Below are 70,301 nucleotides of genomic sequence, written 5' to 3' on the forward strand. Positions count from 1 at the left end.
TCAACACACACACACACACACACACACACACACACACACACACACGTGTTTATTGGGGCTTACAGTTTCACAGGGTGAGTCCATGACCATCATGGCGGGGGGGTGGTGCAGGGGGTATAACAGCAGGCAAGCAAACATGGTGCTGGAGCAGTAGCTGAGGGCTTATATTCTTATAAGCAAGTGGGACTCAGAGAGGCAAAGATAGATGATAGATTGATAGAGCAAGCTAACTTGCAATGCTGGAATGTTTACTGGCTTTTGAAACCTCACAGCCCACTTCCTGTGACACACTTCCTCCAACAAGGCCACGCCTTCTAACCCTTCCCAAACAGTTTCATCAGCTGTGGACCAAACATTCAAATATGTGAACCGATGTGGGACATTGTCATTCAAACCACCATATATAGACAAGAGTTGAGACTTAGGTTTAGGACCTTGCCTAGTGTCACAGAGGTAGCAAGTGGCAACCAGTAACTGGATCTGGGCGTGACATGCTTCTAACCACCGACAAAATTATGCATGTATATTTATGACTAAGAAAATAAGGCCGGGCGTGGTGGTGCACGCCTTTAATCCCAGCACTCGGGAGGCAGAGGCAGGTGGATCGCTGTGAGTTCGAGGCCAGCTGGTCTACAAAGTGAGTCCAGGATGGCCAAGGCTACACAGAGAAACCCTGTCTCGAAAAACCAAAAAAAAAAAAAAAAGAAAATAAGAAGGACGGTGGGCAGATGGCTCAATTGGTAAGGTCCCTGCTGTGTAGGCATGAGGCCTTGAGTTTGGACCCCCAGCACCCGTACAAAAGCCAGGCATGTTGGCAAGCATCTGTAACCCCAGGGCTGGGGAGTGGAGACAGGTGGATTCCTGGATCTCATTGGCCAGCCAGCTTAGCCAATCAATTAGTTGAAGGTCGGTGAGAAATCGGTTTGATCCCCAACAGCGTATAAACCCAGAATGATGGTGTTTTCATCTGTAATTCTAGCACTCCAGAGGTGGGGGCCGGGAGGACCAGAAATCCAAGGTCACTTTGGACTACATAGGAAGTTTGAGGTCAGCTCAGCTACACGAGACCCTGTCTCGGGAAGGTTAAGAAAAGGGGAGTGTGAAATTGTAAGGGAACCTTTAGGATTCACGAGCTGCTCAGATGCCCGGCGGAAGTAAACGAGGGGCAGAGTTGATGGGTGGAATGCTGCCAGCGGTGCACCTGTACCCGTGAGATAAGTCCCTCTCGGTCCATCCATCAAACCATGGTGCGGCTCAAGGCGACATCACGTTTGCAAAGCAAAGAACAGCACTGTGTCAATAGAGCCTGGGATTTGGTTACAGACTCATCTCAGGGATGCAGACACCTGCCGCCGGGAACCCCTGAGCCAAAGCAGATTGGGATCCCAAACAGGGCAGAGAGGCCCTGCGCGGAGTTTCCACCACTGGAGCCCATCATCTAAGCACACCTGACCGCCGCGCGTGCGCAGTCACTCAGGTGGTTTCTGAGGACTTGCGGTATGCCAGACATTAAAAGGGAAACATGGTGGTGCTGAGGAGAGCAAGACACCGGAAACTCCTCCTCTGAAGGCTCCTGTAGTCTTGTTTGGAAAAGGGAGGCATGTTGGAGGAAAATAGGCATGAGACAAAATGTGCAAATGGTGATTTTTTTTTTTTTTTTTTTTTTTTTTTTTTGGATATTCAGTGGGAGGAGTGCAGAGGGGTCACTCCTCGGTTAACCACAGGGCAGAAGACTCCCACCCGGTCTGAAGAAGTAATTTCACTTGAAACTGAGAGAGATTGCTAAGAGAGAGGCTATGTAAAGGGTGTATGTGTGCGTGCGTGTGCGCGCGCGTGCGTGTGCCTGTGTACTGGGATGTTGCTCAGTTGAAGAGAGCTTGTCTAGCATGCGCAAGAACTGGAGTTTGATCCCCAGAACTTCATAAACTAGGTGCTGGGCTACACACCTGAAATTCGATCTTTTGGGAAGTAGAGGCAGGAAGGCCAGGAGTTCAAGGTCATCCTCAACCACATAGGCAGGTTGAGGCCAGTCAGGCTTATAGGACATCTCACCTCAAACAAACAAGACAAGACAAACCCCTCCCCTTCGTTGTTTCTTGTCAGGGGGGACACCTGAATGTCCTCATGACATGGAGGGTAAAAGAGCTGAGAGGCTGGAGTGAAACCGGAAAGCCCTTTAGGTTTTACCTCAAATATGTGCTGTGGGGGCTTCAAGATTGCTCGGCTCTCTGACCTCAACATATGCACTATGTACAACAGCGCATTCTTGTTCTCTTCCCCGGCCAAACAACCAGATAAAATGCCCAGGTGTGGTGGCACATGTCTTTAACCCCAGCACTTCGGAGATAGAGGCAGGCAGATGTTCAAGGCCAGCCTGGTCTACAGAGTGAGTGAGTCCCAGGGCAGCCAGGGCTACACAGCTAGGACAGAGAGAGGTGAATCCCTGGGGCTCGCTGACCAGTCAGCCTGATTTACTAGTGAGAGACCCTGTCTCAAAACCAACAATAGCAACAAAAGAAGGTAGGCAGGAGGTGCTGGTGCCCACCTTTAATCACAGCACTGGGGAGGCAGAAGCAGGTGGATCTCTGAGTTCGAGGCCAGCCTGGTCTACAGGGTGAGTTCCAGGACAGCTGGGGCTACACAGAGAAACCCTGTCTGGAAAAACCAAACCAAACAAAAAGAAGGTGACTGATATCTGAGGTTGTCCTGACTGCCATATGCCATATGCACACGTATTCACGTGCACACTCACTGCACACACCGCATCCCCCACTGAATTCTAGTACATTCTGCTGACTGCCCAGGGCCAGCTTGACTCTAGAATGGGAGAAGCCCTCCCCAAGACAGGTGGGCTGGTCATGGTGAGGTATTTGGAATCTGGGCAATAAGGACATTTGGTGCTATCTGCAGTTTTGTCTCTGTTAAGTGGTTCCTGTGCCTTATTCTCCAGCCGTTAGCTCTGCAGGAGACAGATGCAGTTCCCATGGTTACTCAAAATCCCTTCACTGCCTCTGGGACCCCGCCCCCTTTCGTTGCCTCTGGAACCCCTCCCCCTTTCACCAACTCTGGAACCCCTCCCCCCTTCACTGCCTCTGGAACCCCTCCCCCTTTCACCGCCTCTATAACCCCTCCCCCTTTCACTGGCTCAACCACCCAGTGCTCCCTCCTGCAGGGGTTCATGTACTCCTTCTGTGAACCTCAGTCCTGCATCATAAAACCCATCATTTCAGCCCCGCAGAATGGTCTTGTAGCACCCTAGCCTCCCATTCCCTGAGGAGCATGTCCTCTTCCCCACAGCCACACTCCTTCCCAGGGCCTCTCCCATGGCCTTGAGTGGTAACTACCTCAAAATACTACCTTAAATTCCCATGTGGCATAAGAGCGTCCCCTCTCCAGGGCCTTCGGTTCACTGTCCTTTCCTTCCTCGTTCTAAATTTATTAGCGTGAAGCAAAGGACAGCTTTCTCCTTCCACTGTGAGACGCTGGTATTGAGTTCAGGTTGTCAGATTTGCGTGACAAGTGCCTGTATCCTCTGAGCTGTCTCACAGGCCTACATTGGACAGTGTTCTGACTTCCAGTGTTCTTGGCTTGTTTTCTTCCTCCTCAGTGAACCGACTCTCCCTTGCACACACCCCCCCCCCCCCCCCCCGTATTTGTGTCCTATTGTGTTGTGACAAATGGCCAAAAACTCAGTGGCTTAAGCCATCGCTGATTTATCTGTCTTGCTGTGGCCGGGAAGATCAGAAGTCCAAAGTAGGTTCTATTGAAGTACCATGAAGATGCCGGTGCATTGGGTTCCTTCTGGAAACATCTATTTCCCTGCTTTTTTCACCTAGGAAATCTGGAACCTGGGACCAGCATAACGGGCGCATTACAAGAACATGCGTACGGAGGGTAGAGGGCAGATGACCTTGGTGTCATCCCATGCTTGCTGTACCCTTGTTTTTGGTTTGTTTGTTTTGTTTTGTCTTTTGATACAGGCGCTCACTATGTTCTGGAAGTCACCATGTAGATCAGGCTGGCCTCAGACTCACAGAGACCTATGTGCCTTTGCCTCTCCAGTGCTGGGGTTAAAGATGTGTGCCACCCCTCCCAGCCTACCTTGTTTATTTTGAGACAGGGTCTCTCACTTGTGCTGGCTTGCTGGCCAGCAGGTCTCCAGGCCTGACTTTTTTTTTTTTTTTTTTTAATGTGGGTTCTGGGGCTCAAACTCAGGTCTTCATGCTTGCAAGGCAAGCTCTTTATCTACTGAGCTGTCTCCTTGAGCTGGAGCTTTCCTGGGCTCTCCACACTAATGACTAATGAGGACTCCCCCAGTCAGGTAAAGCAAGGTGATTCTGCCCACCTCCTTCTGTTTCCTTGCTGTTTTGATGTTCATTGTTGGGTCTCTCTCCTCATGCCCTTTGCCAAGTAACCTGCCGTGTCCCGAGATTCCAAGCAATAGCTGGTGGACAGCTGTGAGGGGCTCTTCTATTTCCCACCAGCCCCTCAAACACTCTGCCCCTCCCTCTTTCTCTTAGTAGCCTAAGCAAGCCCTCAAATCTCCCTAAGCCCAGAGGCCCACTTCCTCCGTGCCTGGGGAGGAGGAGGAACCATTGTCCCAGCACAGCCTGGCTCCCAGCGGCTGCCTCGCTGGCTCGTGCCTCCTCACCTCCTCTCCCTGGTTGCCCCCGCACTTCCTTCCCAGCTTCATTCTCTGCTGCTCTGCTTCCTCCTTCCCAGAGAAAAGTGGGGCAGTCGGAAGGAAGCACGCTTCCTCAGGCTCAGCTGCGCCCACCAGCATCTGTGCTTGGCTCGCACCTCCCTTCCTCCCTCTGCCTCAAACGCTGCTTGAAGCAATCTTGCCTTGCCTGAGGAGAGAGCCCTTGCCTGCTCACTGCTCGAGTGTCCCTAGGCCTCCCTCTGGTTATCTGTGGCCCCCTCTCCTCCTTCTGGATCATTCTGCCATTAGCATGTAAACTTGCAATCGTATAAACCAGAGCAGACTAAAGTCCTCTCTCTTCTGTTCCTGCACACATCCAACACCCCCGCCCCGCCCCTTTCTATCATAAAGCCGTATTTCTGTTTTCCTTTGTAGGGGAAAAAAAAATCTGTCCTCTGTTCTCTTTCATCCTCTTCGATCTATGAATATCCGGCTTTGGCTTCCACTCAAGGTCACGGACAACCAGCCGCCAGGCAGAAAAATACAGTGGTCGATTCTCAGCCTTCATCCATTGACGCTGCTGACCGCTCCTTCCGGCAGACGCTCTTCACGGTTCTTCCTGGTGTCCTTGTCTCTCCCCGTGGGTCGCTCGCTCCTTGCCGAGCTTCTCTGCTGGATTCCTACCTTCTTGTTCTCAAGATGCTGGGGAGGGGGAGGGGCGCCCCACATCGCGTCTTATAAGCTAACCATCTCTGAATTTGTTGTTGCCTGGACCTCTTTCCTCAATTCCAAGTTCATTTCCATCTTCTGCTTGGAGGACAAGAAAACTCAAAATTAACCTGCAGTGTTGGCTCACTGTTGCTTAGGCCAGGAACTTTATCGGCAACCCTCTGAGCCAATCCATGTCAGCTCTACTTCTGGAGATCTCTTTCCTCATCCCTCACTGGCCCACACTATTGTCACTGATTGACTAGATTAACCCAGCAATCCTATCTTTACTCTGTTCTTCTTGCTCCTAGACTGTCCCCAACAGAGGGACACTTTGGGAAGTTAGGTCCACTCCTGTCCCATGTCTGATCAAACCCCAAAGGCGTGGCGACTAAGGCCAGTGTAGCCTTTTCCAGATTGCTTCGAAGTGGTTTTCACCTGCTAACTCCTAGTGCCAGGTACCTCTCCCTCTAGGGTCTCCAAAACTGCCTGACTCCTCACCCAGGCACAGTTTTCAGACTCTCCCTCACCCTTCCTCCACATTTTTGTCCAAATGTCACCTTCCCAGAGCAGCTTGCAGGTCACCTGACACAGGCCACCTTCATCAGCCCTTGTACCAGCTGGGCCTCAGCTCTCCTGTGCACCCCACACTAGCTGTGTGGCTGTGTCCTGTTGTCTCCATAGCAGACCTCGGCAGTGTCTGAGCCAGCACCCTGTATTGCCTTACATTCCAATGTAGGGCTTGGGGTGCAGCTCAGTGGTAGAGCATTTGTCTAGCTAATGTGTTTCTCATTGCGTGCACGCATACACAGAGTCATTCACACACAAATGCACACACAAACACCTGAACATGTCCAAGTCAGAGCCACAAGACTGGGTCAAGCTTGCCTTCCTTGCGTCCTCAGCTTATAGAGGCAGCCTGGGGTCCTGGGCATCTCATGTCTACTTCAGGCTCTTTTATTTATTTTAAATACATGTTATTACATGTGTGTGTGTGTGTGTGTGTGTGTGTGTGTGTGTGTGTGTGTGTATTGTACACATTATGGTAATAGGAGGTCAAAGGACAACTTGCAAGAGCTGGTTCTCCCCATCCACCAGGTGGGGCCGGGCCTAGAACTCAGGTCCTCATGCTTGGCAGTGAGCACCTGTCCCTGTTGAGCCATCTTTCTGGCTTTCTGGAGTCTTAAAAGGACTCTTGTGATTATCTTGACTTGGCTAGGAGAATCCAGGGTAATGGTTTCCATCCTAGATGCCATTTCAAAAAAATTTTTTTTTGATTAGTCAGGCGTGGTGGTGCATACCTTTAATCCCAGCATTCGAGGAGGCAGAGGCAGGTGGATCTCTGTGAGTTTGACGTCAGCCTGGTTTACAAAGTGAGTCCAGGACAGTCAAGGCTACACAGAGAAACCCTGTCTCATCATGTAGCCCTAGCTGACCTGGAATTCACTCTGTAGACCAGGCTGGCCTTGAACTAACTCACAGAGATCCACCTGCCTCTGTCTCCTGGGTGCTTTTTAGGCGCAGACACTTTTGCAGGCTAGGGAAGTTGTCATTGTGTGTGTCCTTCACATCTGACAGTAAACCACACTTTAGGTCTTTTATTATTAATTTGTTGCTGCCGTTACTGTACTATGTGTGCGGATGCATGCTGTGTGGGGTGGGCACACCTACCCTACCATGCCTATGGAGGTCGGAGGACAGCTTTGTAGAGCTGATTGTCTCATTTTGCCTCTACATGGTGCCCAGGGATCCTCCTCGGGTCACCATGCTTGTGGCCACCCCTCCTCTTGCTTTGTTGGTTTACCGTCTGCTCTTCCCCCTGACCTCTTCGGACACAGGTCTCACCCTGTGTCCCAGGCTATCTCAGATTTGCTAATCCTCCTGTGTTAGTCTTCTGATGGAATTACTGGTATGTAACACCATGCCTGGCTCTGAGTGAGTGTGTGTGTGTGTGTATAATTTCTTTTGTGTGTGCATGTGTGTGTGTGGTATATGTGTGCCTATGTGTGCGTGCATATGTATACATGTGTGTGGTAGCCAGAGATTAATGCCAGGTGTCTGCCTCAGTCTCTCTCTATGTCTCTTTTTTAGAAAGAGTCTCTCACTGTGCCTGAAGCTCACTGACTGCAGAGCTCCGGGAATCCACTTTCCGCCTCTCCCAGCCCCCTCAGTGCTAGGGTTATAGATGTGTGCCACCCTACCTGGCTTCTACATAGGTGCCAGGGATCTGAACTCAGGTACTCATGTGTCTGGACAGGCGTTTTACTAACCCAGGGTGCAGGGTCCAACTGTTGGGCCTTAAAACTGTTTTTTCTACCCCCCTTGAGACAGTCTTTCTATGTAGTTCTGGCTGTCCTGGAACTCTCTCTGCCTCTGCTTCTGGAATGGTGGGATTAAAGGTGTTGTGCCACCACTGCCCAGCCCAGCTGTACTCTTGAGGGCAGAGTATAGGTTTTGTCTGTGTCCCTGTTATCTATGGCTATGGGTGGATCATGGTAGCAGTGCAGGGGATATTGGTTTGGAAGGAGCATCTGGCTTTCAGGCTGTGTTCTTTACACACTGGCCACAGATGTAGCAGCTGGTCTCAGGAAGCACCTGCCTCCTGCATGCTGGCCAGAGACCACAGTGTAGCTGTCGAGAGGGCATTGGGCTGCCCTTCAGCCTAGACTGGCTTTGGGCATGGCTCAGGTTTGCGTGCTGCTCAGTGAAATTTGATTTAATTCCTTGATGTTTATCGAATGCTCAGCGGAAGGCTCTGTCCCGCCCCGCCACTCCAGGAGATGTCTAGAAAGAGCCTCCGCTCCCTCAGATTTGAACCAGAGATTTGTCTTCAGTCTGGAAAACAGGGTATTTGTTACCATAGCAACTGAACTTCTAAAACCATGGATGTCAAGTATCATGTGGATCCTGGAGCTCATAGCAACCACCATTTGCATGTTTTGTGTTTTGTTGTTGTTGTTGTTGGGGGAGGGAGTATCCCTTGCAGTTTTTCTGCCCATGAGCTGGGGGGGGGGGAGACTGGGGTGGGGCTGGGGTGGGGTGAACAGTCAGAATTCCTTCTGGAATGGATGGGAATGGGAGGTTTCTAGAAATAGTGAGGTTCAGGGCTGGACCCCAGTGCAAAGGTAACTCTTTTCCAATTCACATTCCAGAGTTCTGTCCCTCTCCCGGGAGGGAAGGTGTCTGTCCCCCACCCCTCTCACCTCTGATACGGCTCAGATATCTGGACATTTGCTTGTACTCCACCAGGGACACACACATGGGAGTAGACAAACATGTGCTCCCATGTGGCCAAAAGCCCTAACAAATGTAGCTGCCAGCTTTCGCTACTCCTGTTTATTGGCCCCTTGCTCCGCGTGTGTAAACATAACACTAGATTCCCACTATGTGCCTTGGAAGCAGAGGAGACACGACTCAGGATGTGATCCACGCTCTCTGGCTGCACATCTCAGCAGATGACAAACAAACACGCAGGTGCACTGAAGAAAGAATGGGGCGGGATGCAGGATGCTCAGGAAGGAAAGGGGTGACTAACTAGGGGAGGTGCTGGTGTGTGTGGGGGGGAACCACAGAATTCAGCCTCACTTTAGTTTCCTTCAAGGAAAAGGCAGGCCAAACTGTGTTTGTCTCCTAGGCTTAGAAGAAGGGTCTCCACTAAGTTTCTCCAAAGCAACTGGGACCAGCGCGTCTTTGTAGAGGAAGCACAGCTTCCTGCTATGCTGTGTCTTGGGATCTGTGTATGTGCCAAATAAGATGCAGATGCTTCTTTCCCTGCCCCCCTGCTCCGTGCCTGCTCTCCCTCTACTACCCCCCCCCCATCTCCAGCTACTTTTTTTTTTTTTTTTTGGTTTTTTAAGACAGGGTTTCTCTATGTAGCCTTGGCTGTCCTAGACTCGCTTTGTAGACCAGGCTGGCCTCAAACTCACAGCGATCCACCTGCCTCTGCCTCCTGAGTGATGGAGAGATAAACATGTTTTTTTGTTTGTTTGTTTTTGTTTAGATCACAAGTGGGGGATGAGAAAAAGACTTATGAGAGAGCAGGTGATGTTCATCCCCTTAGAAGCTGAACCACCATGTGCGGGAGATTGGTTGTTAAGCAGCTGAAAAACATCCTTGAACAAATGCTGAGAAGGGGTATAAATGTGAGCCAAAAACAAGAGGCAGGGCCTTTGGAGACTTGGGATAGTTTTGGCTGTTCATTGCTCCACTTCGAGATGCTCCTAGAGAGAACTGCTCGAGGGATGGCTTCAGGACTCCAGGCTCCAGCTGAGGTTCCGGGTTCTGGTTGCTCCAGGTTCCAGAAGAAGAAATTCTGCTGACTATGCTAGTAGAATTGTTCCTCAGAACTGATATCCTTACTGTTTCATTATTGTATTCTTTAATCTTCTTTTCCTATTGTTTAGGTTAGTCGGGTTATAAGTGAGGTACTTTTGGTTAATAAGTTTGTAAGAAAATATATTTGTTAAGAAAATTGAGCCTATACCCGAGTGCTGGAGTTAAAGGCGAGTGCAACCATGCCTGGCTCCAGTTACTTTTATTACCAGTGACAGCTTTGAGACATGAACACATGGGCTTTCCTTGTTTACTCCCAGTGTTCATTACTAGCCAGCTCTGAGACCCCCAGAGCCTCTCCTTCGACTTTTAGCCTCGTGTCCACATTTCCCTGATGGAGTGCGGCCTTCCCCGCTGAAGACAGTCTGTGGCTCCAGTTAGGAAGACCCTGAGGGGTGGCCCCTGCCTTTGGTGGTGTGTTTTAATTCTGGAGCCAGCATTTCCCAGCCACGTGGTCCTCTTGGGGCCCCAGCATCCTTGTCTGTAAGACCATCAGTCCACCTGCCTGCCGGGGAAATTACTCTCTAGTTCATCCAGTCAACAAACCCATTCTGAGCACCTACTATGTGCCAGGCAATGATAAAGGGCTGAGGGTGGGACAGGTGGGGAAAAAAAGTATACACTCTGGTAGTCTCCATGCATTTACATTAACAGTAACAATCACTCATCGCTTCGGATCTACCACTAGCATGGTAATTGGTGCTCTGGAAACACATAAACAGGGAAATGGTCCCTGTGGAGGCCAGAGGTGTTGGATCCTCTCCAGCTGGAGTTTCAGGCCTGATTTGAGTGCTGGGAACAGAACCCAGGTCCTTTGTAAGAGCAGTAAGCTCTTCAACCTCTGAGCCCACTCCAGTCCCTTTAGCTCGGTTCAGCTGGGTCAAGTATAGGACTGGAGCAAGTGAAAGGAGATGCTTAGGAGCAGACTTAAGGAGGTGTTTATGTGGATGGGGCAGTGGGCATCTCCTTGGTCTTGACCTTGAGTTTCAACGACTTTCTACAGAATGAATTATTGGCTAATATAAGCTCTCCCTATATTTTGTAATCTCAGGCTAAAAACATACTCTAGACTGATCTATTGGCTGAACACCTATGTGTTTCGGGCATTTTTTTTTTAATCCCAGAAGTGATAACCACCAACCCAAAATTTTTGGTCAAATTAAGCAAGCTTTATTTTCTGTTTAAAGCAGGGTTGAGAGAATACTAGCATCAAATATAGGAGAAAGTGGGGTTTATATGGCTCAAAAATTACAAGGCTAAGGGATTTCCAGGGGCTTTTGGTTGCATAGGAACTTGGCAGAGCATCTTATCAGGGTGGATGTTAGGGTATAGGCTGTGGAACATATCAAATTCCAGAAAACGGGTCAAGACATGGTTAAGCAGGAATGAACTTAGTTTGACCTTGTTTTTCACTTATGTGCATTGATGTTTTGCCTGCATGAATGTCTGTGTGAGGGCGTGGGATCCCTTAGAATGGGAATTATGGACAGTTGTGAGCTGCCATGTAGGTGCTGGGAATTGAACTCAGGTCCTCTCGAAGAGCAGCCAGTGTTTTTAACTGCTGAGCCATCTCTCCAGCCCCCTTTTGACCTAACGATAACAGAAAGTTGTTGGATTAAAGGTGTTGTGCTAGGGCTGAGCCACTCCAGAGGAAGAAACAGGCTTTTACAGTTCACAGTCTCAGGGTTCACAATGGGATCAGATATTCTGCAACAAGGGGGGGGGGGGTCTGTCTGTGTTGTGTTGTCTGTGGCCCATGTTACTACCAAAAGCCACGCAGAAGTCCCTGGTCTGGGCTGCTGCCTGGGGCCATGTTGATGTCTGAGGGCTGTGCAGAGCTGGCCCCGCCCCTCACTGGCTGTGACACTCAGGAGAGCTTCTTCCACCCTTCCATTGGGCAGCGTGGGAGAGCAGGAGAGTCGGCCCTGTGCCACACCAGCTGCTTCGCTTGGGAGAGCAGGCCATGCACTTTCAAAGGACAGCATAGTGGCAGAGTAATCTGGTCCTGAAGGCAGGAACATGAGAGAGTTGGCCCAGGAGGTGTGGGTATGGGAGAGCTGGCCCAGGGGGTGTGGGTATGGGAGAGCTGTTCCAGGCAGTGTGGGTATGGGAGAGCTGGCCCAGGGGGTGTGGGTATGGGAGAGCTGGCCCAGGGGGTGTGGGTATGGGAGAGCTGGCCCAGGGGGTGTGGGTATGGGAGAGCTGTTCCAGGGGGTGTGGGTATGGGAGAGCTGGCCCAGGGGGTGGGGGCATGGGAGAGCTGTTCCAGGGGGTGTGGGTATGGGAGAGCTGGCCCAGGGGGTGTGGGTATGTATGGGAGAGCTGGCCCAGGGGGTGTGGGTATGGGAGAGCTGGCCTAGGGGGTGTGGGTATGGGAGAGCTGGCCCAGGGGGTGTGGGTATGGGAGAGCTGGCCCAGGGGGTGTGGGTATGTATGGGAGAGCTGGCCTAGGGGGTGTGGGTATGTATGGGAGAGCTGGCCTAGGGGGTGTGGGTATGGGAGAGCTGGCCTAGGGGGTGTGGGTATGGGAGAGCTGGCCTAGGGGGTGTGGGTATGGGAGAGCTGGCCCAGGGGGTGTGGGTATGGGAGAGCTGTTCCAGGGGGTGTGGGTATGGGAGAGCTGGCCCAGGTAGCACGAGGGTGGGAGAGCTGTCAGGCTGATTAACTCAGCTACCACTCAGGCCTAGATCCAGGGCTTTGAGTTAGCCCACCCCAACATCTACCCCATTAATGAACTGAAGTGTACGAAGGGGCTGGTCCTGCAGATCCAAAGCAGCAGGAACTCCATGACCCAGGGCAACAACAGGATATCCAAGGAGTCCCAGTGAGGACCCAGTATTGATAGTGTAGCAGAAATCAGTGGCCTTGAAATCAGTGGCCTTGAAATCAGTGGCCTTGAAATCAGTGGCCTTGAAATCAGTGGCCTTGAAATCAGTGGCCTTGAAACAGACCAGTGACTCATTGCAACGAGCATTTGCAAGTAAAGAAGTGTAGACAAAAGAGTGTACAGTGTGACACACTGACACACTACGGCTTCCATGGCAAGATGCTGCTGCTGTTTGTTTGTTTCTTATCTTTTGCAGGTTGCAAGGGTGGAGGGCGAATATGGAGGAATGGGGAGATGAGTGGGATTAGGGTGTGTGATGTGAAATTCACAAAGAATCAATACAAAGTTAAAAAAAAAAAAAAAGAGAGAGAGAGAGAGACTGAGGCTCAGCAGGGCGTGGTGCAGTGACCCTGGAGCTTGGGAGATGAGGTACTACGATACAGAATTCAAAGTCAGCTGGGTGCGGTGGCGCACGCCTTTAATCCCAACACTGGGGAGGCAGAGGCAGGCAGATCAATGTGAGTTCGAGGCCAGCCTGGTCTACAAAGTGAGTCTAGGACAGCTGAGGCTACACAGAGAAACCCTGTCTCAAAAAACAAAACAAAACAAAACAAAAAAAGAATTCAAGGTCATCCTGGGCTAAATAGTGAGTTCAAGGCCTATCTAGGGCTACAAGAGACCTTGTCTCAATAGCCATCCAACCAAAACAAAACCAAAAGAACACCATCATCTCTTAGGCTCAGGGAAATGATGGGCCTAGCCAGAAATGGCATGGCCAACCTAGCTCTCAGGCTCCTGACTCCCCAAGCCTGACCTGACCCTAACCCACAGGTTGTATATGTCTTCTCACTGGATGTGTGCCTTCTGTGCTTCCCAAGTGAGGCTGCAGGTAAAGACCGTTTACAGATACTGCCACAGGGCCCGCGGGTGACCAGTGAGCCCAAGACTTTCCTGGGCCCTGGAGGGACCGCAGTTACTCCAGTGCATTCCTTAGATTTCCCTTGACCAGGTAGGTGACGTAGCACAGTTGATAGAGTGCTCACCTAGCATGCTCCCCAGAACGTTGTAAACAGTCCTGGTGATGCACACCTATGATCTCAGCACTTAAGAGGTGGAGGCCCGAATCTCAGGAGTCCGAAGCCATCCTTGGCTACATAGTGAGGCCAAGGCAAGTTTAGGATACACTGGACCCTGTCTCAAACAAACAAGACAAAACAAAACAACAGCTGACCAACCAGTACAAAACCTCAAATCTTTCTTGCCTTTCCTTCCTCATGTCCCTTCAGCTGGTCTCCCTCATGTGCACTGATCTTCTGCAGCCTGTACTCCTGGCGCCCCCATGTGGCTAAAACTGCTAACTGCAACAACTATTGAAAATTCCCCAGGACGTAAAATATTACTTTTAGAGAGTGAATTTATTCAAACAAATAATTTGCATTTTCCCTACTGCTGGACTGGCCTGAGCCTAGATTTGAATCCAGGCATGCTGGCTCCCAGACCAGCTCTCCAGATGGGCTGTCATTGACAAATATTTGAACACAAGCCATATGATTTACAAATGGAAACGACTCAGAGCACTTCCCTCTCATGCGTGAAACCCTGGACACGGTGAGTCTACAGTTCATCACACTGAGAGGCTGGAGCAAGGAGAACTGTGAGTTCAAGGTCATTCTCTGCTATGTAGTAATTTCCGAGTGGGTGTGGAATACATGAGACACTCTCTCAGAAAAATACATCTAAGTGTATTCTACTCAAGCATATAGGAGGAGGCGGTAAACCCTGCAGCTCTGCCTGGCTGGGCCTTGGTGTCTGCAAATGTGAGATGGGATTATGTGAAGATGGCATGAACTGCTTCATGGGAAATGGTGCCTGGTCCAGGTGCCAAAGTTAACCACATACGCCTAAAACTGCACAACTGTGGAAAGAAAATAGAGAAAACCCAGAGTTGCTTATTGTTATTTTTGAGACAAGGTCTCACTTTGTAGCCCTGGCTGGCCTCATGGCCTCAGCTCACAGACATCCACCGGCCTCTGCCTCTCCAGGCCTAGGATTAAAGGTGTGTAACACCATACCTAGCTGGTTTTGTTTTGAGATGGTCTTATTCTGTAATCCAGGTCTGGTCCTTTCATCTCTTAAGCCTTGGCCTTAGCTCCCTAGTCTGGGGCTCTAGAATCCATTTTCATGACTGGCCATTTTTGTGATTTTAATATAGACAAAGTGTGTGTGTGTGTGTGTGTGTGTGTGTGTGTGTGTGTGTGTGCGTGTGTGTGTATTTGTGAGCATGTGTGAGCATGTATACCTGTGTGCTTCCGTGGGGTGGGGGGAAGAGCAGGACATTTTCTTTCACTCTCTGTTTTACTGCTTTGATACAACGTCTCTCACTTTCTCCAGAAGTTTATTTGTAGTGGAAGTTTTGGTTTCTTAAAAAACCCAGTTATGGGGGCTGGAGAGATGGCTCAGAGGTTAAGAGCTCTGGCTGTTCTTCCAGAGGTCCTGAGTTCAATTCCCAGCAACCACATGCTGGCTCATAGCCATCTATAGTGAGATCTGATGCCCTCTTCTGGTGTGCAGGTGTACATGCAGGCAGAACACTGTATACATAATAAATAAACCAGTTGTGTTATGTTTTTGTTTTAATCCTAAGTGCGGGATGTGGAGCTGCTTTTGGTTTGTCCACACTGATAAGTGTGGACGTGGTCTTTGTCCGCTGAGATGGTTGAACTCTGAGGCCTCTGAGAGCGTATAAATACCAGAGCCCAGAGCCAGAGAGGGGCATTGAGAAAACAATTTGAAGAGAACTCCAAGAAAAAAAGAAGAAGGCTGCTGCTCCCCGTGCTGTTGCTGATTTACCCTTCTGCTGTGTTTTCTGCTGCTGTTTTGCTGGACTGCTGGATATACTGACTACAAAGATTGGAATTGCCTCCAAGGAACTAAGTCCAAAGAGGTCTATGTTCCCTGTCCCTTCTAACCTTCTTTTTCTCCTACCTAGTGTTGGGGGCTTAGAAGGGAGGAAGATGCATAAGGAAACTCAAATAAAAGTTTAAAAAATATACATTACAGGGCTGGACATGGTGGCGCATGTCTTTAATCCCAGCACCAGGCCAGCCTGGTCTACAAAGTGAGTCCAGGACAGCCAAGGCTACACAGAGAAACCCTGTTTCGAAAAATACACACACACACACACACACCACTACACACATACCCTACATTTACTACTTTTCCCCCCATTGCTGGTATTATGAGAACTTGCAGTCATGCCTGGCTTTTTATGTAGATGCTGGGGATTTGAACTCAGGTCCTTGTGTTTGCAGAACAAGCACCCTTATCTCCTGAGCTACTGGCATAAGCCATAGTATAGACAAAGGCTTCTTAGATGAGCCAACAAAAGCAGGACCCCTAAACGGAAACTGGATCTGCTGAACTTTATAAAAAACTTGGGTTCGGGGCCAGCCTGGTCTACAAAGTGAATCCAGAACAGCCAAGGCTACACAGAGAAACCCTGTCTCGAAAACAAAACAAAACCTCGGAACCTCTGTTCTCCAAAAGACAGCCTAGAGAATGAGAGGGAGCTGGAGACATGAAGAAATGTCAGCAAGTCATATGTCTGATTTGACCAAGGGCTTGTATCAAGGACATATACAGAAGATGGGTGGCACACGCCTTTAATCCCAGCACTCAGGAGGCAGAGGCAGGAGGATCTCTGTGAGTTCAAGGCTAGCCTGGTCATCAAAGTGAGTCTAGGACAGCCAAGGTTACACAGAGAAATCTGTCTCAAAACAAAACAAGGAAAAAAACAAAAACAAAAACAAAACAACCAACCAAACAGAATAAAGAACTCTTGGTAATCAGAAACAGGATGTTAGGGGTATAGATCAGTGGTGGGCTGCTTGCTTAGCATGCACAAAGCCCTGGTGACATTCCCCAAACCACAAATAAATCAAAAGTAACACCATCACTACCACCAAGGAAACAGACAAAAGAAGCCAGATACTGTTACATGGACCTACAGTACCAGCTGCTCAGTAGGCAGGAAGATCACTTGAGGCAAGGAGTAGGAGGCTAGTGTGAGTAACAGCAAATTCCAGAACAAAAAGCCAAACAGGACAAACATAAGGGGAAGATTTCAATATGTGCGTCACCTGCGGGATTTCTTGCTAGTAATTACTATTTAAAAAGTTGCTAGTGTGGGCTATGGGTGTTACTCCTTGGAAGTCACATCTTTTGGGAACCCCTCAAAGCCTGTATCATATGAGCTCTGGCAGTAGTGTTGTCATTGGTGGGCAGAGGACCAACTCACTGGCTTATAAATAACTGGGACCCTTCCTTTCAGGCTTGCACAAACAACTGAGTTGGAAACGTTTGGCTGTTTGCTTCGTTTTCACTTAACTATACCTCAACACATTTCCTTTTTTCAATGTCTGTTGGGAAATTCCCAATCAAAGCTGAACTCTACTTGCATGATTAACTGATCCTAGATGCCCTTAGCTCATTGGTTTACTGCTCATTTTTCAGCTTTTGTTATTACTCTTTATAAAAGAAATCTGGAGCCGGGCGTGGTGGTACACGCTTTTAATGCCAGCACTCGAGAGGCAGAGGCAGATGGATTGCTGTAAATTCGAGGCCAGCCTGGTCTACAAAGTGAGCCCAGGACAGCCAAGGCTACACAGAGAAACCCTGTCTCAAAAAACAAAAAACAAAACAAAACAAAACAAAAAAAAGTGCTTCCTGTTTAATTAGGTGGCTCACAGCCATGTGGTACCCAGTGCCCTCTTCTGGCCTCCATGGGCACTGCACATACATAATGTACGTACAGAAAAGCAGGCAAAACATCCATACCCATAAAAATAAATATAAACCTGTTTCATAGCATAACATTCCATTTTATAAACTTTAAGTTTTTTCAATTACTTGTTAAAAGAAAAGTGTCTCTCCTGGTACCGTGGCACACACCTGTAATCCCAGCATGCAGGGAGGCAGAGGCAGGCAGATCACTGTAAGTTTGAGGCTCTGTTCATGCAACTACTACTACTATTAAATTATTAATTTTAGATTTATTTATTTATTATGTATACAGCATTCTGCTGAAGACAGTACCAGATTTCGTTATAGATGGTCGCGAGCCACCATGTAGTTGCTGGGAACTGAACTCATGACCTCTGGAAGAGCAGCCAGCGCTCCCAACCTCCGAGCCATCTCTCCAGCCCCTTATTAATCATTTTTTAAATTAAGAAACATTTTCAGGTTTGGGACACAACTCAGTGGGAGGTGCTTGTCTAGCATGTGCAAGGCTTGGATGCACCAGCACAAGAAATAAGCTGAGTATATCAGATTTTTTTTTTTTTTTTTTTTTTTTTTGAGGCAAGGTTTCTCTGTGTAGCCCTGGCTGTCCTGGAACTTGCTCTGTAGACCAGGCTGGCCTTGAACTCACAGAAGTCCAGCTGCCTTTGCCTCCTGAGTGCTGGGAGTAAAGGTGTGGCTCGCCACCACCTAGCTGTCAGATAACTCTTGATAATTATGTCAGCTGTCTTCCCAAGGGGGGATTCAGATGTTGTCATCCTTTCTATTTCCTGCTTCCCGTGGTACTCACCTGGCAATGCCCCCGCAGGGACCAACGTGCCAGCTCTCGAATCTAGTTGGTCCCTGGGCCCTAGTGAACGCCTTATGCTCATTCATCCAGTGACTGGAAAGCCATTTTTGTTCCTTTGAAGGGAAAAGCGATCTAGGGTCTGTGGTGATGTGCACTTTAATGGCACTGCCCCGGTCACTTCCTCCACCCACTCCTGCTTTAGGAGACCAGCTCACATTCTTCAAGTCGGAGGCTCATCCTTCACTGTGACTGGGTGAGGACAGCCATCCCCAGTTGGAAGTGGTCCCCTGGGGACATCTGAAGTTGCCCGACTCTCATGCCTAACAAGGCCCACGCAAGAGGTAAACTTCAGCCCGTCTAGGATGTGCTCAGCACCCTCGCAGAGGAATGCAGCCTTTGGCAGGAGAAAAGAAAGAAAGAGGCAGGGTTATTTTCAACCAGCCTGTCTCTTTTAAGAGTGATGGGCTTTTAAAATATGCTCTCAAGAAAGCCATACAAGGGCCTGAGGTATGAGGCAAAGATGCCTGAGGACCCCAACTTAGCTGTGGGGACACTCGCTAGATTTCAATGTTATAACCACTTTTTTGTTCTTTCCCTTGAAGTGACCCAAGCACAAAGGAATTTTGATAACTAAACAGGTTAGATCATTCCGAGAGCCATTGCGCTGGGGAAGTTCAGTAGGCATGCGGGCTTTCTGGGAGGTAGTTCAGTACTTTGCAATTCACCCCAGAACTGTTTCCAGTCTTTGATGTCCCTTCTTCTCTGCGCTGTTGTATGTGTCAAAGAATTTGGCATGGCGTGATACTTTCTGGGTTTTTACCCACTCTGATTAAAGCATCCTCCTAAGGGATCTTTATGAAGAGGCACTGCTCTGCAGATGAATTAATTCCTGGTTACGGAGTTCCTGATTTGATTCAAACAATCTTAGAGCTTAAAGAGTTAAGCAGAAAGTTTATGACTATGGCAAATGCTTCTGTGGGCCTCCAGATGCCTTGCTAGGAGACAGGCCCGAGACAGGTTTATGGCTCGGGTACGCTTTCATTCTAGCTCTAGAAATAAAGTCACAGGTCTCTGTATACACTAAGAATAGACAATTAACTAATCTTGGAATGAAGGACAGATAGAATTGTTGTCCTGAACTCACTATAAGCTAAGAGATGGCTGGAATATGCATAGCCAGGTCAGTCCTGATTGAAAAGACGTATATCCTGTAACCTCTTGGACCCTGTTAACCTTTAGGCCTTGTCAACCTTTGTTATTCTGAATTCACGATGAACTTATGTATTGGATACATAGATAAGAAATGTTTAGTTTTAATAAAAAACATGTAACCTGTTTTGTTGTTGTTGTTGTTGTTGTTCTTTTTTTTTGGTTTTTTGAGACAGGGTTTCTCTGTGTAGCCTTGGCTGTCCTGGACTCACTTTGTAGACCAGGCTGGCCTAGAACTCACAGAGATCCACCTGCCTCTGCCTCCCCAGTGCTGGGATTAAAGACGTGCACCACTACGCCCGGCCTACCTGTTGTATTTTTTAACTCATCTGTTTTTGTAATTAACTGCCTTTTCTTGACTGATGAGGTAATTCTTTTTCTGATGTAGAGAGCTTTGTCTCTCTATAAAAGTATAAAGCAGTATAAAAACTGTGACCAGACAATAAACGAGGCTGAAATTTTTAACTTCATCTGCCTATTCCTTTTGAATGCTTGTGTGTGTGAGTGCTCTGTTTTCTTTCTTTCTTTCTTTTTTTGTTTTTTTGAGACAGGGTTTCTCTGTGTAGCCTTCCTTGGCTGTTCTGAACTCACTTTGTAGATCAGGCTGGCCTCAAACTCACAGAGATCCACCTGCCTCTGCCTTCCAAGTGCTGGGATTAAAGGCGTGCGCCACCACGCTTGGCCTGAGTGCTTTATTTTCTATCTCTCCCTTATTTCTTTTTTCCCTGTAGATCCACAACCAAGTTAACAGATTCAGGGCTCCACCATCAACAGCTGTACTTTAGCCTCCTGGAGATCTCGCAAAGAGGCCTGCAAGTTTTGGCTGGAAGCTGCTTTTGCAGCCCTGGCTGCAGGAAAAAAGCGGTGAGTTCAAGTTTTTCCTCCTCAGTGGCAGAACAGCCTGTCCTCAGCCACAGAGAGGAAACCCTGCCTCTCTCCTCTCTTCCCTGTCCTTACTGGCTGTGTCACTGATTGACCCTAGATGATAGAGGATGAGATGTGTCATTTGCCAGTCTGCCTGACTCCTAAATCGCCAACGCTGCATACACCTGCCTTAGTTTCTCCCCTGGACCTGCCAAAGCTGGACCTCCTCGAAAGATCCGTGTCTTCCTCATCTCCAAAGCTCTCAGATCTTACTCCCAAACAATACTAAAGTTCTGGCTTACCATTTAGGGACCTGCAGCCTCTGGCTTCAACCCTCCCTTCTCAGCAACATGTTCTGTGTTCCACGTCCTGGCTTCCCGCTCCCATGGCCAGCTCTCTGTAGCTCCGTTTTCATCATTTTCCTCTGTGGAGTCTCTGCAGCTCTCATCTTGGTTGGCCACCTCACCATTTTTTCTGTTCACAGAACTCAACTTCCTTCCCTGGTGAGAATAAACAGCTGTTCCCCTTACTTCGTGATGTGGTGGCACTTTGCTATCAGGCCTTAGGACATCTCTTCCTGCATCTACCTCTGCCTCCCCCAAAGGTTTAGACAGTCAGAGAGAAGGGCCTGGCTGAATAGCTTTGACCCCCTGTATCTAGCCCAGGGTTTGGATACAGGAAGTTCTCTGGAATTGCTGGCTATAGGGTAAGAGTTTTGGAAGCTGATGCAGGAGGCCCACCTTCCTACTGTTGCCTTCAAAGGCCTGAGGAGTTCCTATAGACTTTTAGGGACCTTAACTGAGGCCAAAATTCTCCAGGCACCAGTTTCCTTTTATGGAAAAAAAAATTAACTAAATATGACCAGCCTTTTGTGAATCATTCCAGAGACCTTGTAAGCCAGGAGTGGCACAGGCCTGTAATCCCTGCACTTGGAATGTTAGCAAAAAGATTTGAGTGCGAGGTCATCCCTGACTACAGAGTGAGTTAAAGGCTGGACTGTATTAGCTAAGATTCTGGCTCAAAAATAAACTGAAAACATTCTTCTCCCTTCTTTTAAAAGGAAATAGGACTGCTGGTCATGGAGGAATGCATTTTAACCCCATCGCTCTGAAGGAAGAGGTAAGCCTGGTCTATAGAGTGAAGGCTTCAGCAGTGAGACCTTGTCTCAACAATAACAAACAAAACCAAAAATAGGATCATATTCAAACACATTTGCGGTGTGCTTTTCCATTTTCCAACCCATAGATATCAGGGGTGAGGGAACAGAAGACAGGCCTCCTACTGTCACTGGCAGCAGCCTGAGTCCCCCTAGACTTTTAGGGGCTTCAACTCGGACCAAACAGATCCTCGGCATCAATGCTGAAAAGTATTTCAGGGCTAGTCAGTACAATGAGGCAGAGTTGGAGATTTTATTAAATATATTTTGAGGGTTAGAGGAGGCATTGAGAAAGAAGTAAGGCACATCTAAGTGTGGGTATAGGTTCCTCTGGGGGAAATTGGCAATTGATTGGCTTAGCAGTACCTCGATCATTTAGGTGGCTGTCATACTGTATATCAAACAGTTGCTAAGAAGCGCCCGCCCCCCACTCACATCATTTGATAAGTGAGTTTGCAGATGGCTTAGATAGAATTATGATCTGAAGCCACTTAGGGTTGCACAAAGGGCATAGTGTATATTGGTTTTCTTTTCTTTCTTTCTTTCCTTTTAAAGAAAGAGTCATTTAGTCAGGTGTGGTGGCACATGCCTTTAATCCCAGCACTTGGGAGGCAGAGGCAGGTGGATCACTGTGAGTTCGAGGGCAGCCTGGTCTACAAAGCAAGTCTAGGACAGCCAAGGCTATGCGGAGAAACCCTGTCTCATAACAATGCTCTGCCTGCATGTGCACCTGCACACCAGAAGAGGGCATCAGACCACTTTATGGATGGTTGTTAGCCACCATGTGGTTGCTGGGAATTGAACTCAGGGCCTCTGGAAGAGCAGGCAGTGCTCTTAACCTTTGAGCTGTCTCTCCAGCCCCTGTTTTCTCTTCTTTTAAACAATTTATTTATTATGTATATACTGCTCTGTCTGCATGTACACCTGCAGGCCAGAAGAGGGCATCAGATCACATTATAGATGGCTGTGAGCCACCATGTGGATGCTGAGAATTGAACTCAGGACCTCTGGAAGAGTAGTCAGTGCTCTTAACCTCAAAGCCATCACTTGAGCCCTACATGTTACTTTTCTATAAATGTGGTTTCTGCTGACATTCCTAGAAAACTTCAGGTTTACATCTGCAAAGGGAGGAATGTTTTAAAAACAAAAGTCCAATCATTCAATTTTACCAATAAAGACTCAGGAGCCAGATGCTGGGGGGAAAGCTTACTAGCTCAGAGAGGCAGAGAAAGTACCCAGTTGACCTTACTACTCAGCTCACATCCCAGAAGGAAAAGGCCCCTCCCACTCAACTCCATTCCAGATGGAAAAAGCCAAAAAGCTCCCTCTTCTTCTCCATGCTCTCTCTTTTTTTTTAATTTTTAAAAATTTATCTATTTATTATTATGTATGCAGTGCTCTCCCTGCATGTACACTGCAGGCCAGAAAGGGAATCAGATCACGTTATAGATGGTTGTGAGCCACCATGTGGTTGCTGGGAATTGAACTCAGGACCTCTGGGAGAGCAGCCAGTGTCCTTAACCTCTGAGCCATCTCTCCAGCCCCTTCATGCTGTTTTAAATATCCTTCAACTCAAAGTCCCTTCTTTCTGCTTAACTCTTGTCAGCTGTTTACTTGCTCTGCCTAATGCACTTTATTTAATACTGTTTACAGAAAGTTCTTGGATTAAAGGTGTGTGCTGGCGGCTGAGCCACTCCACAACTAGGAACAGGTTTTTACAGTTCACAATCTCAGGGTTCACAATGGGATCAAATGTCCTTCAACAGAGGAAGGCCTGGGTAACAGAGGAAGATGCTGGAATTATTTTTTTACATTTATTTTTTATGTATTTACTATGTGTGTGTGTTTGTGTGTGTCTATGTACATATCCATAGCCTGTGAGTGGAGGTCAGAGGACAACTTTTGGCCATTGGTTCTCTCTTTCCATCTTTTAGGTCCCAGAGGCTGAACTCAGGCTTGGCAGCAAGGACAAAGCTTTACTGGTGCCGGGTGTGGTGGCGCACGCCTTTAATCCCACCACTCAGGAGACAGAGGCAGGCAGATCCCTGTGAGTTCAAGGCCAGCCTGGTCTACAAAGGGAGTCCAGGACAGCCAGGGCTACATTGGTGCTGGAATCTTTTTTTTCAAGAGGCTTCAATCAAATTGCTGGGTAAGGGGCTTCTTTTTCATGTCCCAACATTTTTCCTGCCTCAACAAATATTTCAAATTTTATTCAACCAACTGACTATTGACAAAGGTCATTTTCATTCTTTTGAGATTATGTGTGTGTATATATATATATAACCACTCCAAGGAATGGTATTGATTTGGGTCACTAGATGTATCTAAGCCTGTAGGAAGCTGTACAGAGAACTTGGGCTTCGCGGGTGGGTGGGCTGACTAAGATCAAGGCATCTCTGGTTGTTTTAGAAGCAAATGCCTGAGAGGAGTTGAAAGAATCCTTGATGGGCTGCTTGGGTTTGAAGCCCATCCTCATTACTTTCAGTTAGAGGTCTGAGCGCTTTTTGTTTGTTTGTTTTGTTTCTGTTTTCTCTTCTTCTCTGCCCCTTTTCCTCTCCCTTCTTTAAAAGGTAAATAGGATTATAGGATTGCTGGTCATGGAGGAGTGCATCCTTTCTTTTTTTTTTTTTTTTTTTTTTTTTGTTTTTTGAGTCAGGGTCTCTCTGTGTAGCCTTGGCTGTCCTAGACTCACTTTGTAGTCCAGGCTGGCCTCGAACTCACAGCGATCCACCTGCCTCTGCCTTCTGAGTGCTGGGATTAAAGGCGTGTGCCACCACACCCAGCCCGAGGAGTACATCTTTAAGCCCATCATTCTGGAGGCAGAGGTAGAGAGAGCTCTGAGTTTGAGGCCAGCATGGTCTATATAGTGAGTCCCATAGAGAGAGACCTTCTCTCAACAATAACAGCCAAAACAAAAAATAGGTTCCTATTGAAACACATTTGCAGTCTGTTTTTTCCATTTTCCAAACAACAGATATCAGGGATGAGGGAACAGAGACAGGCTCCCCACTGTCACTGTCAGCAGCCTGAGTTCCCCTAGACTTTTAGGGCTCCAACTCAGACCAATTGGGTTCTTGTCTGTCCCCAATCCTCCCTCTCCTTTTCCTTTTTGGCTTTTCTTTCTTTCTTTTTGTTTTGTTTTTTGAGACAGAGTTTTTTTGTGTAGCCTTGGCTGTCCCTTTGTAGACCAGGCTGGCCTTGAACTCGCAGCGATCCGCCTGCCTGTCTCCCGAGTGCTGGGATTAAAGGCGTGCGCCACCACGCCCAGCCCCTTTTTGGCTTTTTGAGACAGGGTTTCTCTGTGTAGCCCTGGCTATCTTGGAACTCGCTCTTTAGACCAGGCTGGCCTCGAACTCAGAGATCTGTCTCCTCTGCCTCCGGAGTGGTGCAATTAAAGACATCCACCACTACCCTCAGGGACTGAGCATATTTCTTAACCTAAGCCTCAGTTTCCTCTCCTGAAACCTGTACTACGGCAGTGTTGTACACATCATATACTGGTCTGGAGGGGCTGGCATGAAGCTCAGTAGACCAACACTTGAGGTCCTGGGTCTGCTCCCTAAGGAGGGGCGGGCGGGGGAATGAAACACAAGCCTAGGAAATGTAATCATAGTACCTGAGTGACCTGAGTAACAGTCACTCAAGTAGCTGCAGTTATTATTAAAGAAACAAACAGTATGCTGCTTTGTGAGGTGGGGTAGGTTAAGGACTATTTTAGTGAGACAGCTGAAGTAGAGAGGTGAGGGCTTTGGAGCTGGGCTAATTGTTCTCCATAGCAGTGTGGCTCTGACCGTGTTCGCATCCCCTTCTGGCTGCAGTTTCATCTTTAAAGAGGATCGAGTATCACCCAGGTTTCAAGGTTCGCCCGATAGCTTAAAGCGTAAACTCCTGAGTGTTCAACACTTTACTGAGCTCCTCATCTGATGGTGGCGACATCAAATAATTCAGCAAAGGTTGGAGAAATAGCACAGTGGGCATAAAGGTGCTTGCCCTATGGCTAAGGGCTTGAGTTCCATCCTAAGGACCCATAAATGGGGCTCTCACTGGGTGTCCTGCCCTCTACACGTGCTCCATGGCACGGTCTCAGCCACCTACAGGATAAGTAAAATGTAATTTAACAATAACCCAGGGCTGGAGAGATAGCCTAGCGATTAAGAGCACTGGCTGCTCTTCTAGAGGTCCTAAATTCAATTTCCAGCAATTACATGGTGGCTCAAAACCATCTGTAATGGAATCTGATTCCCTCTTCAGGTGTGCATTAAAACAATAATCTAGCAAGAAAGTCTATATCCCGGAGGGAGCTCTCCGTGACCACAGCCAGCGTAGGGAACTGTCAGTTTAAGGAGTGGTGGCTTGGTGAGGACGGTCTAGGATCCGATTGGTTTCCCATAAAACCGCAGCAACACCGCAATCGCTTAGGCAACATCGTCTTCGGCTTCCCTTTGGCCCCATCTCTATTTCCGGTACGTTTACGTCATCAACGGGCGCCGGACTTACGGTTTGCGGGAAGGACTGCTGGGCGGCGTAGAAGTTCGGTGGCTTCGAGACAACTGGGGTGTCTCGGCGTCACCATGGAGAATGGATCCAGGCCATCGCTAGGCCAGGTCATCCTGCTGGGCACCAGCTCGTTGGTCACCGCTGTGCTGTACTCCATATATCGGCAGAAGGCCCAGGTCGCCCAGGAGCTCAAGGTCAGTGCGGGAGCCGGCCTTGACTCGCTGGCCGTTTGCTGCGATCCTCACCGGGGGTCCACAGGGCCTCAGAGGACGCACGGCTAAGAGGACACCCCGGCCACCAGTGCCCGGAGGCTGCCCCGCCCCTTCGCCCCGAAGTCCCTGGAGTTAACCCGAGTGTCTCTGGATGTCCAGCAGTGTTGTAAAAGTATTTCTCGAAAACTTGCTGTGCCCCAGGTAGTAAGGAAAGCAGGTCATATTTCTCGTGGATATTCCATTCCCGGACAACGAGACGTCTGTGCGTAGTCCGTTGGAGGGCGAGAAGAGGGTTGGAGCAGGGCGGAGAAAAGTGGAAGGACAGGAAAACGGAGAGTTTCGTTTCTTTTGCTATAGTAAAATACTCCCAACAGAAAGCAACGTAGGGAAGGCAGACGGGCTTATTTGGCTTTCAGTTCCACGTTGTGGTTCATCATCCAGGCAGGAACTTGAGCCTTCTGAAATCACATCTGAGTCAAGAGAAACAAACGCATGCATGCTTAACGCTCAGTTTGATTTCTCTACTGTTATATAGTCCAGAGCCCAAACCTAGGAAATTGTGTCACCCACAACACAACAGGCGAGTTTTCTCACTTCAGTTAAAACTGTCAAGACAGTTTCTTTTCTTTTTCTTTTTTCTTTTTGGTTTTTCGAGACAGGGTTTCTCTGTGTAGCCTTGGCTGCCCTGGACTTGCTTTGTAGACCAGGCTGGCCTCGAATTTACAGCGATCCGCCTGCCTCTCTGCCTCCGGAGTGCTGGGATTAAAGGTGTGGGACACCTCACCGGCCTAAGACAGTTTCTTAACAGATAAGCATACAGACACAGCCCAACCCAATCTAGACAATTCATTATTGAGACACACGTTCCAAGTGATTCTAGATTGTGGCCAGTTGACAGGGGCATTGCCAATTTAAACGAAGTGGTACTGGGCGGGGGGTGGGGGGGGGGGGCGGGCGATGGAGGACATGCAGATATGGGATGGAGGAAAGGTTCCAACCTGGAGAACAGCAGCAAACCTAGGGGCTCTTTTGCTTAATCACTCAACTTCGAGCTATGTTTGTTTGTTTATTGTATATGAGTGCTTTATCTGCAGAAGAGGCCATCAGATCACATTATAGATGGTTGTGAGCCACCATGTGGTTGCTGGGAATTGAACTCAGGACCTCTGGAAGAGCAGGTGGTGCACTTAACCACTGAGCCACCTCTCCAGCCCCAGTTACTTCTTTTTATATTAGTTACTTTCAGAGCACATTCTCATTTTTGAGCTGTGCTTACCAGTTCACATAGCACATTTCCATCTTGGTTTTATTTTTGCAGCACAACAATTTTCTAAGATAGATGACATTGGCATTCACTGATTGCAAACGCAGATATTTGAGATCGGAAGGAAAGGTCACATGGTGTTAACCGTCAGCACGACAGGCACACAGTTAGTGTTAATTGTCAGCATGACAGGGTCTGTGATCATCTAGGAGTCCAGCCTCAGGGTCCACCTTCAAGGGGTTGACTTGAGTAGGTTAATTTCCATGGCAAGATTTGCCCTAAAAGTGGACCATACCATTCGCTGGGCTTGGGTCCTTGACTGCCAGAGAGGGAGACAGTGAACAAAACACAGCCATTCATTGCTCTTTCCTCATTTTGGATGTCATGTGACCAGCCGCTTTAAGCTCCTGTACCTTGACTTCCTGTCTTAGGGTGACTGTCCCTGTGACAGAACACTATGACCAAACGGACTTGGGGAGAAAAGAGTTTATTTGGCTTATGGTTCCAAATCACTGTTGAAGGAAGTCAGGACAGGAACTCAAGCAGGGCAGGAACCTGGAGGCAGGAGCTGGTGCAGGGGCTGTGGAAGAGCCTTGCTCATCAAGGGCTGCTCAGCCTGCTTTCTTACAGAACCAAAGACCACCAGCCCAGTGATTAGAACCACCCACAGTGGGCTGGGCCCTCCCCCATCAACCACTAATTAAGCTGGACCTTATAGAGGAATTTTCTCAATTGAGGTTCTTTCCTTTCAGATAATTCTAGCTTGGGTCAAGTTGACATAAAACCAGCCATGACACTTCCTAAGAATGATTGGGTGCGTCCTGGAATCATGAAAAACCCAAATAAGCCCTTTCTCCCCTAAGTCGTTTTTCTCCCAGTGTTTTATCACAGGAAGAGGGAATGAAGCTAAGACAGCTTGGAACTTAAACTTAGGGCCTGAGGGTAATATAACCAGTCAGGTGGGAGTGAAGATTTCTATCGTGTCTTTCCCTTTGACTCTCAGATTATTGAAGCAGTGAACTCCAAGAAGCTCCTGCTGCTGGGAGAAGGAGAAGCCCAGGGCCTGGGGGTAGCCAGGAGAGGAACTTGTCAAAAGGACCTTTGTAGGCAGGACTAGGGCTGAGCCAGTGGTGCTGGGCAGAACCGTATCTTAACCTGCCTTTTCAGTTATGCCATTTGAGCCTTTCTTCCTGCTGGAGAGATGGCTTAGTGGCTAAGAGCACTGGTTGCCCTTCTAGGACCCGAGTTTGGTTATCAACATCCACAGAACAGCTCATAATCATCTGTAACTCCAGTCTCAGGGCCTCTCTGGCCTCTGTGGGTACCAGGCATATGTGTGGTCTACAGACATATTTGCAGGCAAAAACACCCATATAAGAAAAAGTATACAGTATACATTTGAAAGCGCTTACTTGGGGTTGGGATGCAAAGATAGAGCTAGGGTAGACCCACTGTGTGTCTTTGCCCTCATCTTCCCAATGTGGCTACATAGGAGAAATCGCCTTTTTCTGCTTTTCACTCAGCTCTCTTAGCTTAGTTTTCAGTTGGCTTGTTGAGGACAGCCTGCTGGGCCTGGCTGGTGACAGATGGCCAGGGTGCAGCTCTGACCCTGACTCCAGGAACACTGGACTTGTTTTCCTCCTTCCTTAGCTGGCCTCATTGCTTTCTTGCCTCTGTCAAGCTGCTCTAGAGCTACGGGGTCAGGGAGGGACTTCTTCATATCTCGATTTTTTTTTTCATTTAAAAAAATAATTTATTTGCGTTGGTGTTTTGCCTGCAATATGTCTATATAGTCTGTGAGAGAGTGTTGAATCCTCTGGAACTGGAGTTACAGATGGTTGTAAGCTGCCATGTGGGTGCTGGGAATTGAACTCAGGACCTCTGAAAGAGCAGACAATGCTCTTAACCGCTGAGCCATCTCTCCAGCTTCATTGTTATTTTTCTTCATTTTTTAAAAACAGGGTTTCTTTGTATAACAGAGCCCTGGCTGTCCTGAACTCACTTTGTAGACCATGCTTGCTTTGAACTCAGGAGATCCACCTGCCTCTGCCTCCTGAGTGCTGGGATTAAAGGCATGCGCCACCACGCCCGGCTTCATATCTTGATTCTTTTTTTGTTGTTGTTGGTTTTTTGTTTTTGTTTTTTTTGAGAGAGGGTTTCTCTGTGTAGCCTTGGCTGTCCTGGACTCACTTTGTAGACCAGGCTGGCCTCGAACTCACAGAGATCTGCCTGCCTCTTCCTCCTGAGTGCTGGGATTAAAGATGTGTGCCATCATGCCCCGCTTAATATCTTATTTATATATAAATATATGTAATATATTATTTATAATAATGTCTTATTAGTATCTTAATTCTTAACTCAGTGTTTGACTAGTAGATGCTTAGGACATGTTGATGGTTTCATTTTGGCTGAAATTTCACAACCCATCAGCTTATGACTTGTTTAGGCAATTGTATGAAAGGTGGACTCCAGAGCCAAAGTCCTTTATCACAGGATTGAATTCAGCAGGGCTCAAAAGCAGCACTGTGGAGTTCCTGCAATGAAAAGGTTTGGGCTGTGGAATGAAGAAGCGATTTATGAGGAGGCAACTGGATCCAGTGTGCAAATGGCGACCCAGTGGCAGCCATTTACCTAATTAAATGACCAGGTCACCCCTGGAGTGATTGGCTCAGAGTGTATAACTGACCACTTCCTGGCTTCAGGTTGGCTGCGTGAGGGACTCCTGGAGTTGATGGACTCTCCAGAGCCTGAGTGAAGCCCTGGTGTCCATCCCCAGCTCTCTGTCAGCCGGGCGTGGCATACACCAGAGCTGTAAGAGCTCAGGAGGTCAGACAGGGAGATCACAAGTCCCCAGTGCTAAGGAGGCAGGGGCAGGTGGATCTCTGAGGTCAGGGCACCCTGGTCTACTTGGTGAATTGGAGGCCAGCCGGGGCTACAAAGGGAGACTTTATCTCAAAAACAAAAACAAAAACCAAAACCAAACACAAACACACAAACAACCCCCAGAACAAACAACAACAACAAAAACAAGTTGAAGGATAGCCTCAGATGCATGCTGAGTTCCAGGCCAGCCTGTGGTACATGAGACCTAGTTAGTTCCTAAAGGGATCAACTAACCATTCCCGGGGAAAGCCATGGGACTCCTGATGTTTAGGTTTTCATTGTTGGCCGGGTTACAGAACGTACAGAGCTGAGTGTGTACTTTACTCCCAGTGGCTTTCTTGATGATGGGAATGCTTGATTATTGCCTGGCTCCCATGTGTCAGCCTGGACTTTGTTTTCTCACACAGTCGCAGGTGAGTGGAGTTGTTCAGTCATCCAGGGAACGCTACAGCTGCACCCAGCCTGTCCCTGCTGAAGTTCATTATGCCAAATGGCTCATACCATTTATGTTTTCACATAAAGTGTTCATGTTAAAGGAGTGTTTTGTTGAGCTGGAAAGCAAGTGGCGACACCTCCAGCCGTGGTGTAGGCGAGCCCCAAGCACCTGGCCTGTTTATGTTCAGCTTTCAGAGCCAGACTTTGGAACCGGATCCTTCCTCTATATTCTCCCTCCTGTCCAGTCTCTTTGTTCCCTCCCCCACACCTTAAGTTGATGGAGCATTTCAATATGCAGTGTCTGACTTAATGTCTTTATTTTTGCATTCAGGGAGCTAAGAAGATCCATTTGGGTGAAGATTTAAAGGACATTCTTTCAGAAGCACCGGGAAAGTGTGTGCCTTATGCTGTCATCGAAGGTGCGTTTGCTTGTTTAGTGTGAATACTGACAACTGCTTCCTTCCAGTAGTCCTCCCTCTTTTACATGTATGTGTGTGTGTGTGTGTGTGTGTGTGTATTCAATCTTGTTTGTGTGAGAGGTGAGAGTGCCACTCCACTCATGTGGAGGTCAAAGGACTACATGGGAGAATTGGCTCTTCCCACCTTCATGTAGGTCCCAGGGTTCAGGTTGTCGGACTTAGTGGCATGTTCCCTGCTGGCCTTCATAAGAGCCTTTTAATGGCGTTGGGGCAAGGTGTCTTGGGCAAGGTAAGCAAACCGTTGTGACCCTCTGATGACTTTAGAGAGACTCAGTGTGGTATAAGACTGATGTTAAGTCCCGAATAATGTGACTCCAATGAGGTCCTTACACATCTGGAGAGCTCTCCAGATGTGCCTTACAGTGATACAGATGCTACTGTGTTGATTAATTAGTGAAACTCAGCACGCACTGTAACCCTAAAGATAAGACAGAGCCACCCTTCAGAAGTGCCATAATTGCTCTCTCCGCAGGAGCTGTGCGGTCCGTTAAAGAAACTCTCAACAGCCAGTTTGTGGAAAACTGCAAGGGGGTGATCCAACGGCTGACGCTCCAGGAGCACAAGATGGTGTGGAATCGAACAACCCACCTCTGGTGCGTGTGCTCTCCCTCCACCCTCCACCCCCTCACTTGACCTATTTGGGGCCTGGGCCTGGGTTTGCTGTGTCGTTAGCTTCTTGGGGACCGATGGTTGCCTCTCCACACCCCTGTGTGCACTGTGCACTTCCCTCAGAACCTGGGAGGCAGTAGGTTACGGTGCGGGCTCCTGGGCCCGCTTCCTCATGACAGAGTCTGGTTTTCAGAAGGGATTTAATGCTCTGGAACTTACTGATCTGGAGGCTGGCAGAATTCATCCTGTGGATTCTGTGTCTGTACCTGCGTGTAGGTGACCCCACGTGTGGGAGTTGGGTATCTGCTCCTCCTTTGTTCATCTTCGATCCTTGCATTCTTTTAGGAATGACTATTCTAAGATCATTCACCAGAGGACTAACACTGTGCCCTTTGACCTCGTGCCCCACGAGGACGGTGTGGCTGTGGCCGTGCGCGTGCTGAAGCCGCTGGACTCTGTGGATCTGGGCCTAGAGACCGTGTATGAGAAGTTTCACCCATCAGTACAGTCATTCACTGATGCCATCGGCCACTACATCAGTGGTGAGAGGCCCAAAGGCGTCCAGGAGACAGAGGAGATGCTGAAGGTCGGGGCCACCCTCACAGGGGTTGGCGAGCTGGTCCTAGACAACAACTCTGTCCGCCTGCAGCCCCCCAAGCAAGGCATGCAGTACTATTTGAGCAGCCAGGACTTTGACAGTCTGCTCCACAGGCAGGAGTCCAGTGTCCGGCTCTGGAAGGTTCTGGTCCTGGTGTTTGGCTTTACCACCTGTGCCGCCCTCTTCTTCATCCTGCGGAGGCAGTACCTGCAGCGGCAGGAGCGCCTGCGCCAGGAGCAGCTCCAGGAGGAGTTCCGCGACCATGAGGCCCAGCTGTTGAGCCAGGCCTCGCCTGAGGACAGGGACAGTCTGAAGAGCGCCTGTGTGGTGTGTCTGAGCAGCTTCAAGTCCTGCGTCTTCCTTGAGTGTGGGCATGTCTGCTCCTGCCGCCAGTGTTACCTCTCCTTGCCAGAGCCCAAGAGGTGCCCCATCTGTCGGCGGGAGATTGCCAGGGTGATTCCCCTGTATAACAGCTAGGAGTCTGGCAGTCACACTGTGAGTGTCCCTCCCCCTGTCAGGGTAGCTGCATCTTCAGGTAGGATGGAGGGGACACTGGCGAGCCTCCCCTCTCCAACAGCTGGGTGTTGCTTTTCAAACCTGGACGGGTCCCTTTCCACTTCCAAGCGGCTGGTGGGGGCTGTGGTGAGGGCCCCTTCTCAGGAGCTAGATTCATGTGTGTGACTGAATAGGACTCTTGCTCCCTGGGTGCTGACTCTGTTAGCCTGGGAGGAAGGCTGAGCTCTGAGGGCCGTGTATGGCCTCTTGGAGACTGCCCAGACTCCTTCTCTTGTTTCTTCCCAGGGGCAGGAATTTCTTAAAACTTGTCAGGCAGGGCAGGCCGTGTGTGTCTCTTTCTTACTTGCTTACTGAGCAATGCTTCACATGTGTGAAAAAGAGAATAGGAAGTGAGGTCAGCATGTCTTCCTGGCCCATGTGGATGGGACACAGGTCATGAGGGGGACAAGAGGCATTTCTAGGTGTTCCTAGGTTATTGGCAGGCAGCCTGGGCGTCTTCCTTTGACACAGGGAGGGCACCAGGGTTGTGGATGTAGAGTGTCCACTGCTTGGCTTCCCTACGGAAAGGACTCACTGAAAGGGAGTGAAGGTTGTTGCCGTCCTGGCCTCTGGCCTTTCTAGTTTCTTTGCTTGCTTTTGCCAAAGAAAGGTAGCTGGCAGGCACTCACACAGCGAGCCTGTCAAGACTACATCACTGTTCCCATCAGCAGCCCCGGCAGCCCTGTCTCTTACCCACCCCCGGACTTGTGGGTGCAGAAGAGATTGGAGACTGTCGAGTGGCCACAAGTCATCCTTATAGCTCTTTCCTTCCTTGAACCCGTCCTCCTCGTAAGGGGGAGAAGCACTTCCTCCCCACGCTGACACTAGTACATGCAGTGTCTGAGTGAGCAGCACAAATTAAACAGACTGTGGTGACACATGTGTCTGTTGCTTTGTCACTAACATGCCTGAGATGAGGCTTCCTGGGGATGAAGTTGAGAAGCTCCGCTGTGATGGGAGGAAGATGGATTTTGGAGACCTGTTTTCTTCCTCGGTTGTGAGATAGCTTGGGATCCCCAACATGGGGTACAGTTCATGGTTGTTGAGGCTCCCTCCCCATGATTGCCAGCCTCACTGGGGTACTCTAGTGCGCTCTAAGGGATGCCCTGCATAGCCGGCCTTGTGGACATTGTTGTCTTTGACAAAAAAGGTTTTGTTCAGAACACTGGAGCTGCGGAGGTGGCGTGGGACACTCTGGGCAGTAAGAGAATATTAGTATTCCGTGCTGTGTCCCCGGTATTGTGCCAGCTGCTACTGTAAGCTGGGCTTCGTGGCAAGCCAGTCTTGTAAGTTCAAGGGCGGCCCAGTCCACATAGTGAGACCCCATCAGAGAGCAGCTGGAGCTGGAGAGACAGCTCTGTGGTTAAGAGCACTTCACGTATTCTTGCAGAGGACCTGCATCAGTTCCCAGAACCTCCATGGTCGCCACAGCCATCTAACTCCAGTCCTGGGGGTCCCATGCCCTCTTCTGACCTGTGTGGTACTAGACGTGCACACGATGTGCAGACGTTCACGCAGGCTAAACCCAAACAAAACAAAAAACCTGGAAAAGAAAGGCAGCACAGAAGCCCTGCATTTGCAAAGGGAGTCACTCTCACCACAGCCCACAGGCCGTGCCAATGAGTGTACGAGCCAGAAGAGGTGAAGTGCGGATAGGTGGAAAGCTCACTAACAAGTTAGGGCCACCACCTGAACTCCAAGCAACCAAAAAGCTTAACAAAACACAGCCTTGCCCAGTAAACTGCAAGCAGTTCCTGTATGACCCAGATTCCTTGGGTCAGCGGGAACAGGTAGTAGAGGGAGACTTGACCATGTGGGAGAGACAACAGGTGGGGAAAGTCTGCTGGCCAGTAGAGTCCTGCAGTGAGGTGAAGACCTTTCTGTAAGGCAGCTGTAAGGGCCCCGTGGGGCTTAGGTGGTGAGTTTGGAGCCCCCCCCCCCCCTTTGCCAGAGTCAAGAACAAATCTGATCAAGAGATTAGGAGGAAGAGCAGGTGGCTTGTTGCCCCTCCCCCACCCCTGTGGACTCCTGCAGGTGAGCAGACAAGAGCAGATGAGTCTCCCAGAGGTAAGAAGTGGGCATCTCCCTGGTGCTGGGATTCAGGATTCAGGTCCCTGCTGCTGACTTTTACTCCTGCACCTGTCATCTGCAGTGGATCCTTCCACTTTACAGGTCTCACCTCCAAGAGGGTGGAGGGAGCCTAAACCGTTAGGTGTGACCAAGATTGGGTTAAGGGGTGCTAAAGGAAATGGAGCTAGGAAGGGGAGCTGAGAGCGAGACTGGTGTGGCTGTCATTCATCTCCCAGCCCCCTTAATCCCTGGCAGACAGGTCTAGGTGGGAGTCCTCTTTAACTGCTGCTGGCTCGGAATACCCATGTAGGCACCTTAGATGCTAAGGCTTTAGTCCCCCCACACTTAGTATTGCTACCTCTAGTTTATTTCCAGGACTTGAACCAGCGTGGCCGGTCAGGCTTCCTCAGCCCAATTATAAAGGCTGCAGCCTTTGCTGGGAGCACGCGAGGCCTGGGAACCCAGCAAGATAAATTGTCCTCAGACAGTCCTGTCCTCCTATGTCCATGGTCCCGGGTTCTAGGACCTCTGTGGAGACTGGTCCACAGATGCTTCAGCCCTTATGTACAGTGGCCTGGAGTCTGCTTAGGTTCCACATACATCCTCCTGTGCACAGGAAGTCATCTCTAGATTGTCATATTACAAGGCAGGTGTCAGGTGACTGGGTGAAAAGTTATGATGTGCCGTTAGGGAGTGGGAAAATAAATGTTTGATTCCTTTCATGAACACTTGATTGTGATTGGTTAAATTCGCAGGTGCAGAACCCACAGTTAGACAATCAGTTATCACCAACAGCATCATTACTAGCCAATCAGCACTCCGTCCACCAGTCACCCCCTCCCTGTGGCTCCTCATCGCGGGTGGGCTGGCCAGTGGGCTTCAGAATCCCAGTGCATTCGTAATTCTATTGGAGCATTTAAAAAGGAAACATCTAATAATAAAAAAAAAAAAACTCAAAAAAAAAAAAAAAAAAAGCAGCAAACAAAAACACACACAAAAAATAGGCCAATGGCATTCACAAGTCTGACCTCAAGCCATGGAAGGTCCAGCTGGGCCATGGCCCCGGCGCTGAGGAACCCTGCAGGGCAGGAGGGTCTGTGGAGTTGGATGTCACTGAAGGGCATTTGTCCATCCGTCAAACATTGTATATTTTGTGCCTGTGAATGTAAAATGAGTGATGCCCAGCTCTGTCCTAAAAGGGCCTAGAGTTTGTTTCAATGCATCCTATTCATCAAGAAACGAGTCCTAGTTGGCAGGACAGGAGACACAGTATTTTGGCTCATTGGATACCACATAAGGACATTTTCTGAGTCTGTTTTCTGTTCCTATAGCAGGAAACTTGACAGGTGGATTTCTAGCAATTCTAGGGGACAGGGAAATCCATGAACATGGCAGCCACCTCTGCTGAGGACCTGCATCCAGTGTCATAACAACAGAAGGTATCACACGGAGCGAGAGACACAGCTTATGTCTGTGTGTGCGTGTACACAGACACACACCACACTGGCCTTATTAAATGTATGATCTTACCACTTCTTGTTGGTTCCCACCTCTATCCTTTGATAGTGTCACTAAAATATCAATGTGGGCTTGGGAGAGGACATTTAAACTATAGTGGGGGGGGGGGTGCTGAAGAGATGGCTCAGAGGTGAAGAGTACTGGCTGTTCTTCCAGAGGACCCAGGTTCGAGTCCCAGCAACCACATGATTGCCCTCAACCATCTCTAACTCCAGTTTCTGGGGGAGCTGATGTCCTCTTCTGGACTCAAAGGGTACCAGGCAATTCACATGGTACATGTGTAAAACATCTCCACACATAAAAATAATTACAAACCCCTCCTGTCGTCACCCCCCCCCCCCCCCCCGCCCACCACACACAAAGAACACATACTTCGGTAATCCGAGCTTGTTTTGGGTGGAGTAGATCCTCTGGCCATTAGAAGCAGCTTATCTAAGGGCAGTGTGTCATTGTGAAAAGGCGAGTCTGGAATGATCCCTCTAAATAATTTATGCCCCTCCTCTGCTTAAGCCCTTATCAAGTTCAGTGCCACCCACCGGCTCAAGCCCCACCTACTATGAGGATGTGAAGCCGGCTCTCCAAGCTCATCTCCCTGTCTGGAATTTCTGAGCCTGCTTCCTTAACCACATCGCACTGGTCCCTGCTCTTGCTCATGCAGACTAGCCCACCTCCCAACGTCCTTGTGGTGCCTTCCGTTCCCAACTGTCTGTCCACCCCGGAGACTGTTCTGAGTGTCTCCTTCCTGGCCTCTGTATCCTGCCCTGGGCTGGCTTGGGTGTCCCTCAGCCAAGATCTCAAGATACACTCTCATCTAGCACTGGTCCTAGCCTTACTGCCCAGGTCTGGGGGAAGGACTATGCTGCTTAGTTTCCTTTAAGGAGGGTGAGTTTTACCCTGTCAGTAAGATGTTTTGATCCTTCCTCACCTGGGAGTAAGTTGTGTTTCCTTTTGTTGTCTTCTGAGATGGGGTTCTGCAGCACAGGTGCATCTTGAACTGCCCTTCCCTCCCCATTCCCCGCCCCAGACAGAGTTTCTCTGTGTAGACTTGGCTGTCCTGGAACTCGCTCTATAGACCAGGCTGACCTAGAACTCACAGAGATCTGCCTGCCTCTGCCTCCCAAGTGCTGGGGTGCCTTTGATCTTCTTACCTGAGCCTCCCAAGTGCTAGGATTACAGCATGTATGGTCTGTATCATATTATTCTTACTTTACAGAAAAGGAAAACAAGAACCAGGGAGGTGGAATGCCTCACCAAATACCCAGGGAGCAATAGAGTTGAACTGAGGCCCAGTACTCCAGTGCCCAAGATCTCAGCTGCAGTTGACATATTGGCCACTTTTCTCATCGCTGCAAACAAATGCTGAGCAGAAAAACCTGAAGGAGGAAAGACATCTTTTGGTTTTCAGTTTACAGGGAAACCGTCCATCATGGTGAGGCAGGCAAGCAGAGGAAAATGAACTCTCCTTCTCCGTAGGATGGTACTTCCCAGTTCAAGGTGGGGCTCCTCTCCTTAGTTAGGCCTCTCTGGAAATGCCCTCCCAGACACACTCAGGGAGGAGTTTCCTAGGTGATTCTAATACAGAGAAATTGCCAGTGAAGATTAGCCTACTCCTTGTTAACTTGACATAGAACACATCACATTAAGCACACAGTCTTTCCCCCATGGGCATCTTAGTGCAAAATGTGTTGAGTTAATCTCTGGAAGTCCTCAAAAATCTCAACAGCACCAACATTCTTCCAAAGTCTTGCCTAAGACTCAAGGCAAACTCTCCAACTGTGAGCCCCTATAAAATAATTGAGTTCCGTATTTCCGATATACAATGACAGAGGGTAAATATGGGAAGGAACAGACTTGAAACAAAGAAAGATGATTCCAAAGCAAGACCCAAACCCTGCATGGCAGACACCCAACCCTGGAGCCCCAGTCCAGCATCTGGGACTGATGGCATGATCTGTTCTCCAAATGGCTTAAGCAGCTGTGTCTCTCCAGCTCTGCCATCTGCAGCACACAGCCTTTCTGTTTATCCCATGATCCTGGCATCTCCAGCATCCTGGGTGGGTGGGTGGGTGGAGGTCTCCACTGCTGTCAGACTTTACTTTGATGGTTTCACACTATGGTTTCTTAGGTCCTCGCAGGGAGCCTGAACCTGCTGCACACACCGGCTGAATTCCCTTGCTCTCTGGAACTTTGCTGCAAGCCTCTATGGCCCCGTAGTAACTCTTGCATTTTTGCATGTTTATTCAGCATCATGTTGACAACTCTGGTAAGTTTTGCTGCCTATATATATTTTTTTCCTCTCTAAATCCTGCTCTTAGAGATTTGCATCTCCATGGCCCCTTAAGATCCTTCCACAGGGGGGCTGGAGAGATGGCTTAGAGGTTAAGAGCACTGACTGCACTGACTGCTCTCCCAAAGGTCATGAGTTCAATTCCCAGCAACCACATGGTGGCTCACAACCATCTATAACGAGATCTGGTGCCCTTTTCTGGTGTGCAGGCAGAATGCTGTATACATAATAAATCAATCTTAAAAAAAAAAAAAAAGTCCTTCCACAGTATTCTAGGGCATATCCAGGCTGTAGATCCAGACTCTTCCTTATTCCTTCTGCAAACCAGTTCAGCAGTCTTTCGACCACATGGTCGGGCGTCTCACAGCAATGGCCTCATTGTTCCTGGTACAAATTTCCTGTATCAATGACTTTTCCTGTTGCTGTAACTAACTACCTGACAAACGCAATTTAAGGGAGAAAGGACTTATTTTGGATCATAGTTTAAGGGGAAACAGTCCATCATGGCGGGGTAGGCCTGGTGGTGAGCCATCTTTCTCAGATCTGTGCAGATTACAAAGCAGAGAAATGTGAAAGTTCAGCTTGCTTTCTTGCCCCTTACCCGCCCCCTCCCCCCCAAAGATTTTTATGTATACAGTGTTCTGCCTGCAGATAACACCCACAGGCCAGAAGAGGGCACCAGATCTCATTATAGATGGTGGTGAGCTATCATATGGTTGCTGGGAATTGAACTTTGGAAGAGCCATCTCTCCATTTCCCCCTTCCTCCTTTTTATTCAGTCCAAGAGCCCAGTCCGTCCAAGAGTCCAGCCCATGGGACACTAATGCCAACATTCAGTGGGTCATAGTTCACCTAGGCCAGTGGTTCTCGACCTATGGGTTGCAACCCCTTTGGAGGTTGAATGACCTTTTCACAGAGGTCACCTAAGACCACCAGGAAACAGATATTTATATTTCTATCCATTACAGCAGCAAAATTATAGTTATGAAGTAACAACAAAAATAATTTTATGCTTGGGAGTCACCCCCACATAAGGGACTGTACTAAAAGGCTGCAGCATTAGGAAGGTTTCGAACCAGTGACCTAGGTAATTCTAAATGCAGGTGACAATGGTGGTCAACCTCAGACCTGTTCACAGACTGAATAACACAGTGAAAGGAACAGGAGTGAAGCTACCTGGAGGAGCTGGCCTCTGGACCACAGATGGAGGAGAACAGGGACTTGGTTGGTAACTGAGGGGCCTCTTTTAGGTCCTGTGTACCAAGAGATGTGAATTGCATCGGAGGGACATCCTGTGCTGTGACTTGCCCAGAGACTTGAGGATTCCACACAGGAAAGCCAGGGCACCATTATCAGATTATGGTAACTGGTCCAAACAGAGCACAAAGATTCAAAGATTAGTTTTCCTTGGTCCTGGCTCCATTGCTGTTTGTCTGTCTGTTTTTTCCTTTTGAGACAATGTTTTACCATACAGCTCAGAATGGCCTTGAACTCAGGCCCTCCCCTCCCTGCAGCAGCCTCCATGCCTGGCTGCTGTGTGATCTCCAGCCAGTCTGGGAACCTCTCTGGTCCCCAGTTCTAACTATGTAAGGAGACAGTTGGATTAGACACTCCAAAGCTCCATCCAGCTCTGACATTTTACATACTGACATGATGGACAGGAAAGGGGACGAGGTGTTTGGGAGCCGTCCTGTGAGCAGAGTGACTTCTTTTTGGCCTCGCTGTGCCACAGCCGCAGGATGGCATTTGTGGAAAGCTGGGGAGCTCAGCACATTTCCTCTCTAATTAGATAGCGTTAAGTTAACAATTTTGAATGAGATAAGTTTCCATGCATGATGTCCCGAATTGCTCCCCGAAGCGCTCATTAGTCATTTCCCTGCAGCTGCCTCATTGTTTTCCAGATGCCAGCCGAGGGACTTGGCATTTCCCTTCCCTGATTGGAGTGAGCAAGGCCGGACTGGTAACATAGGCAGGCATCCCAGGGAGGGCCTTCGCGGCTTCTACTCTTCCTCCTCAGTGCCTTCCGGGACCATCACTTCATATTAGGGGCCTCAAAGCAGATTTCGGGACCATCACTTCATATTAGGGGCCTGAAAGCAGATTCCGGTACCGCTGCGGCGCGTGGGGACCACAGCAGAGCTCAACACATGTTTATGAGGCGCTTAATGTGCCCGGCATCTGAGTGCCTGGGGATACAAATGGGTATACCTTCCTGCTCCTCACAGCCTTCCCTTTTTAGCCAGATGCCTCTTAAGAGGGCTCTTCAAGCGATGCTTGCAATGGATTACTCATCTCTTCCTCTTCGCCACCCTTCCCCAGCCCCAGCCTCAAGTGCGAGGCGTCTCAATAGTGCAGCGTCTGATCTGACCACCAGGTGGAGATGTGCGCCCACAGTTGAGGACTTCCGGGGACCTTGGCTAGGAATCAGGTTGCCACCAGAGGCCTGTGAAATTTTCTTGACCCCTGAAGCCTGGGAAGAGGCCCAGGGAGCCTGAGAGAAGAATCTAGGAGGAGACTGGGCTGCTGATGCCAGGACTACCTTGGCCCAGCTCGGTAAGGATGAAACAGAAATTCCCTATTTTCCACCTTCTTCGTGGACACTGGTTGAGAACGTGAGAATTTGGAGACATGGGGGAAGGAGGGGGGGGTGCTCACATTTCTCCCTCTGTAGTTTCCCAGGCACTCACATCTCTAAATACCCTAGCCACCATTCCCTTGCTCAACAACTAAATATGCACAATGCATCAAACAGTCTTAAAATATGCGCATGACTTCACGCTGGGGAAGGATGCTTGGGGAGAAAAAAACCCGTGTGACACAGATTTTTGCTTTCGATTTTTCTCTGGGAGAAATTCTAACTTCACCCCAGCCTGGCTCTTGGCCAGCTCTCCTCCCCTCTCTCCTGTGCTCACCTCTTTTTCTAGTGCTTCCTCTTTTGCCCCCAGACGCCCTTTCTCCACCTCCTCCAATGCTCTGGCCCTTTCACTCCTTCACTCCGACCCTTCCCATCCATTCTTCCTCCTTCTCTGAGGCTGTTTAGTCTCTAGGATTCTGCTCCTGCTAGTATCTGTGGGTCTTCCTCCATTACCAGAGTTCCTCCCCCTGGGCAGATCTGCCCCCAGCCCTTGGACCAAGCTGCCAGGCAGGGTCTCCCTAATCCTTCAGCCACCAGCTCTTCCTGTTACATGGGAATTTCTGCCCATCTCTACAGACCCAAAGGGACTCACTCACTACATGGAGTTGTCCCCTGCCCTTGCCTTAAGGCACAGACTCCATCGGTACCTTGCCTGAACCTCAGTCTCTTGTTTTTATGGCTGAGAGGAATTCTGGCTCGGAGGGCAGTGCTGTCTCCAGGTTACATAAGAGGGAGGAAGAGTGTGGCGCTGGATGCTGGCCTCCTGCTTCGCCTCCATTAACTCCTGCTCCACTGGCTTCCTAAGAAGAGCTTGTGTCCAGAGGTCTGGTCTCAGTACGTCTGAGTGGCAGTTGTCTCTAGGAGGGCAACTCATCTTCCTCGTCTGGGACTCACAGTCTTTCCACATGATACAAAGGAGCCCTTTCTCACATGACAGTCTATGGGGGAGGGGGCATCCGGAGTATTGCTCATTAGCTTTCTATATGGAGCCTGGGGTCAGCAGCTGGAGGGAGGATCTCTGTCATTGGGGTTGAGTGCTCTTGGGTCTGACCCCAGATCCAAGAACCCCCTTAGCTGGTTCTACTGCTTCTGGGCTGGAAGTGCAAAATGATGCTATGTTATCCCAAGGACACACTGGTGGGAGATGCTGCAGTGCTCTTCCTAGGATTCCACCTTCTCTCTGTTGTCAGAAGGATCTCCAGGCTCCTTGAACTCACAGCAATCTGCCTGCCTCTGCCTCCCGAGTGTGGGGATTAAAGGCATGTGCCACTACGTCTGGCCCAGAATTACTTCTTTTATGGACTCTTTTGTCCTGGGACAGGTTTCCATGGTTACAGTGGGATGAGGTGAGGTGAAGGAGCTTGCCCCCACTATCCTAACTCCTGGCATCCTCAGGGAGGCAGTGCCATGTAGCTTGGCCTCTAGACTGGAATCTGAGACCTTTCATTGTCGGGGTGGCTTTGGGCTGTCACCTAAGTTTTCTTAACTAACTCTGGTATAGCAGAGAGCAATCGCTGGGTGAAGTGGAGCTTGACATCAGAGCTCTATGGTCTCTCTGATCTAGAGTGGGGCTCAGCTTCTTTTTCACTGCCCCCACCCCCCTTTAGCAGCCATGATTTGATTACATTCCAGTTAAGTTCAAGACTTAAAAAAAAAAAGGTCTGGGTGATTTTTGTCTGTTTGTGAACCAAATATATGCCTGGTGGCTGAAACAGACATTGGGTTTCCTACAACTGGAACTATAGAGGGTTGTTAGCTGCCATGTTAGTTTTGGGACCTAACTCAGGTCCCTTGCAAGACTAGCCAGAATTCCTAAGTGCTGAGCCAGCTCAAATCAAGGCTCTTAAGGGGCTGAAGCTTCTTGGGAGCGCTGGACAGGGCCGACCTGGCAGGCAGTTGGTAGCTCTCAGGCACCAGGGTTTAGAAGGCCTCAGGCTTCCAAACCTCCCAGGCAGACCTAAAGTCCCACCTGCTCTTGCTTGTGTCCCAGGGTGGTGGGGACAGTTTCCTGGTCTGCCCTTGATACCCTGGCCAGAGAAGCAGTTGCAGTTTCCTAGGGCTCCTGAACCTTCCCTTGCAAAATTTCATTTGAATAAAGAGCCTTAGTGATCAGACAAAGGAGTGCATTTGTGCTTGCGTGTGCATGTGTGCGTGTGTGTGTGTGTGTGTGTGTGTGTGTGTGTGTGTGTGTGTGTGTGTATGTTGAGAGGCGGGTGACCTCTCTTTCAAAGAACATAACTCCCCCCTCCCTGGAGTTCCTCCCACTGAAGTCAGGGGTAGGGAATGTAGTTGAATCTACTCTTGGTTCAGAGTGATTGTTCGTGCTGGGCAGACATGACCAGCTTTATGTCACCAACATAATGCTGCATCCTGACCTTCCTTCCTGCTGATGTTCTAGGGTCTGAGCCAGCCATGACAAGTTGTGACACATCCAGTGCACATCTCTGTGGAAGGCCCGGCTTGGCCTCCTGGGAGACGCCCACCACCGGAGGATGTGCAACAGCTACAGCCTTCCTTACTCTTGCCATTGCCTTCTGATGCTGCTGTCTAGCATTCCATATGAAAAGATGGAAGGAGATGGGGACAGAGGGAGATCTATAATGACTCTTATTTCCTGTGCCTCACCAGTTCTGGGTGCTCAGAGCACAGGAGGGGCTTTTGATGTAAAGTTATAATGATAGAATGTGCTGGAAGGAGCCATGGATATGTCTAGGCCCAGTGAAGAAACTTCAGGTGAAATCTAAGAGGAAGTCAAGATGAGGCTCCGGGCCTTTGCCTTGGCTTCAAGCACTTTTTGTCTATGTGGGATTTGGTGCCCTCTCCCCTTTTTAGTGCCAGGGATTGAATGTAGGGCCTCACAGAGTTCCAGCCTTCTCCTTCTATCTCATCACAGAGGATAGAAAGGAAGATGGGCCCTTCTCTTCCCCAGGCTTCCCAATCTATGGTATAAGCAGAGAACTAGAGTGAGAAGCAATTTGTTTAAAAGCCACAAAGAGCTAGAAATGCTCACCTACAACCCCAGCTGAGGCAGGAGGACCATGAGCTTCAGTCAGCCTGAGATACATAGTTAAGACCTTGTTAAAAAGAAAAAAAAAAAGAAAAAAAAAAAAAAAAAAAAAAAAAAAAAAAAGAAAGAAAGAAAAGAAAAAGAAAAAGCTCCCAGGAACAGTAGCATATATTTTTCTTCATTAATTTATTTATTCATTTTACATCCCAATCAAAACCCTACTCCTTCCTTTCCTCCCAGTTCCACCCTCCTACCCACTTCTCCCATATTCCACCCCCTCCATCAGGTACCAACCCACCTTGGCACATCAAGTCTCACCAGGACTCAGTGTCTTCTCTTTCACTGAAGCAAGAGAAGGCGGCCCTGCTAGGAAAACAGGATCCAGAGGGAGGCAACAGAGTCTAAGTCAGAGACTGTCCCTGCTCCAGTTGTTAGGGGACCCACTTGAGGACAAAGCAGCCCATCAGCTTCATATGTGTAGGGGGCCTAGGACCAGTCTATGCATGTTCTTTGGCTGGTGGTTCAGTCTCAATGTGCCCCCATGGGCCCAGGTTAGTTGGCTATGTAGGTCTTCTTGTGGTGACCTTCACCCCTGCAGCTCCCTCAGTCCTTCCCCTAACTCTTCCACAAGACTCCTTGAGCTCTGCCTAATGTTTGGCTGTGGGTCTCTGCATCTGTTTCCATTATCTGCTTGATGAAGCCTCTCAAATGACAGTTATGTTAGGTTCCTGTCTACCAGGATAGCAGAGGATAATTGATAGTGTCAGGGGTCGTTGGGTCTCTCCCCCATGGGGTGGGTCTCACGTTGGACCAGTCACTGGTTGTTCATTCCCTCAATTTCTGTTCCATCTTTTATCCCTACACATCTTGTAGGCAGGACAACTTTTGGGTTGAGGATTTTGTAGGTGGATTGATGTCCCCCTCCCCCCCCTTCACTGGCAGTCCTGCCTGGCAACAAGATGTGGCATGGCACATACTTTTAATGCCAGCACTCAGGAAGCAGATCTCTGAATTTCAGCCAGGGCTACACAGTAAGACCCTGTCTCAAAAAACCAGACAGGCAACCGAACAAAGCAAAAACAACAAAGCCACAAAGAAAGATAACTGCTTACAACAATTTATTGAGGGCATTCTATGTGCCAGGCACCACGTGTGACTGACCTCCTTTCACAAAAGAGACCACTGAGTATAACTGATTTTTTTTTTTTACCCCAGTTTACAGGGCACCAGCACACTGTGCATTGCTGTGACAAAATTCTAGACAGAAACAATGTATGGAGAGAGCTTATTTTAGCTCACAGCTCTGGAGGCTTCATTTCATGGCCAAGTGACTCTGTGTTCTTACAGTAAGGACTGCATGGTGACAGGAGGTATATGATAGAGGATGGTCATATCATGGGTACCAGAGTCATTGAGCGAGGAAACTGGGGACAGAGAGCACCTTCAAAAGCATATCTCCAACCCTTTAATCCCGGCACTCGGGAGGCAGAGGCAGGCGGGTCTCTGTGGGTTCGAGGCTAGCCTGGTCTACAAAGTGAGTCCAGGACAGTCAAGGTTACACAGAGAAATCCTGTCTCGGGGTGGGGTGGGGAGGGGGAGGCATGTCCCCAACAACAACTTACTTCCTTCAGCTAGGCATTACCTCCTAAAGTGTCCAGATGTGAAATAGTGCCACTATCTGGGAATCAAACATTGAGCACAGGGACTTGTGGGTAAATTTATATTTAAATAATAACAATAGGAGAGGAAACGGAGGCACAGAGAGGTGACTAGCTCTTGTGGTTAGGGAGTGACAGGGCAGGGATTTGAACTTGATGGCCTCAGACCTTGCAATGGCAACTTCCTTTTCAGGCACAGAACAGTGTGGTCATTATCTCTACTTACTTTACCACCATGATCTGTGTCTTTGACACAACTGTGGGTGGGCCTCTGGGGGTGGAGACAGGTAGGGATGGAGTCCCAAGGCATGTGTGGACTCAGGCTAGAGGGATGCCCAACCAAAGTCCGGAAGAAACAGAAGATCAAAGAATGAGTGACACAGACAACTCAAGGATAGAGTGGGAAGGAGGGATAGAAGGGCTCCCAGTTTCCCTTGCGGAATTATCATGTGCCTTCGGGCAGATTACTTAACCTCCAGCTTCCTGTTCTACAAAATGGGCTAGACCATCCTCCCAGCCCCACCCTCTTCAGAAGGTTGAGCTTTAAAAGATAACAATCACAGAGCTGCTCCCCCCCCCCCCAAGACTGGAGTGAGAAGCCAGGGCGTTGGACAGGTGGGGAGGGAGGCTCGCCACCACTAAACTGTGAGCTTGGTCAAGCCACTCACCCTCTTCCTGCTCAGGTAGCCCCTTAGTTTTGAGACACAAGGTCAATAACGGATATGAAAAATGCTTGGGGGTGGGGGAGGGGCCGAAACCAGAAAGCGTAACACAAATGTAAGAGCTGCTTGTAAGTTTATATTACCCTGTACTTTAGGCCTTTGTCATCTCTCTCAGCGCTTGAGAGCTAATCCCCAGAACAGACCCTCAGCAGAGGCTTGGTGACTGGAGACAGGCGGCTTGTGGAGGGGAGCACCTACAGTGTGGGGACCTACCGCTCCTGCCATTGACATGCCATGGGACTCAGAGCTAGCCCAGGCCCTCTTGGTATCGGTTTCTTATGTATGAATTGCAGGCTCAGGTTAGCTTCCCAACTCAGGCGTCTCTGAAGGCGGGAAATGGTTAAAGAGACAGCCATGCACAGCATTGTCTCACAAAGGGAGCCATTTCTTTTTTCTTTTTTAAAAATTTTATTAATTTATTCAGATTACAACTCAATTGCCATCCCATCACTTATATACTCCCCTTTCTTCCTCCCTCCCGCTTTCACCCTATTCTTCTCCCCTAGGTCTATGACCGAGGGGGACCTCCTCCCCCACTAATGGTCCTAGGCTATCAAGTCCCGTCTTGGTAGCCTGCTTTTCTTTCTTTGAGTGCCCTCAGGCCTAAGGGAGACATTTCTAATGCACATTTACTAACAGCCCTGCCTCAGAAACCTTGACTTCGGGTTTCCCCCTCTTTAACTGTCTTGAGGGCACATCAGCAGCTGGGCAGGGGAGATTACTCCGATTCAAAGAAGATACTTCATTTGCCCAAAGTCTCACTGCTAGTGAACTACAGGGTTGGAATTCAAGATCAGGACCGAACCCAGAGGCCAGGCTTATGTCACCTGTCATGCTCCTGATCTCCTATTTCGGTGCTCTTTCTTCCTCTCTCCCTGGGGTCTGGCCTCTGGAAACCAGCCAGCCCTTTAACATTTTTGGGGCTGGGGGGCGGGTTTCAGGCTGAGTCTTCTCAGGAAGCCCATCTTCCACACTTAACACCACTAATCTCCCCCTTTTCTTTCAACCTCACTCATTGGAGTTTTTCTAGAGGTTAAGGGTGAACCTGAAGGACTTCTGATGTTGATGAGATCTGCTCCCCCCTTTCTCCCGGGCGGGGGTAGGGTGCTAGGTGAGCTAGGAGTCTGGTGAGAGTTAGCTTCCTAGCCCTGCCTCCGACAGCAGGCTGCTGACCTTGGGCTGGTTACCCCTCTCTGGGGTTAGGTCAGCTCTGCTGAGCAGGTCTGGGCTCCTTGGGGAGAGCAGGTGCTCAGGCCCAGGCCAGGATAATGAGCGTTACTCAAGCACCTTGCCCCCTTGGAGTTACCATCTGGCGGGCAGATGCTCCTCCTAGGCCTCTCGGGCTTCCTGGGTCTCCCTCCCAGGGTACAGAAGCACGCTCTTGATTTTGAGGCTACAGTCTCTCCCCAGAGCTTTATTAAGACTGTTGCTATAAGAGAGGTCCCGGAGGGCAGAGGACCACAGGCTTGGGCGTCCCCAGCGGAGTCAGAGGGCGCTAGGAGCCGGGTATCCCCGGCAAGCCCAGAGTAATGAGGCTCTCCTTTATCCTCCGGGAGGCGGGGCTGTCCCCTCTCCCCTCCTTCTTGTCCCGCGGGGAACCAGGGCCCAGCACAGAGGGACAAGAAGTGAAGAAAAGGTCTTCCTGGCAGATCTAGTGAGCAAGGGGGCAGAAGATCAGGTCTTAGGGATGCCCAGGAGGGTGTAAGTGAGGCACAAGCAATTTGGGGGCGGAAGGGAGAGGTGTGCCGCGGGTCGTCTGCAGCCCTTGAATCTTTGTCCTCTGTAACTAGCCTCCAGGGAGGTCAGCATCAGCGTCTTTCCCGGCCCGCCTCTGCGTCCCCCTCCCCTCCAGCTGCCTTGGGTTCCCTTTGGGAGTCACAGCTAGTCGAGCCGGCGCGCACAGGCTCCGGGTCGGGTAAACACCGCGCGGGAGGGGCGCGGGCCGGGCGGGGCGAGGCGCACCGGGGCCCCTCAGCGCGGGCGGGACGGAGGGGACAGGGGGCGGGGGCAGGAAGCCAGCCGCGGTCCGGCGCGGCCCCGTGACGTCGCTTGGCTTCCAGGGATCTCTCCCCAAGGCCCACAGGTCCCCTCCTCCCGCCCTCCTCCGGCGCCTTGATCTAGCCTAGGCTGGCATTCTTGCACGCAGCTAGCTAGCTGCTCCTCTGTCCCTGCCTCCCTCTTACCCCTCTCTTCTCCTTCCCTCTCCGACCCTCTATTTCTCCCTCCTCTTCCTTCTCCGCTCTGCCTCTCCGATCCAGATCTAGTCTCCTTTCTTTTTCTCTCTCTCTCCTTCCTCACCCCCCCCTCCCGCCTCCCTCTGTCTTTCTGTTTTTCTCCCCGTCGCCCTCTTGGCTTCTTCCCTCCCTCCCTGCCTCCCTCCCTCCGGGTTTCCTCCCCCTGCCCTCCCTCCTCCTCGCTCCCCTCCCCCTCCGCCTCTTGCTGCTTCCTAGTCCCCGAGTCGCCGCCGCCCGCACCCGCGGCAGTACCGGCCCGCGCGCTCCCCAGGGTGCGCTCCCCTCGGTCCCGCGCCCTCCGGGCTCGCAGGGACACCCTCCTCCCCGCGCGTCGCGGCCCCGCCCGGCTCGGCCCCCGCCCCGCGCCGGAGCGCGCCGAGGATGTGAGTCCTGCTCGCCGCTGCTGGAGCAGCAGCCACTCGCGCGCGGAGCCCGAGCGCAGCGCAGCTCAGCTGCGGGCGCTCGCTGGGTCGCTCGCGCGGGCTGCGCGCTCCTGCCCCAAGCGGTGTCCCCCGGCCTCTCACCGGCCCCAGCGCCGCGGCAGCCCCAAGGGCCGTCCCCGGCCGGCCATCCCCGGCCCCAGTGCCGCTGACCCTGTCCTCCGCGGGCGGGGACGCGGGCGGAGGAGGTGCTGCCTCGGAGCCCCCGGACGCGACCATGTCGGAGGTGCTGCCGTACGGCGACGAGAAGCTGAGCCCCTACGGCGACGGCGGCGACGTGGGCCAGATCTTCTCGTGCCGCCTGCAGGACACCAACAACTTCTTCGGCGCCGGGCAAAACAAGCGGCCGCCCAAGCTGGGCCAGATCGGCCGGAGCAAGCGGGGTGAGTTCTCCGCCCCTTACCCCCTGCGGTGCTGGTGCTGTGGCCTGGTGAGGGGGCAGGGGTCCCCGCAGTCTGGGGACCTGCAGAATCTAGCGATCCCTCCCGCGGTGGAAGATGGATCAGGCCTCGGGCTTGCGTCTGCATCTGTCCCGGCCAGCAGCGGGGTCACCCAGGGGGCGTGGTGGCTTCTAGTTGCAGCCGAGGCCCAAAGGTTATACCCGCATTCTCAACTGCACCAAAGTTTGCTTTCAGATTTCATACCCCCTCCCCCTTTTTGCGCAGTGGAGTCGCATCTGCACTCGCTCAGCTCTGCCACCCTGGGGGAGGGGGTCCCGGGGCTTCTTAGGGGTCTGCGTAGGGAGCTGCGGGGGAAGGAACTTAACTCCGGAGGGGAAGGCGAGGGGCGTTCGAGTCGCAAGGGGGTTCCGCTGTTACTTGCTAGTGCGGAAAAGATTTGTCTAGCCTGGGATATTGGAGTTGGAGAAGCCCCAGAGAAATCGAGATGCAGGGTGCTGCCCTAACCGAAACTGGGGTGCCGAGGTGAATGAGAGGAGATACTGGGGAACCGAGGTTGGCTGAGAGCTAGAGACAAAGCTTCTGCGAGGGAGCAGTATTGGGAGCGTAGGGATCCGCAGACCCAAGTCTTGGGAGGACGCTGAGGCAGCTGAAACAATGAGGATGACCGACAGAGAGACCCACGCGTAGAGACCCTGAACAGGCGATCTGATCATCTTGTAGAGGGACAGGTGGAGGGGCTGAGAAAGGCTAAGTGGAGACAGAGAGACAGCCGGAAGAGACGGCCGGCCGAAGGCAGTGCCCGGGGCGACAGCGAAGGGAGGTTCTGCCCTTCGCGGTGGCACTGAGAGCCGAGGGGCGGAGGCCACCGGCTCAGGGCTCAGAGAGGGAGCCCCCCCCCGGAGGGGGGGGGAGTACCCGCGCAGGCCAGGCTTGAACTCAGTAGCCGTGGATCGGCGTGGAAACTGATCCCAACCTCTCTTGCCGGCTCTGGCTTTCTTCGAACATGGCCTGGGCCATGGGAACCAGTGACCTGAAGACCTCAGCGCATCCCCCTCCTCTCCTTTCTCGGCCTAGGAGACTTTGTAAATGGATGCACAGGGCTGTGGAAGGACTCGGCCAGAGTGCGCTGGGGCTGCAGTCTAGCGGCTGGGATGGGCTCCCTCTTGCTCGCTTTTTCTTAGAATCCAGCTGGAATGCGGGGTTAGGTAGTGGATCAGTTCAGAGCCAGGCAGGGAAGGGAGCATAGGGTCATGGGGTTGTTCAGCCTGCATGGAGCAGGCAACTGTCTTTCCTCGCTCACCTCTGCACCTCACTAGTGGGCATAGACAAAATATCTGCGACCCCTTGTTATGCCCGAATTCTCTCACCTTTCTCTCCCCCCTCCTTTTTTTTTTTTTTTTTTTTTTTTGCAGTTGTTATTGAAGACGATAGGATTGATGACGTGCTGAAAAATATGACCGACAAGGCACCTCCTGGTGTCTAACTGCCCCAAAGACAATGAGTTGAGGGAAGGAATAAGAAGAGTGGCTGGCCGTAACAGTTACTGACAAAAAGCATGAGGAGGAGAAAGCACTTTGAAATTTATTACTAGCTTGCTACCTACGATGAAATCAACAACCTGTGTCTCATGTCAGGCCGGGAGACAGATGAGGTGGGAGGAGGAGGAGGAGGAGGAGGAGGAGAAGAAGGAGGAGGCTCTGGGCTCCTCTACAAAAACAAAAGTTAAAAAAAAAATTAAAAATCACTATATACACACATATAAAGAAAAAAGTCTCAGTTGCAGCTATTTGTCAAAATTAATACCTGTTTCTTTTTATATATGGTAAATATTGTGCAATTATAGATGTGGATTTTGAACCACTTCCTGAGAGCAGCACCGAGTTACACGAAGGTGCTTGTGTTCTCTGCTGATTTGGCCGTCCCAAATGTTTACATTATTTAATCTTGCAAAAATGATCCTGTGCACTTGGATGTGACCTGCTGTCTACTTTTATTTTTTAAATGTTGTTTATTCTTGGATGTACAAAAGAAAATTTGGGAAAAAGTGATCTCTGTAGATACTGTTGTACTTCAGTCATCTTTTGAAGTTATCAGAAATGTGTTTTAAAAGCAGAAGGCAGCTTTTCCAAGGAAGGACGCTTAAGAAGGGCCTTGTCTTGTTCTGAAGAGATGAGCTGTACAGCCTGGGCTGCTCTGTTGCAACAAAGCTCGTAGCCCAGGTTAACACCAACAACGGGTTTTATATGTCAGGAAACAAAAAACAAAACAAAAGAAAACAGGAAAAACAGAAAAAAAAAATGCTTGATCTTTTTCTAACCTCCCCTAGGGGGGTCTGTTGTGTGAGCCCCCTCTTTCCTTCTCTGGTATTGTGTCACTTTATTCTCTTTAATGGACTGTAAAACACGCAAACACACACACACACACACACACACACACACACACACACACACACACACAAACACATGTAATCACAAGAGTGCCAAATATCTGGAAACGCCAAAAGGCATTTTGGTTTCTTTTTTCTTCTGTGCTCTGAGTCCTTGTACAGGAATGCTTGGAGTGTCTTTTCTGTTGTTTATAGGGGTTCTCTTAAGGCTCGCCAGCTGCTGTTTTGCATGGTATTTGCAAAAAATGCCTCTTGCGTGAGGAATCTTTTACTTTTTTTTTTTCTTCTCTCTCTCTCTTTTGGTTTGTTTGCAACTTTGGACCTCAAGAGGTCCCCACCCCCAGTTCCCTCTTTTCTTAATTCTATATTCTGTATGTTGCACCTTGAATCAGCACACAGGGCTATTTCTCCAATGTACAATAAAGAACTCTTCCTGTGTCTCCTCTCTCTCTCTCTGGCCTTTTTTCTTGGGTACTCACGTCCATCTGACCCAACTAAGGAGATGGTGGCTTTGGTCTGTAGAAGGAAACAATTTGGGGGAGAGGGGCATCTGCCAGCAGGCTGGATAGGCCAAGCTATGCCCGCAGAATGGCTGATTCAGTGGGCTTTGGATTTTGCAAATCGAGCTCCTTCTGGCTTCCCTGAGGCTTTGGCCATCCTGTTGGGTTGGGGAGGCTGGGAGGCTGGACTTGGGTTCAGGCCCCAGCTCTGAGTTCCTTGCTCTCTGAACTGGAACTTCTGCAAGCCTTGCTTGCTTGATCTGTAAAGGGCACAGAGCTCAGCTTCTGCCTCATAGGATGAAGAAGAAGAGTATCCACACTTGGTACGCCAAAACCTTCCACACTGGGCCACTGGTAACACCCACTGCACAACATTGGAGGCTGGGCTGTGATACACTCCCTCTGCGCCTTCTACAGCCCATAGTTGCTTGAGGAGTCTGTTCTCTGGGGAGGCATAGCCAGGAGGTCCCAGCTACCTGCTACTCCTGCCTCTAATCGCCCATTAGAAAACCTTGTTGAGCATGGCAGGGTGGTAGCTAGAGGCAGAGATGGGTCAGGGTTCGGTGGGGGGAGAGGATTTGGCAGGAGGATTTTGGCTCAAAGGAGAGGTTATCCTCACTCCCCCCCACTTCCTCTGGGCTGTTTTGCTTTTAGAAGCCCCTACTGCCTGGAGCTTTTAATGTGTTTGTTGTAAAGCTGTCAGCCAGGGAGTCACAACACCGATCACAGTGACGGGAGCTTGAGTGTGACTCAGACATCAGGTAAGAGTCCCCACAGGAGGGAGTGCAGAAGAGGGGCTCCAGGGGGCCTGGGAGGGGAGGGCAACTGTTTTATCTCCCTTCTTAGGTCTGACAGCCTTAGCAGGTCCCAGCCCAGGGCTCTTCATCCTGTGGTCATTACTGGGACTGATGGGGGGTGGGAACTGGCAGTGCCCAGCCTACGGATGCTAACAGATGCCAACTTCACTTTCCCAGGCACATGGTCCTCTTCTAGAACCTTGCTGTCTTCCTTTTTGATCCCAGGCACTCCCTGTTGGAGCTGAAGGTCTATAGGCTCTATCTCTATAGACCAAGCAATGCCATGTACTCTCCCCCTAGAAGGCTAGAGGGTATTAGGATCTGCTTTTTGTTCAAACAATAATCTTTGAAGAGGGATAGAGACCAGATGAAAAGGTTGTTTTGGGGATGTGGTTTCCGGCCACAGCACTGCAGTCACCCGAGTACCTTCTTGTCTGTTTTCTCACGTGGTTGTCTCAGCAATCCTAGAAACCCAGTGACATTCACTTACCAGCCACCAAAGAAGCCGAGGCCCAGCAAAAACAAAACAAAACAAAACAAAAAAACCAAACCAAAAAACCAAAAAAAAAAAAAAAAAAAACAAAAACAAAAACCAAAAAAAAAAAAAACCAAAACACTAAACCACCTTGCATCACTTGAATGTTTACTGAATGCCAGACTCACAGCAGCTCTACAGTTGGGGTGCTGTTTATACCCTGGCTGCACAATAGAAAGCAGGTCTCCGAAAGCATAACGCCTGCAAAGTGCCTTGGTTTGTTAGCCGCAGAGGCAGGATTAGAATCCAGAATCCAGAACCCACCGTCCAGGATGGGGATGCGGACAAGACTTTGGCTCTGTTCCCTGGTTCAGCCATTGTCCTTCAGCTTTTAAAGGTCCTTGGGTTGGTGTGTTGTTCTGAAACTCTGCCTGCTTCACCATCATGCACAACAGACTGCGTCAGGGGTCAGAAGGGGGCAGCGTATGGATGTGGTCAGCTAGTGCCTGGAGCTGCCCGTGTACCCTGGGCCAAGGCTGAAGGTCCATTTTAATAAGTGATGTATTAAAACGTTCCTGTTGGAGGTCACTGGGCAGCCAAAGCAGGTCCTCAGCCTGGAATGAGTCTGCTTTTCCTGAAGCCTCCATTCAGCAGCAAGGAAAATAAATCTCTTAAATATACTATAGCATTGGGTGAGCATTTGTTGAGGAGGCGCTTTGGGGACGGGGCAGATATCAAATTATACCAAGTGCTGGATATGTCCGAAGTGTCTGGAGAGGGCAGCAATAAATATGGAAAAGGCTATTAAAAGATGGAGGTTGGGGGGGTGGGGAGGGTGGCTTTAAACCTCCAAGCATCGACCTGGAGCATCCAGGGCTGCATTCTTCAAACTTAGCTAATTGAATGTTTTCAGTAAGCATCCTTCTCCCGGGAGTCTGCCCCGGTGGCCTGTCCAGGCTGATGGGCTGCAGGAATATCAGAGGTATCTTTAAAGGAAGAACTGGCAAATTAAGTTTTAAAACAGAGAAGCTTGAAGATTACTGCTGTCTGCACGGATAAAGGAATGAGCCTGGGACGCCTCTGCAGAGCAGAGGGCAATTCCAAGGTGTTTAAGGACTCCCTAGGAGAAGGCTCTGGCTTAGGGGGAGGGGGAAACCTTAGGTGAAGGTAGATGGCTTGCACTTTGAAACCTTTATCCTGGGTGTGAGCTGGAACACTTCTCAAGGTCTTTGGCTTTCCCGTTCGTCTATAAAATAAGAATGGTAAGAAGTATCGAGAAAGGTTAGACGGGGAACTTCTATCTCCCTAGCACATGGCTTGATACTCAGAAAGTGACAGCCCTTGAGATGAGCATCCAGGAAGTACTCGCTATGTGCCAGGCTACGGGTGACCAAAATCACCTGAGAAATTCTTATAGCGTGTCATGTTTTCTTGTTTTTGCATCCAGTTTGGCTACCACACTCAAAGGCAGAGGTAGTCGTTTCCTTGGCAGGAGTCTGATTGAGGAGAAGAGAATGGTCTGAGGGAGTCAGTCTTGCCTTTCATGACCTTCATTAGGTTCCCGAGGTTCCTACATAAACGTGGGCCTCCCAAAGGCAGCATCTCCGGAAGCTAGCCATCCCCCCCACCCAGTGTGCCCGAGGAAGTCTTCCTTCTTTGGATGGGCACTGTAGTGCTGCCTTGTCCAGGGGGAGGGAAGAGCTTAGCCTTCTGTGTGGGTCACTTCCTTAGGCTTGAACTTGGGCTTCTTTCCTAAGTACTGCTTTAGTGCCTGCCATGTGTGTGCCTGGCATAACGAACAAATTAGGGGCCTGTCCTGGCTTTGAAAATGATCATTTTTCTCCATGGAAATGACATTGGGACAGAGGGAGATGTGCTGACTAGCCTTATGTCAACTTGACACAAGCTATAGTCATCTGATAGGATAGAAAAAAAAAAAAAAAAAAGATGCTTCCATGAATTCAGCTGTAGACAAGCCTGTAGGACATTTCCTTGATTAGTGAGTGATGGGGGAGGGTCTATCCCATTGTGGGTGGGGCCTCTTCTGGGCTGGTGGTTCTGGGTTTTCTAAGAAAGTAGGCTGAGCAGGCCATGAGGAGCAAGCCAGTAAGCAGCACTTTTCCATGGCCTCTGCGTCACCTTCTGTTTTCTGGTTCCTGCCCTATTCGAGTTCCTGCCTCAGCTTCCTTCAATGGACTGTGACTCAGGATATGTAAGTCCAAAACAAAGACACACACACACACACAAACCCACAAACCGTCTTGCCTCCCCAGGTCATGGCGTTTCACTGCAGCATTTGTAACCCTAAGACAAGAGCTTGGAGATTTTAATGCTTTAGCAACACACTTCCTTAGTGTTGGCAGCAACGAGAGCCAAAGACAGCTGAGTCTTGGGTACGGCCCGACACTCTGACGTGGGACCCATTTAAACATAAAATATCAATGGAATTCTAGATCAGTTTAAGATGAACTACAGATGGTGGGCAAGATGATTCGTCAAGGTAAAGGCCAATAGCCTGAGTCTGAGCCTTAGGACCCACATGGTAAGAAGGAAGGAAGCAATTCTCAACCGTTGTCTTCTGAACTTCACATGTATGCTGTGGCATGCATGTGGTCCTACCCTCCAATAAAGAGTTGTAATAATTATTAATAATGATGATGATAATAACAATAGATGACAAATGGGAAGGTGGTTATGGGTTGGCATGTGTAACCCTGATCCAGTTTCCTCTCTTCTTCCTTCCTGGTGGCACTCTGGCAAATTTGGCCCGACTATGGAGCCAACCTGCAACCATGGTGAGTAACTGAGCCCCGTAGCGTATTCAGACTTTATTAGTTTTCCTATAATGCCCTTTGTCTTCCTGCATGCCGCACTGGAGGACACGTTCCAGTGAGTCATAGTGTCTCCTTGGGCAGCTCTTGATTGGGTTGGCTTCGCAGACTTGCCTGTTGATGGAGCACTGGAGACCTGTTTCTCGTAGGCTGGTCCCCCAAGGAGAGTACCTTCTTCGAGGGTTTCCTTTTGAGACAATTTCTCATGTAGCACAGGCTGACTTGAACTTAGTGTGTTAGCAGATGATGCCCTGGAAAGTCTTGTCCTCCTGTCTTCGCTTCCCAAGGGCTGGGATGACAGGCGCGCACCACAGTTCCTAGTTTTTTGAGGTCGGGCTTAGAATCTAGGGCTTTGCGACGCACCCTTCCGACCTAGCTGTGTTCTCAACCCCCACAGTTAGGGCTTACCTGATATTTTTTTCCCCCAGTGGTTTGAGTAGTGTGATGGGTGGTAGGCAGAGGCAGCCAGTTCTGCCTTCCACATTGGATCAGAGGCACAGGCGAGAGATGACGCTCTCTGCTGTACTGCTCTGGGTCATGTGGGCTGAGATAGTGAAGACAGTCAGAGTTCTGGGTTGCAGAATTTCCCCTTTTTGTTTGCACATTGCATCTTTGGGAGGGCAATCACTGTGCAAAGTCCATGCTTTAGGGGCAGGAGCACCTCCACATCTTGAGATCTTCTGCACAGGCCATCAAACAAGCCATGGTCCAGCAGAGGCAAAAGTTCAGAGAAACCATGAGTTCCAAGTACACCTTGGGGTGGGAGAAGACCCAGAGTTTGCAAGAGCCCCACAGTGCCATCAGATGGCCGATAGATGGAGCCGTGCAAAAAAAAAATTTTTTTTTTTTTTTTTTAAACGAATTAATAGAAGCGACTTCCTGGTTAGAAACTGCAGCATCTCATCCTTTTCTTGGAAACTCAGGCAGCTGCTTTGGTTTCTACCATCTGCCTATCGGAGGGAAGGAGAACGGGGCGGGGCCGGGGGAGGGGGGGACCACGTTGTCTTTATTCAGCAGCAAGAGATTCTTCCAAACCACATGCAAAATAAATCCCAGGCAATATCGGTAACCCAGGAAACCTGGCATCTGGGCTAAAGTCTGCCGGGCAGCCTGGGACAAAGATCTTATGTCTAAAGACCCAGGCCCCATCCCAGAGAGACCAAGAGTCACACACAGACAGAAGGAGGGGGCGGCTTTCTCACCCTTCCCCTCAAATGCTCCCTGATTGACAGACTCACCTTGACATCCCTCCCACAGGAGGGTTTCCGTCCCTAACTAGGGGGAAATGCGTTTCCCCACAGAGCCTGGAACTGGGTCCTTGACCTACAGGCAAGCTGTTTTGAGGACAAATGGTCACCAAGAGGGGGAGGAAGTCACTGGGAGGACAGACTGTGTTGGGGAGGACCCGGAAGCACGCCCTGGGAAATCCCAAGAGAACAGTTGACGGGAGGGGTGAGGTGGGGGAGGGCAGTCAGTGAAAGGGCCAGGGAAAGAGATGCCCTGTGGAGACAAAGCTGGGTGGCCAAGGGTTTCAGGAGTTTACCCGGGGAGGGTGTTTTACGGATGAGATGAACTTAGTGAATTCATTAATTAAGTTCATATTCATTCAACAATTTTTTTGGCAGGCAGAGAGGGGGCGGGGCTTGTCCTTGGCACCGGGGAGACAGGGCTTGCTAGAGGGAGGCCTTTTCCGGTTCAGAAACCACAGTGTCTGGTCTGTGACCTTTCAGTGACTGAATTTCAAAGGGGGTGGGGGGTGAGGGTAGGGGGCGGAGTGGGCCCAGGGGAAGTGTAGGCAACCTCTAGGGGAGTCCCAAGAGTTTTCTGTCAGAATCCACCTCTCAGCCTCACAAAGAATTCACGATTCCCTTCCTTTCGGCCATTAGCTGGGGCTGGCTGTGAGACAGTCATCCTTGGCAAGTGCATTTTGTCTCTCTGGGACTCCGTTTCTCAATGTGAAAAAAAAAAAAAAATCATCCCTTCCCCCCATCTCTGTCTGCAGACCAGTGGCTGCTCTGTTCTCCCCATGGTTAATTCTCTGAATCTTTACAGCAACCCCTCCTACATAGTGACTGTTCTCAAACCCATTCTACAGACAAGGAACAGTGAGGCACGGAGCAGCAGTGGCACCTGCCTACTTGCCTACTGGGACTGAAATCCAGCTGGGCTTTGGTCTGGACAGCCTTGGCTCAAGGAGAGGTTCTCACAGTTTTTTTTTTTTTCTTTCTTTCTTTCTTTTATTTACCCCAGCTGGAAGATCCCAGCTCCCAGAACTCAGGGATAGACTGTGAGAAGGCGGGAGGGGGGCGTCGATGTGGTGGAGAGGGAGGGAAGGCTAAGGATCTTCTTGGCGGTGAACCCGAGGACCAGGCCAACCGGTTGTCATGGGGACTGGGGACGGCTGGGTGGAGATGCCTGCCAGGCAGGCAGGTTGCCCTGCCAGGGCAGTTCCGGGGAGCTCCCTCCCTCAGTGCGGGGAGTGGCACCTGGACTCTGGACTGTGCTTTCCCGGCAGGGCAGCCAAGGCCACAAAGAATTCTTGGCTCACAAACAGGAGAGACCACAAGTCCCCTTCAGATGCCTGAGCTTTTGCGACCTGGCTCAATCCCCTGAGCATGAAGGCTATCTTCAGTTCTTCTGTGTGAATTATTTACCGCGTCTGGCAGCCTCCCAAGAGGCCTCCCGGCAGGTCCTCCTCCCTCCTCCCTCCCTGCCCTCCTTGCCCACGCGGTGTCTCTACTTTCTGGTTCCAGAAGCCTTTTCTCTCACTGTCCAAGAAGTCTTCCAGGGTAGGCCCCAAGGGGAGCCCAGGGTAGCAGCTTTTCTCTCTCCTTCACCTAGTGGGGTTTTCATACCAGGGGCACTGACTTCACCACTTGGCTCCCTGGGAACGTTAGCATCTTCTTCTATGGCACTGGGTTGGTAATTCCTGTTCTGGATGCTTCCAGGACTGCTGGTCAGATCCCAGACTGTGATGTGGAGGTGTGGCCTCTGCACTGTATCTGAGAGCACAATGTCACTATTATGTGCCTTTTACTTTCTGACATGCACCACGTCGCTGGACATTCTGTGCGTGTCTTACTCAATTCTCTTAGCACTCCTCCTATTTGGGGGACACTATAGCTTATCTCCATTTCACAGACTGAGACACTGGGGCCTGGAGAGTTTGAGGCACTCTCCTCTGGAAGGAGCGAGAAGTGGGAACAGCTGGACCTGGCTTATGCTCTCTTAACCTCTATCCACTTCCAAGGCTTCTTCACCTGTGGCTTTGCAGGCACCTGGTGTCTGTGTAAGCATCCGAGTTACATTTGTATGTAGCAATGTAACAGAAGTCACTGTGTGAGTGAGTTACATTTGTCACAGCTGTCCTTTATCGGCCCTTAGTACAGAGAACACATCATTGACACCTGGGCATCAGGAACAGCTAGCTCCCTTGCTGCTGTTAGCAGAGTGGGGAGTGGGAGTGTCTGAAACAGGAAGCAAAGGACAGAAACCTGCTACAGTTACATTTAAGATGAAGTTGGTGCCTTGTACAATAAAGGGCTGGCTGCTCAGCAATGGCACTCTAGGGTGGCAGGAAGGCACAGGTAAGATTTGGGGCTCAGTGGGTAAAAGAGCTTGCTGTGTGAGCCTGATGAGAAGGTGGGAAGGCAGAAGGAAAGCTGTGTTCTAACCTCCACACCTGTGCCAATCTCTCTCTCTCTCTCTCTCTCTCTCTCTCTCTCTCTCTCTCCTTTCCTCCCTCTCTCCCTCTCTCTCCCCATCCCTCTCTCTCTCTCTCTCTTACTGCCTCTCTCTCTCCCTCTCTCCCTGTGTCTCTGTCTCTCTCTCTGTCTTTGTCTGTCTGTCTGTCTGTCTCTCCTAATAAAAAAGAAAACATTTAAAGGAGCAGAGGTGTGATTGGAGCTCTTGGTAACAGCATCTAGGAGCAGAGGACAGAGGTTGGAAAGTTTGGGGTTTGCCTGAGCCAGGGCAGGTCCTTTGGGAAGTAAGTGGTTAGGAAGAAAGGGGATGAGAGTGGATCCCAGGGGTTCTAGAGGGGACAAGGGTGGATCCCAGGGGTTCTGGAGGGGATGAGGGTAGATCCCAGGAGCTCTAGAGGGGATGAGGGTGGATAACAGGGGTTCTACAGGGGAAGAGGATGGATCATAGAGACTCTTGACTATGAGCTCAAGGATTAGTTTATTGTCTGTGGTTATGCTGTCTACAAGCCTCCTGTATCCTGGGATGACTTTGTACTCAATGTTGCCAAGGATTATCTTGAACGCTTACTCCTCCTGCCTCTAAGCTGCTCACATTACAGGCATGCACACCCTCCCTCACTTTACATGTGCTGGGATCAAACCCAGGGCTTTACCTACATTAGGTGCATCCTCTACCAAGGCTACATCCTCAGATCCTCACGAGTGGGAGCTGACTTGGGCCTCCAGGGGACTTGGCAATGTTTGGAGACCCTTCTGGTGGCCACTGTGGGTAGGAAGAGGTAATGCAATCACTATTTATTAGGTAGAAGCTGGGGATACTGGGAAACATCTCAGTACAGGGACAATGACCAGAACCAAGAGGCTACCCCCAATCATGTGGTGAGCCAGAAGTTCTGTCCAGGAGACTTTAGGTCAGGAGTAAGACCTCTGATCAAATCTTCTCAGACACAGGCTACTATGACAGGCCATCTTATTTTGTGTGGTTACAACCCAAATACCCAAATGTTTTCCCTCTGTTTCCTTATTCAATTCTTATATTTTTGATTGTGCGCCTAGCCTTTGATGGTTGATCCATCACTCCAGCCCTCCAATTCTCATGCCCCAGGGAAGGATGCCTCTAAAGATAGGTGTGGAGGGAGTGCCAGCCCCTGAGCTTAGCTGCGTATGCATGTTTACCTATGGATCCTCACAGTGATTCAGTGATGTAAACACCATGAGACATACACGGAAACGCGCTGCTGGGAGATCCTTGAGGTCATGTGTTTTGTTTGCTGTTATTGGTAGAGCAGTGACTAAGGCAGTATTTGTGGGTGAGGAAATGACTATAGCTCCATGCATTTCAGGGTCCACAGATCTCCTGTCACTGGGAGGAAATGGAGGTACGTTGAGGTGGAGGGTGTTGTGGAGTAACACAGCAGGACCTTAGCCTTTGCTTTCCTCCTGAGAGTGCCAGTTCCCTTGGGCGGCTGGAACCTAGCTGTGCTTTTACAACTGACAGGGTGGGGCTGAAAGCCACAGGGACATTTCTGAGAAGCTCAGAGGGTGACAGGGTAGGTCTCCCTGGAGCCCTAGCCAAGCTGGAAAGCACAGCTCCTTGTAGCGTACACAGGGAGCTCAGTCAGCATAATGTGACTGGTACCTAGGATAGAGGGTGTCCCCTTCTATGGAGAATTTGGAGAGATTCCAGATTTAACTTGCATGCCAAGCAGTCCACATGCTGTGCTTCTTGGGTGGACATCTCAGCAAATGCCATAACCCCCTCCCCCCAAGCAGCATGCAGAGATGGCAGTCACATTGTCACTTGTCACAGTTTAGAGAAATGCTTCATCTAAAGGCATCCGTGAGGAGGTGGAAGACCAGCTGGTCATTTGTCTTTATGATGCTGTTTACTTGACCTCAGCAGGTGGGTGGCCAGTCTCTGATCCTCATTTTGGAAATAAGGCTATAAACCCCAGCCTTGGGGCTCTGTGGGAAAAGCCACAATGATACATGGTTGCCCAGTACCATGAACAAACTCAATAAATAATAGGTTCTGCTCTTGAACTTCCTGGGGACCCATCCTCAGGTCTAGGCTTTGGGGGTGCTCCAGAGGCAGGGGTATGTCAGAGAGAGGGGTCTTGGTTTCTTTGTTTGCTTGTTTGTTTTCCCCTGTTGTCGTGATAAAGACAACTTGAGGGAGAAAGAGTTTATTTCAGCCCATAGTTCAAGGGTAGGGAAGCTGGACCAAGCTTGAGGGAGCTGGCGGTATCCACATGCAGGAGGCAGAGATCTGCTCAGCTCCTTCTCCATCTTGCACAGTCCAGGACCCTAGCTAAGGAATGATGCTACCCACAGTAGACAGGTGGTCTGACCTCAGCTAACACAATTAGGAGAATCCCCTGGGTATGCCCTAGCATCATTGTCCAGGTGGCTCCAGGTTCTGTCGGGTTGACAACACCAACCATCACAGAAGATATCGGAGGATGGGAAGCAAGAGAGGACCAGGCAGGATCTTCCTAAGACTGCTTGGCTGTTCCATGAACCAGGGCCCTGATGGCCAGCATACTTTCTCAATGTATTGGGCTGCCTTAGGCAACAAAGTGGCGACGCCTGGGGAAGGAGGGCATGGTGGTTTTTCCAGGCTTCATCCACAGTTAATGAGACAAATGGAGAGAGTGTGGTCTTCACTTGGGTGTAGTAACTTCCTGCAAGACGGAATATTCCCTGCTGCAGGGAGACTTGTTAAAGACTGAAGATTGCTAAGGCTCAGGAGTTCAGCCTGGAGAGATGGCTCCACGGTAAGGACACATACCACTCTTCCCAGAAGGCTACTTGCATTTGAGTCCCAGCATTCACATAGAGTGACTTACCAGCTCTGGGAACTTCAGCTCCGATTGAGCCTGTGCGTCTGAGGGCACTTGCACAAATATAGACATGTCCGCACACATACATGATTAAAATAAAATCTTTTTAAAAAATGGTTTAATAAAGGACAAAATGATGCAGGAAGTAAACAACTGAGACGCTCCAGGAATTCCCTGAAACTGATCAGACGCGCTGGTCCTTCTATCCCCAAATCTGTAAGGACAGATGAGAGATGCTCTCAGACAAGCTGAGCTGCCTGGAAGACACAATCTCCAATCTGTCAAATCATAAGTCATGTGTGCTGAGCTCCAGGGGTCTAGCTTTTGTGAGCTGGCGTGGATCAGCTGTCTGAGTCATCTCTGCTCTTGAAACTCCTCAGTTATAATCATTTACATGACCCCCAAGAAAACTCGTTGGTTCAACAAGTTGGGTCCTTACTTTGGTTTGCCTTTGGTTCCCTATCAGGGTAAGTAGGGATTCATTCCTATATCCAAGGAATAATGTCACACAACCATCTACCTCATCTTTCTCCTCTTTTCATCAAGCCCACATCACCCTGGACACTCTGTTCTTTCTAGAATGTCCTACTTAAGTCTCAGCTCCTCCCCATACTATTCAGCTAAATCCTGTTCGGGGCTTCCAGTGCTCAGCTGAATTGTTTCTCTTCCAGATAAGATAAGATCAAGGGCAGGTGTCAGCTGAGGCAGCATGGCTGACCAGAACCCTTCCGGGACACCCTCTCACCGAGTTGGGTCTCACAGGCTCCCAAAGCCCATTGCTTCCCTCTCCTGTGGATCCATCTTTGGTGAGCGTCGCTGCAGGTCTGTCTTCCTCCGCCAGCCCATGTTTCCTTTTGGGGGCAGTTGCTGGAAATCTCTCTTGCCTGTCTTCACTTCCTCGGGGCTTTGCACAAATGTCAGGCACATAGCCATTCTCCGGGGAATCCTGTTCAGTTCATGTTATAACAGTAACAACTTCTTGCATATGTAGTTTTCTAGCTTCAAAAGCCTGTTAGATGGCTGTCATCTGATGCTCACAGAAGAAATATGCTTTGGGGTGGCAGGTATACGGGGGGGGGGGGGGGTCAGGCACTTGCCCCCTGCAGCACAGGCTGACCGCCCACATTGTCTCCCTGGAGGCAGGCAGGGATATGCTTGTAATATATTTAGTTCCAAGTGGGAGTCTCTGTAGAGCTCTGATTCCAGGCTTGCTGTTTTATGGGGAGTGGGGGTGGGGAGGAGGCCAGGAGATGTTGCTTTCAGGGCTTGGAGAGGAGCTAGGGCTAGCTTTGCCAGCTGGTGCCCAGGGTGGGTGTGTTCTCAGGAGTGCAAACGTTAGGACCTTTCTTCTGTGACCATCCAGTCACAGAGCTATGCAGGGCACGGATTCCCAAACACCCATGGAAAAATCCAGAACAAGAGGACGGATGACCAAATGAACCAGTTCATCCACTTGGACTCATTGGCAACAAGTGAAAAACAATATTTCGGAGCCAGGTAGTGGATGCCTGCAATCTCGGCACTCTGGGAGATCAGGAGTCCAAAACAAACCCCAGTTACTTCATAAGGTAGAGGACAGCCTGGCTATAGGCGACCCTGCCACAAAAATGACATTTCAAGAGCCGAGGTTGAAAATTAGTGCTTGAACACTTGCTGAGTATGTGGAAGGCTCTGGGTTCTAGTCTCCAGTGTGAAAACAATAAAATAAATAAAAATACAAACCTGTTGACATTAATCCCAGCACTCGGGAGGCAGAGGCAGGCAGAGCTCTGTGAGTTCGAGGCCAGCCTGGTTGACAAAGCGAGTCTCCAGGACAGCCAAGGCTACACAGAGAAACCCTGTCTCGAAAAACCAAACCAACCAACCAAACAACCCAAAACAAAACCTGTTGACAAACTACATATGTTGTATTTACAGGACAGAAGGAAAATATAGATGGCGTCTGTAACGGGGCGGAAGGTGACCTGAGTGGCTTGAATCATGGATCTGCCATTTGCTTACTGAGAACTGGACAATCTAGTGGCTCTGTGCCTCAGTTTCTTTATGTAAAAGAGGCAGAAAAAGCATCTTCATAGGGACTGTTGAAGAAATGAAATGGGTTACTATTTGCCAGGATATGCCATGTGCTAAGATTCAGTCATATAAGTGACTTTGGTCATCTTAGTTATATCAAATATGTATAAGAAGAAATAGGTGGCACTCAGAGGAAGGACAGCAGGTAGCCAAGAAGAGACTTGATACCCTATGAGAATATATAGGGGGAGGTAATCCCCCTCAGGAACAGTCATAGGGGAGGGGAATAATGGGAAAATGGGGGGGGGGAATGGGAGGATACAAGGGATGGGATAAACATTGAGATGTAACAAGAATAAATTAATAAAAAAAAAAGGAAAAAAAAAGAAATAAAAAGATGGAAAACATGTCAGTGATATGTTTTGGGGAGGGGTGGGCAAATGTATGGCTTTTGTTCTCTTTTTTATTTTCTTTTTTTTGGGGGAGGGACAATTTCTTTCTTTTCTTTTCTTCTTCTTCTTTTTTTGTTTTGTTTTGTTTGTTTGAGACAGGGTCTCACTATGTAGCTTTGGCTGTCCTAGAACTCTCTATATAGACCAGGCTGGCCTCAAACTCACAGAGATCCGCCTGCCTTTGCCTCTTAAGTGCTGGGATTAGAGGTGTGCACAACTATGACCATATTTGAGACAGTTTCATAGCCCAGGCTTGCCTTGAAATCACTACATATACCCGACTGCCTGTAACGTTTATTCACTTATTCATTTTTAATAAGTTTACTTTATTGTAATGAACTTACAAATAAAAACATGATGGGACTAAGCAAATGTTTCACTAGCTTCTTCCTTCCTTCCTTCCTTCCTTCCTTCCTTCCTTCCTTCCTTCCTTCCTTCCTGTGTATACTTATGTCATGGCACATGCTTGTGGCAGTCAGGGACAACTTTCAGGAGTCAGCTTTTTCCTTCTACCATGTGGGTTCTGGGCATCTGACTCAGGGGGTGAGCGGCCAGCAGGCTCACGCTCTGAGCCATCTCATTGGTCCTTGCCTGGAGTTCTTGTCCACTTGCCTCCACCTCCTGAGTGCTGGGTTACATAGGTGCACCACAATACTCTGCTTGCACTCTCCTCCATCCCAAACATCTTGTGTGAGGTTTTGTTTTGTTTTGTTTTTGTTTTTTTCAGAGTTGGGGTAGATCCCAGGGTCTCAGACATGCCAAGTAAGTTCTCTATGCTGAACTACATTGTAGCCTCTCCAGATAGTCTACAATGAGGATGTATTGCCTTTATTATCAGTAAAGAATAAATTTATTCCTCCCCAAATAGCTGGAAGACAGACTCAAGAGTACCTTCTGTTTGGATGTAAGAGGGGGTGTATCTCCACCATTACCACCTGCACACCCCGGGAACACACCCACATCAGTGTTTTCCTTTCTCGGAATAACAGCTCACAGGTAATCTTTCTCTAAACAGACCAGGCCGCACCTTCCATCTCTCAGCTGCTACCTTAATAATTTTATATGATGCCTATTGAACAAATAGCCAAGCTGTTTAAATACCCACAGCCATAAACTGTCACCACCTGATGACAATGACAGTTCCCCAGGCGGGCAGCACCAGAAATGAAACTAAATCACTCTGACCACTCCTGTCATCGTCACACTCCCAGGATCCAGGGAGACAAGGTCATTGGCAGAGAAGGAAGTGCCAACTGCCGTGTAAGTGATCCTGGCTTCATCACTCGGCTTGCCAGGCGGGCGGCCTGCCAGAGGATGCCAGCCAGCTGGCCAGCTGGTCAGCAAACGACAGTGCCAAGCACATAGTAGGCATGCAGTGGCTCCTAATCAAATCTGATGGGAGAATTGTAATGTGCAGCCAGTCCACATGAGTCTGTCTTAGGTAATGTGTCTGTGCTGAGGTGAGACCAGAGATGCTGGTAGGTGGTTCTCACCTCCATGGAGTTAGTGTCATTTGATCCTTTCAGATTTTTTAAAAAGGACTTATTTTTTATTATTTTAAAATTATGTGTAGGTATGTGTACCTGCATGTGGGCATATGCCCATGAGAGTTGGTACCCTAGGATGCTAGGAGCAGGTGCCTGAGATGGCCAGAAGCCAGAGTCACAGGTGGTTGTGTGCCACCTGACCTGAGTGCTGGGAATTGAACTTGGGTCCTCTGGAAGAGCAGCAAGTACTCTGGACTCAAGCCAGCTCTCTGCCCTGCCCACTTCAGACTTTTTTGCTGAGGCTTCTGTGAATTCTGAGGTTATGTGGCCCCTCTTTAAGGGATCTGCTATAGACTTTGATAGAGCGTTTCCTGACCTGCTGTGGGCTATTGCTTTAAATGACCAGGCTAACAGTTGTTGTTAAGGTCTTACCACTCTTTGTCTCCCACCTTTAGTGGTTTTTATCTTGTTTTATTTGGAAACAAGATATTGCCATGTAGCCCAGGCTAGCCTAAAACTCCTGAGCTCCTGACTCTTGAATTAGCTAGGATTACAGATATGTGTCACTATGCCTGGGTACCCCTTTCCTAGTTTTTCATCCATCTATCTACCAACCCATGCATGCATGTATACATCCCTTCCCTTGCATGCATTCACCCACTGACTCATCCGTGTATCCGCCATCCATGAATACATTAATTCATCCATCCATGAATCCATCCACCTACTGCTCCACTTATTTTTCATGTAATCATGGTTGCAGTCATGTATCTGCCCTTATATCTGTCTATCCACGCATCCACTCATCCACTGTGAAGCAGCAATATGCTGTTAGGTAGGTAGCTTCAGAGTGAGATTGTCTGCTCTTTAAATCACCTGTTGTCTGAGAGGCAGACAGGTGACCAGACATTAACTGGGCTCACAGGGCAAGTTCTGGATGCTGTGGACAGAGAGATGAGAGGTTGTACACTCATCAGAAATCTCACAGAAGGCTTCAGGAGCATTGTGTGGGACTAGAGGGATGGTTCAGTGGTTAAAAGGACTTTCTCCTTTCTCTTTTTCCAGAGGACCCAAGTTCAGTTCCCAGAATCTACATTGGGTAGTTTACAACCACTTATAACTCTGATACTCTCTGCTGGTCTATGAGAACACACACACACACACACACACCTGAGAAGAATACATACACACAGACACATGCACATAAATAGAGATAAAATTTAAGAAAATTAAGTACCATATTGGAGCATACTAGGGAGGTGGGTGGGGTGGGAAGGCGGAGGATGGAGCCATGTCCCAGTCAGACAGCCCTGGTTCTTATCTCACCTCTCACTGGCTCCATCTCCATTGGCCCTCTCTGAGCTTCCTTTCCCCATCATCTAGGTAGAGAAGGAGGGGCACATCTGTGCAGGGCAACAGAGAGGGTTACTTGAAACTGCCAAACACCAGGTGAGTGTCAGAGTCACACCAGGAACACTAAGTGCTGGCCACCAGATGTCCCCTTCTATAGAGGCAGAGACTGGCAGGTGGCTGAGTAATCACACAGCAGCATTTGTAATGAGCTGGGGTTTTCCAGCTGCTGCCCTGGGCTGTGGCAGGTGTCTTGGGGGCACAGCACCTGTCACAGCCTTCTACCTCAGAGTGGCCTAAGATTGATTAGCATTTGGTTGTCGTCCTCTGGGGCTAATTATCATGGACCCTACAAGGAACTCTTCAAAGAATTCATCCACGCTGATGTCCCCTGGGTCTCCATCACTATTGCTGAGTGCCCCCCCCCCCCTTATTTCCTCTCCAGGGAAGGAAAAAGTCATGTACTTGTGAGACTGAAGTGTTCCCAGCCCACAGGTATCCTTTGGCCTTCCAGCAACTACCCCAGCCTGCTTCCTTTAACTTGGAGTATGCAGGAAGAAATGGGCCTTCCTTACTGCTCCTGCGTGTGTGTGTGTGTGCATGTGTGTGCATGCGTGCACACGTGCTGCGTGAGCGAACTCGAACATACCCTCTGTCAGCAGGCCTTTGACTCCTCCCATGACTAAGTCCTATGTGTGATGGGTGTTGCTGGTGACCTAGCCCATGTCTCTAGGCTCCTCCCACCCACGGGTTTTTCCATAGCTTCCATAGGCTTAGATCAGCCACAAGGGAAGGAATGGAGCTTGATGACAAGGTCATTGTTTACAATAGCGCATCCACACTAGATGCATGTGTCCCAGGATGTCAATGTGCCACAACCTTCTTGGGCTGTTGGAGTTGGGGCGGGTGGGGGTGGGGGCATGCGCGGAGACTCTGGAGAGGTGCAGAAACTGGAGTTTGTTTTGAAATTATGACTTTGTAGATAATGGGCCAGGTGGTGGGTGGGGAGGGGCTATTGTGTGAAGTGGGGCTGGAAGAGGAGACTTGGGGTGGGCATGTGGCTCAGTGGTAGATGTTTGCCTGGCACTATCTAGGCTCTGAGTTTGATCTCCAAGCTCAGATGAAAGACCGGAAGTCAGCAGAGGGCCACACTGAGAGAGGATGGCAAAGAGGGCTATGGTTGGGGAGTCGGGGGAAGCGGCCGAGGAGGAGGGAGGGGGAGGAGGGGGAGCTGCAGCCAGTTGAACTCCAGTGACCCTGGTTGTGGCCAACTCTGAGACTGCGAAGCAGAAAGCAGATCCTAGGGAGTGGCCAGATGGAGAAGGGGTACATTCTTTAGAGGAGATGGGCAGTGAGAGGGAGGAACGGTGCTCATGAGCTAGGGCCAGGTTTGGGAAGGAGGCAGCTTGAAGTAGAAGGAGCCGCCTCTCCTTGGGGGTGGGTACCTGTTAGGCAGGGACATAGTCTGTATGAGATTGACCGTCTTTCCCTTCCCCAGTGGATTCTTAGTCACCAGCGTGCCAGCTCACAGTATTCCCTCAGCCCTTCATAACTATTGGGCACCCAACTGTGCACCAGATGCTGTTTTGAGTGTTGGAGATACTGCTGAGAAAAGGCAGCTGGGACCTTTGCTA

At 49.7% G+C, this 70,301-nt stretch overlaps 2 protein-coding genes across 2 annotated transcripts; both read left to right on the plus strand.

Moving 5' to 3' along the window:
• The first annotated feature begins 25,799 nt into the window (after positions 1-25,799).
• Positions 25,800-32,979, plus strand: Mul1 (mitochondrial E3 ubiquitin protein ligase 1). The gene is made up of 4 exons (XM_051171804.1): positions 25,800-26,016; positions 30,948-31,035; positions 31,568-31,688; positions 32,050-32,979. Exons 1-4 carry the CDS (start codon positions 25,897-25,899, stop codon positions 32,777-32,779), a joined length of 1,059 nt encoding a protein of 352 aa, XP_051027761.1. The 5' UTR covers positions 25,800-25,896; the 3' UTR covers positions 32,780-32,979.
• Positions 32,980-49,496: 16,517 nt separating this feature from the next.
• On the plus strand, positions 49,497-52,105 carry Camk2n1 (calcium/calmodulin dependent protein kinase II inhibitor 1). Its single transcript, XM_051171816.1, has 2 exons — positions 49,497-49,811; positions 51,242-52,105. The coding sequence occupies exons 1-2, from the start codon at positions 49,646-49,648 to the stop codon at positions 51,310-51,312; spliced, it is 237 nt and encodes a 78-aa protein (XP_051027773.1). The 5' UTR covers positions 49,497-49,645; the 3' UTR covers positions 51,313-52,105.
• The last annotated feature ends 18,196 nt before the right edge of the window (positions 52,106-70,301 follow it).

The sequence above is a fragment of the Acomys russatus genome, chromosome 29, assembly GCF_903995435.1.
Source record: "Acomys russatus chromosome 29, mAcoRus1.1, whole genome shotgun sequence".
NCBI classification, from domain to species: Eukaryota; Metazoa; Chordata; class Mammalia; order Rodentia; family Muridae; genus Acomys; species Acomys russatus.

Bases quoted from the DNA above. Each gene is read 5' to 3' on its own strand.
- Mul1 (XM_051171804.1), top strand. From the start codon at position 25,897: ATGGAGAATGGATCCAGGCCATCGCTAGGCCAGGTCATCCTGCTGGGC. The intron at 26,017-30,947 runs GTCAGTGCGGGA...TTTTGCATTCAG, and splicing joins AGGTCGCCCAGGAGCTCAAG to GGAGCTAAGAAGATCCATTT. The intron at 31,689-32,049 runs GTGCGTGTGCTC...GCATTCTTTTAG, and splicing joins AATCGAACAACCCACCTCTG to GAATGACTATTCTAAGATCA.
- Camk2n1 (XM_051171816.1), top strand. From the start codon at position 49,646: ATGTCGGAGGTGCTGCCGTACGGCGACGAGAAGCTGAGCCCCTACGGC. The intron at 49,812-51,241 runs GTGAGTTCTCCG...TTTTTTTTGCAG, and splicing joins GATCGGCCGGAGCAAGCGGG to TTGTTATTGAAGACGATAGG.